Below are 72,089 nucleotides of genomic sequence, written 5' to 3'. Positions count from 1 at the left end.
TATAAATTGTTGATTGAGGTGCAATCTTAGTAGCCACAATATCCTTGCCTGTGAAGCCATTTTTATGCAACGCAATGATGGCTGCACGCGTTTCTTTGCAGGTCACCATGGTTAACAATGGAAGAACAATGATTTCAAGCATCACCCTCCTTTTAACATGTCAAGTCTGCCATTTTAACCCAATCAGCCTGACATAATGATTTCTAGCCTTGTGCTCGTCAACATTCTCACCTGAGTTAACAAGACGATTACTGAAATGATCTCAGCAGGTCCTTTAATGACAGCAATGAAATGCAGGGGAAAGGTTTTTTTTGGGATTAAGTTAATTTTCATGGCAAAGAAGGACTATGCAATTCATCTGATCACTCTTCATAACATTCTGGAGTATATGCAAATTGCTATATAAAAACTTAAGCAGCAACTTTTTCAATTTCCAATATTTATGTAATTCTCAAAACTTTTGGCCACGACTGTACATGGATATCTGCGAGCAAAGAGCCGACTAAAGCCTAGATATGCTACCTTTCCCCCTCCGTGTCATGTCTTGCGTCTTTTCCCCGAATGTCTTTTTTCTTATATTTTTTTTTCTCTCTTTTTCTCTTTGTGTGATATTTTGAGTCCTTAAGGACTATTATCTTTTATGGTTGCATAAGTGCATTTCTGTTCTACTGTATGTTTCTATGCATAGCCATTGATTGAAAATTATTACTTTTACCTATGTACTTGCAGTAACTATTGTTCACCTATTATGTTTCATACCATGTGATTATCATATTGGACATATAGTGTGAGCCAGTAATACTCTGTATTTGAGATTTGATTCTGTTTGGAAAAAAAAAATTATGGAAAAATGACAATAAAATATACAATTATAAAAAAAAAAATTTAAAATCTGCTAAAAAAAGTGATATTTTATTCCCATTTTCATTTACTTCTCGTGGGGCATCTAAAGGATTAATAAAGTTTGTAAAATCAGTTTTGAATAGCTTGAGGAGTGTAGTTTCTAAAATGGATGATGTATGGGTGGTTTCTAATATGTAAGCCCCAGAAAGTGACTTCATAATTGAACTGGTCATGCAAAAATTAAGGTTTGGAAATGTTCTTAAAAATTTTAGGATTTTCTTCTAAACTTCTAAGGGCTCTTTCACACTTGCGTTCTTGTCTTCCGGCATAGAGTTCCGTCGTCGGGGCTCTATGCCGGAAGAATCCTGATCAGGATTATCCTAAAGCATTCTGAATGGAGAGAAATCCGTTCAGGATGCATCAGGATGTCTTCAGTTCCGGAACGGAACGTTTTTTGGCCGGAGAAAATACCGCAGCATGCTGCGCTTTTTGCTCCGGCCAGAAATCCGGAACACTTGCCGCAAGGCCGGATCCGGAATTAATGCCCATTGAAAGGCATTGATCCGGATCCGGCCTTAAGCTAAACGTCGTTTCGGCGCATTGCCGGAGCCGACGTTTAGCTTTTTCTGAATGGTTACCATGGCTGCCAAGACGCTAAAGTCCTGGCAGCCATGGTAAAGTGTAGCGGGGAGCAGCATACTTACTGTCCGTGCGGCTCCCGGGGCGCTCCAGAGTGACGTCAGGGCGTCCATGCACATGGGGCGCTCTGACGTCATTCTGGAGCGCCCCGGGAGCCGCACGGACTGTAAGTATACTGCTCCCCCGCTCCCCACTACTACTATGGCAACCAGGACTTTAATAGCGTCCTGGCTGCCATAGTAACACTGAAAGCATTTTGAAGACGGTTCCGTCTTCAAATGCTTTCAGTACACTTGCGTTTTTCCGGATCCGGAGTGTAATTCCGGCAAGTGGAGTACACGCCGGATCCGGACAACGCAAGTGTGAAAGAGGCCTTAGGCCTTTTTCACACGGGTGTCGTGTGTGAGGTTCGGATAGGATGCGGGTGCGTCGCGGGAAAATCGTGCAAGTAGGTACGCAATTGCAGTCAGTTTTGACTGCAATTGTGTTCCGATGTTCAGTTTTTATCGTGCGGGTGCAATGCATTTTGCACGCGCGTGATAAAAAACTGACTGTGGTACCCAGACCCGAACCCAGACTTCTTCACTGAAGTTTGGGATCGGTGTTCTGTATATTTTATTATTTTCCATTATAACATGGTTATAATGGAAAATAATAGGATTCTTTAATTCAGAATGCTAAGTAAAAGGTCCATTGTGGGGTTAAAAAAAAAAAATGTAACTCACCTTATCCACTTGATCGCGCAGCCAGGCTCATCGTTTTTCTTCTTCTTCTTGCAGGACCTGGCTGGAAAAGGACCTTTGGTGACGTAATCACGCTCACCATGTGGAGAGTGCGGTGACGTCAGCGCAGGTCCTGCTGAATGAAGCTAGAAATCTTCTATCTTGATTCAGCAGGTCCTGCGCTGATGTCACGTGGTGAGCGCGATTACATCACCAAAGGTCCTTTCGAAAGGTGCTCTTTGGAATGTGGGCCCCTTTGCCCACTTAGGCTGCAAAAAAGTGTCACACATGTGGTATCGCCGTATTCAGGAGAAGTTGGGCAATGTGTTTTGGGGTGTCTTTTTACATATACTCATGCTGGGTGAGAGAAATATCTCGGCAAATGACAACTTTTCCCATTTTTTATACAAAGTTGGCATTTGACCAAGATATTTATCTCACCCAGCATGGGTATATGTAAAATGACACCCCAAAACACATTTCCCAACTTCTCCTGAGTACGGCGATACCAGATGTGTGACACTTTTTTGCAGCCTAGATGCGCAAAGGGGCCCACATTCCTTTTATGAGGGCATTTTTAGACATTTGGATCCCAGACTTCTTCTCACGCTTTAGGGCCCCTAGAATGCTAGGGCAGTATAAATACCCCACATGTGACCCCATTTTGGAAAGAAGACACCCCAAGGTATTCAATGAGGGGCATGGCGAGTTCATAGAAAAAATAAAATTTTGCCACAAGTTAGCGGAAATTGATTCATTTTATTTTTTTTATTACAAAGTCTCCCTTTCCGCTAACTTGGGACAAAAATTTCAATCTTTCATGGACTCAATATGCCCCTCACAGAATACCTTGGGGTGTCTTCTTTCCGAAATGGGGTCACATGTGGGGTATTTATACTGCCCTGGCATTCTAGGGGCCCTAAAGCGTGAGAAGAAGTCTGGAATATAAATGTCTAAAAAATTTTACGCATTTGGATTCCGTGAGGGGTATGGTGAGTTCATGTGAGATTTTATTTTTTGACACAAGTTAGTGTCATGGTCTTACCTTCTTGCTGTTCTCCTTCGTTTGACATGTGCTGGCGGCCATCTTGGTTTCTGGGTTTCTTGTAGCCTCCCACCCTGCGGCTCCTCCTTCCCACTGGGAGGAGCTGGATGCCCAGCTCATATATATAGGAGGTCTGTGGCTTCAGTTCCTTGCTTGGTCCTCCTGTGTTCACATGCTTCTAGACTGCTGCTGCTTCTGGTTCCTGATCCTGGTTTCGTCCGACTACCCTGCTGGTTCCTGATCCTGGTTTCGTCCGACTACCCTGCTGGTTCCTGATCCTGGCTTCGTCTGACTACCCTGCTGGTTCCTGTTCCTGGCTTCGTCTGACTACCCTTCTGGTTCCTGACCTCTGGCTTCGCAAAGACTCTGCTTCGGTTTCGCCATCCGTTTGGACTTTTGCTTTACAGCTTTATTTTCAATAAAGCCTTCTTATTTTCACTTATCCCTTGTTGTACGTCTGGTTCATGGTTCCGTGACATTAGGACCAAGCCATGAATTCTGACGGTACAGGGCCATCCTCGCTACCCACGCTGGTTGCCAGACTTGATCAGCAGGATCACCTGTTGGGTCGGTTCGCTGTGGCGTTGCAAACCCTGCTTGAACACACGGCTCATTTCGCTCCCGTTGCCGATGGGTCGGTTGTCGCTCCTGGGCCCGCTCCTACTGCCGCTCCGGTTGTTGCGCCAGAGTCTACCCCGACACCTGTTGTTGCACCTGCGGTGTTTCGGGGTATGACCGGTTCTGCCCCTCTTCCACAGCGCTTTGGGGGAGAGCCAACTCAGTGCCGAGGTTTCCTTAACCAGGTGGGCATTTATTTCGAGTTGCTGCCACATGCCTTTCCCACTGAGAGATCAAAGGTGGGCTTCTTGATCTCGCTGCTCTCGGACAAGGCCTTGGCCTGGGCCAGCCCTTTATGGGAGAACAACAATCCGGTGGTTGCCGAGTTTTCCGGTTTTGTTGCTTCTCTTCGGAAGGTATTCGATGTGCCGGCTCGTGCTGCCTCTGCTGCGAAGCTCCTTATGTCCATCAGACAGGGTTCACGATCCGTAGCTGAATACGCCATTGAGTTTCGTACCCTGGCAGCAGAGGTGGGCTGGAATAATGAGGCTCTGGTCGCTGCTTTCTCTCATGGTCTCTCGGATGCCTTGAAGGATGAGGTTGCAGCTAAGGACCTACCAGTGGAGCTCGAGTCTCTTATTTCTTTCCTGATTTTGATTGACACCAGACTCAGGGAGAGACCTTCCTTTAAGGAGAGCCTGCGGAGGTTTTCTAACAGATTGGCGCCTACGTTTGCTGTCCCACCCGTGCCTCCCTCTCCTCCCACGCCTCCTGGGGATGACTTGTCTGGGGGTGAACCCATGCAGCTGGGGTTTGCTCGCCTGTCCGAGGGGGAGAGGGTACTCCGGAGACGCGAGGGCCGATGCATGTACTGTGGTCTCGGTGGGCATTTTCGGTTGGCATGTCCGAACCGTCCGGGAAACGCTCGCACCTGAGATCCTGTCGGGGGCAGATCTTGGATGGAGTCTCCTCGTCCCCGGTTTCCCGTGTTGACAAACCACTGACCACTGTTGTCCTCTCCTGGGTCGGGGGCTCGGTGACGACCCAGGCGTTGGTGGACTCTGGTGCTGGTGGTTTGTTCATTGATAATGTGTTCGCTGCCGCCAATTCCATTCCTCTGCAGGCTCGAGGTTCCCCACTGGCTCTTGAGGCGATAGACGGCAGACCCCTTCTGCCGCCACACGTGACTCATGAGACCCTTCCAGTGGGGATAGCCATTGGTGCCGTTCACAGAGAGTCGGTCTGCCTCCAGGTTATTTCGTCTCCACACTACTCGGTAGTCTTGGGGTACCCCTGGCTCCGGAAGCATAATCCGACTTTCGATTGGAGATCGGCCGAGATCCTCTCGTGGTCACCGCAGTGTGGGGCTAGTTGCATCCATGGGTCTGTCAAGTTGCTGTGTACTTCCTCGGACTCTCTGTTGCCTCCTGAATACGAGGAGTACCGGGATGTATTCGATAAGGTGCGCGCGGTTGCCCTACCTCCGCACCGCCCATACGATTGTGCCATAGAGTTACAATCTGGTGCCGTTCCTCCTCGTGGCAAAGTCTATCCACTGTCGGTAGTGGAGAATGAGGCCATGGAGGAGTACGTGAGGGAGGCGCTTTCACGCGGACACATTCGCAAATCCTCGTCCCCGACAGGGGCTGGATTTTTCTTTGTGAAAAAGAAGGGCGGTGAGTTGAGGCCTTGCATCGATTACAGGGGTCTCAATCGCATCACGATCAAGAACGCTTACCCGATACCCTTGATTTCCGAGCTGTTCGATCGCCTTAAAGGGGCCACGGTCTTTACCAAACTCGACCTGAGGGCGGCATATAACCTGGTAAGGATCAAGGCGGGCGATGAGTGGAAGACCGCGTTTAACACCAGGACCGGTCATTATGAATCCTTGGTTATGCCCTTTGGGTTGTGCAATGCGCCCGCAGTCTTTCAGGAATTCATCAACGATGTTTTCCGTGACCTGTTGCAGCAGTGTGTGGTGGTCTATTTGGATGACATCTTGGTATATTCTGAATCCATGGAGGCCCACATTCTGGATGTCAGACGAGTGTTGCAACGGTTACGAGAGAACAAGCTGTTCGGTAAGCTTGAGAAATGCGAATTTCACCGATCCCAGGTAACCTTCTTAGGTTACATCATTTCCGCTGAGGGGTTCTCCATGGATCCTGAGAAGGTTTCGGCTGTCTTACAGTGGCCCCAGCCCAGTGGTCTTCGTTCCCTGCAGCGCTTTTTGGGCTTCGCCAATTATTATCGGAAGTTCATCAGGGACTTTTCCATGCTAGCCAAGCCTCTCACGGATCTGACCAGGAAGGGCAGTAATTCCCAGGTCTGGCCGCTCGAGGCCATCCGAGCTTTTGAGGCTCTAAAGTCCGCCTTTGTGTCGGCTCCGATTCTGTCGCATCCCAACCCTGGGTTGCCCTTTGTCCTCGAGGTGGACGCGTCTGAGACGGGAGTAGGCGCCCTTCTGTCTCAGCGTAGAACACCAGAGGGTCCTCTGCTTCCTTGTGGGTTTTACTCCCGGAAACTGTCTTCCGCGGAGTGCAACTATCAGATTGGTGACAGGGAGTTATTGGCCATCGTGCAGGCCCTTAAAGAATGGAGGCACTTGCTCGAGGGTTCGGTGGTTCCGGTCCTCATCCTGACGGATCACAAGAATCTGACCTACCTTTCTGAGGCCAAGAGATTGACACCACGTCAGGCCAGATGGGCTCTGTTCTTGTCACGTTTTAATTACGTGGTCTCCTACCTACCCGGTTCCAAGAACATCAGGGCGGATGCCTTATCACGGCAGTACTCCGAGCTGTCCAGGGAGGAGTCGATTCCGACTTCGGTCATACCTCCGAATCAGATCTTGGCCGCCATTCGCACCAGCCTGACCTCTCCCCTGGGTGAGCAGATTTTGGCGGCTCAATCTGGTGCTCCCTCTGGGAGACCCAACGGCAGATGTTTTGTGCCTGAGGAGTTGCGCACTCGGTTGTTGCGAACCTACCATAACTCCAAGACCGCGGGGCATCCTGGAAAGAATCAGCTGTCCTGGGCTGTTTCACGTCTGTTCTGGTGGCCTTCCCTACGTTCCGACATCGCCGCATATGTAGCGGCATGCTCCGTTTGTGCCCAGAGTAAGTCCCCTCGGCACCTTCCGTTGGGCCTTCTGCAACCCATAGCCACCGGGGAGCGCCCATGGTCACACCTGGGGATGGATTTCATTGTGGACCTCCCTGCATCCCGAGGCCATACGGTCATTCTCATGATTGTGGATCGGTTTTCCAAAATGTGCCACTGTGTTCCTCTCAAGAAGTTACCCTCTGCACAAGAGTTGGCCACGATTTTTGCCAGGGAGGTCTTCCGGTTGCACGGTTTGCCCAAGGAGATTGTGTCGGATCGGGGGAGTCAGTTTGTGTCCAGGTTCTGGCGCGCCTTTTGCTCCCAGTTGTGGATTCATCTCTCCTTCTCCTCGGCCTACCACCCTCAGTCCAATGGGGCCGCAGAACGATCCAATCAGGCCTTGGAGCAATTCCTTCGTTGCTATGTCTCCGATCACCAAGACAATTGGGTTGACCTCCTGCCTTGGGCTGAGTTTGCCAGGAACACGGCGGTGAACTCTTCCTCTGGGACGTCTCCCTTCATGGCCAATTATGGGTTCCAACCTGCCGTGTTACCGGAGGTATTCTCTCCCCAGGATATTCCGGCTGTGGAGGATCACCTTTCCGTCCTACGTGCTTCTTGGGTACTCATCCAGAAGTCCCTTGAGGTCTCTGCGCAGCGCCAGAGACTCCAGGCTGATCGCAGACGAGCGCCTGCTCCTTCCTACCAGGCCGGAGACCGTGTATGGTTGTCCACCCGCAACCTCAACCTTCGAGTGCCCACTCCCAAGCTGGCGCCTCGCTTTGTTGGTCCCTTCCGAGTGCTTCGCAGGGTAAACCCGGTAGCCTATGCCCTTGCGCTTCCTCCTGGCATGCGGATCTCCAACGTGTTTCATGTCTCCCTGTTGAAGCCACTGGTGTGTAATCGTTTCACTTCCTCGGTTCCTCGGCCTCGTCCGGTCCAAGTGGATAATCGTGAGGAGTATGAGGTGAGCAATATCCTGGACTCACGCCTGGTCCGCGGTCGGGTGCAGTTTTTGGTCCATTGGCGTGGTTATGGTCCAGAGGAGCGTTCCTGGGTTCCCTCCGCAGATGTCCATGCTCCTGCCTTGCTCCGAGCCTTCCACGCACGCTTCCCTCAGAAACCGTTCTTTACTCCGCGGAGGAGGGGCCCTTGAGGGGGAGGTACTGTCATGGTCTTACCTTCTTGCTGTTCTCCTTCGTTTGACATGTGCTGGCGGCCATCTTGGTTTCTGGGTTTCTTGTAGCCTCCCACCCTGCGGCTCCTCCTTCCCACTGGGAGGAGCTGGATGCCCAGCTCATATATATAGGAGGTCTGTGGCTTCAGTTCCTTGCTTGGTCCTCCTGTGTTCACATGCTTCTAGACTGCTGCTGCTTCTGGTTCCTGATCCTGGTTTCGTCCGACTACCCTGCTGGTTCCTGATCCTGGTTTCGTCCGACTACCCTGCTGGTTCCTGATCCTGGCTTCGTCTGACTACCCTGCTGGTTCCTGTTCCTGGCTTCGTCTGACTACCCTTCTGGTTCCTGACCTCTGGCTTCGCAAAGACTCTGCTTCGGTTTCGCCATCCGTTTGGACTTTTGCTTTACAGCTTTATTTTCAATAAAGCCTTCTTATTTTCACTTATCCCTTGTTGTACGTCTGGTTCATGGTTCCGTGACAGTTAGTGGAATATGAGACTTTGTAAGAAAAAAAAAATAAATTTCCGCTAACTTGGGCCAAAAAAATGTCTGAATGGAGCCTTACAGGGGGGTGATCACCCCATATAGACTCCCTGATCACCCCCCTGTCATTGATCACCCCCCTGTAAGGCTCCATTCAGATGTCCGTATGTGTTTTGTGGATCCGATCCATGTATCAGTGGATCCGTAAAAATCATACGGACATCTGAATGCAGCCTTACAGGGGGGTGATCAATGACAGGGGGGTGATCAATGACAGGGGGGTGATCAGGGAGTCTATATGGGGTGATCACCCCCCTGTCATTGATCACCCCCCTATAAGGCTCCATTCAGATGTCCGTATGTGTTTTGCGGATCCGATCCATGTATCAGTGGATCCGTAAAAATCATACGGACATCTGAATGCAGCCTTACAGGGGGGTGATCAATGACAGGGGGGGTGATCAGGGAGTCTATATGGTGTGATCACCCCCCTGTCATTGATCACCCCCCTATAAGGCTCCATTCAGATGTCCGTATGTGTTTTGCGGATCCGATCCATGTATCAGTGGATCCGTAAAAATCATACGGACATCTGAATGCAGCCTTACAGGGGGGTAATCAATGACAGGGGGGTGATCAGGGAGTCTAATATGGGGTGATCACCCCCCTGTCATTGATCACCCCCCTATAAGGCTCCATTCAGATGTGTCCGTATGTGTTTTGCGGATCCGATCCATGTATTAGTGGATCCGTAAAAATCATACGGACGTCTGAATGGAGCCTTACAAGGGGGTGATCAATGACAGGGGGGTGATCAGGGAGTCTATATGGGGTGATCACCCCATTGTAAGGCTCCATTCAGACGCCTGTATGTGTTTTGTGGATCCGATCCATGTATCCGTGGATCCGTAAAAAACATACGGACATCTGAATGCAGCCTTACAGGGGGGTGATCAATGACAGGGGGGTGATCAGGGAGTCTATATGGGGTGATCAGGGGTTCATAAGGGGTTAATAAGTGACAGGGGGGGTGTAGTGTAGTGGTGTTTGGTGCTACTTTACTGAGCTACCTGTGTCCTCTGGTGGTCGATCCAAACAAAAGGGACCACCAGAGGACCAGGTAGCAGGTATATTAGACGCTGTTATCAAAACAGCGTCTAATATACCTGTTAGGGGTTAAAAAAATCACATCTCCAGCCTGCCAGCGAACGATCGCCGCTGGCAGGCTGGAGATCCACTCGCTTACCTTCCGATCCTGTGAATGCGCGCGCCTGTGTGCGCGCGTTCACAGGAAATCTCGCGTCTCGCGAGATGACGCGTAGATGCGTGACTGTGCGCAGGGCTGCCGCCTCCGGAACGCGATCCTGCGTTAGGCGGTCCGGAGGCGGTTAATGGGGTCCGGGGTTGCTCATCCCTATCATCTCCTAGCAACCATGCGTGAAAATCGGACCGCATCCGCACTTGCTTGAGGATGCTTGCGATTTTCACGCATCCCCATTCATTTCTATGGGGCCTGTGTTGCGTGAACCTGCTGAACCTTCACTTCACACATTGCACCCGCGCGGAAATCTCACCCATGTGAAAGGGGCCTAAGCCTTCTAACGTCCCCAAAATATAAAATGGCATTTTCAAAATGATCCAAACATGAAGTAGACATATGGGGAATGTAAAGTAATAACTATTTTTGGAGGTATTACTATCTATTATAAAAGTAGAGAAATTGAAATTTGGAAATTTGATAATTTTTTAATTTTTTGGGGTAAATTTAAAAAAAAAATTTATAAATAAAAATGACATTTTTTTTACTCCATTTTACCACTGTCTTGAAGTACAATATGTGACAAGAAAACATTCTCAGAATGGCCTGGATATGTAAAAGCGTTTTAAAGTTATTGCCACATAAAGTGACATATGTCAGATTTGCTAAAAGGTGAAAAATGGCAGGGTCCTTAAGGGTTAACTCTGCGTAGTTATATTAGATGCACTGGTTTAAATTTCTAGAGGTGATTCACACAGCAAACATGCCCTGAAATGTGTCATACAGGAAAATCCAACAGTGCCTGGAGCATGAAAGGGGTTGTCCTACCATAGGAATTTATACCCAGCCACATGATAGAGGATAAGTATCCAAACAGTGGGGTCCAACCGCTGGGACCCCAAGCAATGAAAAGAATGTGATTCCTACACAAGTGAGTGTCGGAGTGAAAGGAGCGTTCAGCCTTTCCGTTCTTCTGCTCCATTATAGGAGCAGAACGGAAAGGACGGATTTGGCACATAACTGGGATGAATGGAGCCTATGGACCCCATAGACTATAATAGGGTTTGTTAGGATTCCGCTCAGAGGAAGATTTTTGAAGCAGAGACTAAAGTCCTGCATGCAGATGATGTGAACTCAGCCTAACGCATGCATGCTCCCACTCCACTCATCTCTGTGGGACTGCTGGAGATATACTCGGCTTCCCTTCAGCAATCCCACAGAGTTATATGGAATGGCAGCATGTATGCGTTACTGCTGCTTCATTCATTGCACCAACTCATTGTGAGTTGTTTTCCTCGGCGCTTCTCTTGCAGTCCTCTTTCTCCCTACGCATCGGGCGGCCACGCCCCCTGTCTTCCCGCATCCCACTTCTTCTAGCGGGAGTTCAGCCGCAGCCTCCTGCGGACCAACGGTTGCACCCACGCCTGCTCCCAGGTTTTTTCGTCTGTTGTACCCCAATTTTCGGTGAGGAGGTCCTTGCAGTTCCTCCTCCTGTTTCTTTCCCCTCTATACCACCGGGTTTGTCTGCGGGGTGACTTACCCCCACCAGCGTAGCTAGAATGTCTAACCAGCCCTCAAGTTTTACCCCCCCCCCCTGCACTACCCTTACAGGACCCTTTCCCCAGGAGAGTTATAGAGTCCTCTGCTTCAGAGGCTCAAGCCTTGGCTCTGCAGCAATCGATTTCAAATGCCATAATGACGGCTATGGGCTCTATGTCCTCCGTCCTCTCCCAGTTCTGGTGGCCCAGCCTCATACAGCTCACCAAGGGTTAAATTTACCGCTGTTACCACCTCCTTCTGCCTCCAGAAATCAAATGACTGATGACTTTGCTCCATCAATTGAGAACGCGCCTGGATCGCGTAAGAGAGCCTGTCCGCGCCAGGCAGAACGTGCACGGCTATGTAAATCGGTGCGGTCACAGCCCGAGCCCAAGTCCGACTCCCATAGGGAGTCCGAGGAGGAGGCACAGTTGCAATCTCTGCACGGTTCAGAGGAGGATTTAGCAGATATTGTGGTGGATCCGGCTACACAGGGTGATCCCTCTCCAAGCCTGCAGCCTACTGGCGCTTACCCGGACGTGTCCCTTACGGATCCGGCAGGAGAGCCGCTGTTTGATCCTGACTCGTTACACCACCCCCGTTCCTCAGAATGGCTCCCGGCCACTCATGTGGCACAATATATGGAGGCCATGATTCGTAAACCTTTCAATAAGGATGCCCGCAGCAAGCTACGGGCTGAATGCCCACGGCCATTAATCCCGCACAAAATTTGTGAAACACCTGTGGTGGACCCAAAAATAGTGCAGTTTTTGGCAAAGACGGGATTCAACCCTCGCAAGGGTTTAGATTCCGCCCTGAGGGCGAGCCAAGACAAGCTTTTGGATATAACAGGCCCTTTGGCGAAGATTTTTGACATGGCCGAATCCGCTAAAGCGGTCGGTAAACAGGTGGACCCTGAGGAGCTCAGGGGGTGGATTCAGAGGGCCATCTGTATAGCGGGAAATGTCAATACGTCTCTCGCCATAGAAAGGCGGAAGGCAATCCTAATGAAGATAGAGCCCAAGCTGGCCAACTTGGCGCTATCTGGGCCTATTTGGAGACTACTTTATTAAGGAGCTAGGCAAGTATGTAGGTGCCTTTATGGCCCTCGACAAGGCGCAGACGTCTATGCGCAAAGTTTTTCCAAACCGTTTCTCTGCCAGGGCCGGCAGTTCCCGGGGCCGTCTGTCCGGCCGGTCCTCTGTCCATACCCGAGGTTCGGGTAGAGGCTCCTTTGCATACCGGGCATCTCTACAAGACCCACGACACCAACCCACATTCTTCCCGTCCCGGGGCGGACCAGGTCGTTCCAGAGGGTTCTGAGGACATCGAGGTTCCAGACATCCATACGGTTTGTCCCCGTCCTCCTCTACTTTCTTCTGTTTACGTCGGGGGCAGACTTTTTTCACATGCGTGGTCAAGGGTCACCATTGACCCATGGGTCTTGTCCATGGTCAGAGGGTTCGAGATAGATCTCGTGGCCATCCCGGTAGATTTGCCTCCTCCGCACCCCATGGTGTTGTCCGGTCCAGCACGATCTCTCGTCCACATGGAACTGACAGAATTATACCAGAAAGGGGCGATAGAACGAGCCCCCACAGGCGGCGCGGGAGTTGTCAGCAACATTTTCTTAGTTCAAAAGAAGGGAGGCCAAATGCGCCCCGTTATCAATCTCAAAACTCTGAACATGTTTGTTCAGTATCGTCACTTCAAAATGGAGGGCATCCATCTCCTGAGGGACATGCTTCTCCCGGGGGATTGGATGGCCAAACTGGACCTCAAGGATGCCTACCTGACGGTCCCTGTGGCACCCAGTTCCAGAGATTTACTAAGTTTTCGCTGGAACGATCAAATTTGGCGTTTCACGTGCCTCCCTTTCGGTCTCTCCTCTGCCCCATGGTGTTTCACCAAGCTGATGCGCCCAGTAGTGGCTTGGCTTCGCAGCCGGGGAGTGCGGTTAATTATTTACCTGGAAGATATCCTGTTCATGGCCCACAGTCCCTCCGTCCTCCAGGAACACTTAGAAATGTCCACGACACTCATCTCCAGCCTTGGTTTCATCATCAACCAGGAGAAATCCTGCCTGGTCCCTTCCACGTCCATGGAGTTCTTGGGTCTCACCATAGACTCAGACGCTCAGTCTTCCCCAATCGAAAGTCCGAGCTATTCGCAAGGAGTTACGACACTCCCTGGCGCTACCTCAGGTGTCCCTGAGACATCTGGCGCGAATAATCGGTCTCCTGGCATCGTTCATTCAGGCTATTTTTCCGGCCCCTCTGCACTATCGAGCACTGCAATGCCTCAAGATTGCGCATCTGTGGGCGGGGGCGTCTTATGCCGACACTCTCGCCTTGGACGTGGAGACCAGACACGAGTTAATGTGGTGGATCCACAATCTCTCGGTCTGGAATGGCAGGGCGATCTTCGGGCCCCAGCCGGACCTAGTTATAGAATCGGATGAAAGTCTTCACGGCTGGGGGGCTCATTGCAACGGTGTCTCCACCGGAGGCCCTTGGTTTCCGGACGAATCACGACTCCACATCAACGCCTTGGAGCTTCTGGCGGGATCTTTGGCGATACGGAGCTTTGTCAACGGCACAGTCAGAGCCTGTATCAGGCTCCGTATGGACAATGTATCGGCGGTCCGATACGTCAGATGCATGGGCGGCACGCGTTCTTCCGTGCTGACACACTTAGCGAAAGATTTCTGGGATCACTGTTTGGCCAGGGACATCACGGTGGTCGCGGAATACCTCCCGGGCCTCCACAATATTCGGGCAGACTGGAGCTTGCGTTTCATGTCCGACTCCAGCGATTGGAAATTAGATTAGATTAGAAAATGTTCTCTGCCGTCTCGTCCCGATGGGGCCCCTTCTCCATCGACCTCTTCGCGTCACGGTTGAACGCACAACTACCCAGATTTTTCAGCTGGCGACCGGACCCGGAGGCAGAAGCGGTGGACGCTTTCCTCCAGCAGTGGTCAGGGGCCCTTATGTATGCGTTCCCGCCGTTCGCGCTGATTCCGAGGGTTCTACTCCAGATTCGGCGTCAATCAGCCGAGTTGGTTCTGATTCTGCCTTTTTGGAGGTCCCAATCCTGGTACCCCCACCTGTTAGAGCTGCTCGTCGACGACCCGGTCCTCCTGCCCGCTCACCCTTACCTTCTCAGAGGACCAGCGGGTCAGCTTCACCCGTTACTTCAGGAAGGAGTCTTACAACTCCTCGCATGCAGGGTGTCGGGGGTCCCTGGGACGTCGCGGGCGTTTCGGAGACGACTAGATTCTTACTGGAGAGTGCATGGGCTCCCGGAACTAGATGAGCCTATCGAGCAGCCTGGGACACCTGGGCTTGTTGGTGCTTCGCTCGGGATCTGGATCCCGTTGAGGCACCTGTAACTGCAGTATTGCTTTTTACTGATGTCCCTGTTCGAAGAGGGTAATGCATACCGCACTATTAATCTTTTCAGATCCGCAATTTCTTCTAGACATTGGGGTTTCGATGGGTGTCCAGCGGGGCAGCACCCTCTGGGCTGTAGACTGCTCCGAGGCTCTCGTCTCTCCCATCCTCCGAGACCTTGTTTTTCCGCGACTTGGGATGTGTCAACTGTCCTAAATGTTTTCGTTAACTGGCCGTCTAACGATCAATTGTCATTGCGACAGTTATCAGCTAAACTGGTCACCTTGTTTTGCTTGATTTCTTGCAAAAGAGTGTTGGATGTACGGGCCTTAGACCACGACGCCCGTTTGTTTACCCTGGAGGGGGTTACGTTTAACATCTCCCGGCGTACAAAGACCAACATCCGCTCTGAGTCTTATCCATTTTTCCCCTCTTCACCACAGTTGTGTCCAGTGGCTTGCCTGCAAGAATAGGAATCGCGCACGTTCAACTTGCGTTCTTCAGTTTTCCCTCACCTGTTTATTTCATTCCGCAGGCCCTTCACACTAGTTGCTCTCATGGTGGGTTAAGTGGATCTTGTCCCTCTCGGGGATTGATACATCTATTTTCACTGCATACTCGGTTCGGAGCGCCGCAGCCACTTCCATGACAGTTTCCGGAGCTCGTTTAGAGGATGTCATGAAATTGGCAGATTGGTCTAGAGTTTCCACCTTCTGGGAATTCTATTTTCGTCCACCGTGTCATGCTTTCTCTTCTGTGGTGGCTCAACTTTAAACTTGCAATAGGAGCCTCCGTGTCCTGATATAAAATTACATGATTTTCCTAGTTTATAAAGGACACGGAGGCGAGTATTGCCTCACCCCTCTTATTTTTTGTCGTCCCCCCCATGAATTGTCGGGTGGTTTTATTTTTATGATCTGTGTATTCCCTCAGCTGTTTGTGGCTTCTGTTTTGACCCATGACAATGTTTATGCTCGTGATGATGATCCCTGTTGGCTTCTCAATGCTTCTTTATCAAACATTTTTTCCATAGGTTGAAGATGTCAAGACTTGGAGAACATGTTTCAGCACTTATTTGATTCCGAGGACCGTTTTCCCTCGTAGACGATGTTCTTGTTCCAGTTAAAAGCGTCACGGGCGAGTGTTCTTCAGTCGTCCCGGTTGTTTTTTCGCCAGGAAGATGTTCATTCACCAAGTTGGACTCAGATGCAGATGATGGCAGTACACAAAGAAAGAGGAGGATCCCTGTGGGAAGAGGCCATATATACTGGGACTGAGGGGAGGAGCTGTTGCCATGGTTTTCTGTTTCCTCAATGTTTTCTTTGCTGCTATAGTAGATTCAGTAAAGAGAGAGATAGCAATACTCTCCTTCGTGTCCTTCATAAAATCATGACTTTACGTCAAACTAGGAAAATCATGTAATTGTCATTCACACCAGAAAACTGATGTAAGTGATGTCCCTGTCCACACCATGCCCCCCTTTTTGGAAAGTGGCGTAGAAACTCCATTTGCTCCGAAGTTTAGGAGTAATAGTGTTTAAAAAGTGGTAAACCTGCAGTTTGTGCCTTATTTTATGCCAGAAGACTGGTTTAGGGGTCATAGTGAATGTTTCGCCTTGAATAGCACAGAGTCCTATCTCCATGACACAGCATTGTGATCCTACTTCAAACAATGGCTGTAGCTTATATTTACCTTCAGGACAGCGTTCTAGTAGTGTGTATACATAAGACAGGGGAACAAAGCAGGTATTTTAGCATTGAAAAGATTCTATGGGGATCGAGTTATGCAAGTAGGTGAGTGACATGTAGCGTTGGTTAAACTGTTCATTCCCAGACAAAAGGAGTAGCAACGGGTGTACAAATAGCAATTAAATGTCAGCCGTGAATACATACTGCTCCTTTTTCCGTACATCAGACATACATACATGGGGTCAGCAGATTTGTACCTACAAAACTGGCTGACCTGTTACATGTGCGCTTGGCAGCTGAAGGCATCTGTGTTGGCCCTATGATCATTTTTCTCAGTAATGTGGGCACATATGAACTTTTAATATATGTAAATAAGCCTCTAGGGGCAACGGGGGTGTTGCCATTACTCCTTTGATTGACAAGACCAGGCAGTGTAAACGTCATCATGTCTGCCTGGCCATGTCAAAGTACAGATGGCCCAGCAGTTGCAGACAGAGAAGAGCCTCTAGGTGTAATGACAATGCCCCCATTGCTCCTAGAGGCTCATTTACATATATGAAAACATCATTTTTCTCAGCAATGCGGGCAGATAAGAACATGGGACCAACACAGATGTCTTCAGCTGCCAAGTGCACATGCAACAGGTCAGCCAGTTTCACAGATACAAATCTATTGACAGATGCCCTTTAAATAGAAGCTGTCACCTAGAAAATGCATATTAAACCGCCAGCAGTACCTTATTGCAGCCTGTAGCATGTTTATAAAAGGTGTCTGTCTTTTCTGTGCAATGCGGCAAAAGTCTGAAAAAATACTTTTATTCAACTAGCCACGCTATGTAAACAATAGTCTTGAAGTCAAGGGGGCAGCGGTTTTCTCGCCTTAAGTCAAGTGCGCCCCACCACCTTTCCCTGCCCCGACATGGGATCACGCAGTAAAACAGAGGGCACCGCACATGCGCGAGACTTGGGAAAGTGAAGCCGAATTGCGGGCTGTCACTCAAAGGCAAGAGGGGGAGTGGTTACCTTGACTTGAAGCATGGAGGCCACTGCCCCCTTGACTTCAAGCTGATATGCAAATTCTCACGGACGGAGGATAAAAGATCGTTTTCTGACATTATGCAGCATCGGACTGCAGGATGAAAAGTATGATTAGTATAACACTGCGGGCTACCCTGAGGTACTGCTGGCGGGTTTACATGCATTTTCTAGGTGACAGGTTCCCTTTAAGTGCTTTTTCAGAACATTATAGATTCTGCAGAAAGGTTTCTGTTTTTAAAGACTCCTTACATATACCAGGCACTCTCTACAGGGCGAAATAGTACCCCTACAGATCCTACAGAACCTTTTTATTACATTTCTTATCAAAACTGGTGTAAAGGATAACTGGCTTGGGGTACTTTCACACTTGCGGCAGAGGATTCCGGCAGGCAGTTCCGTCGCATCCGTCAAAACGTATGCAAACTGATGGCATTTGTCAGACGGATCAGGATCCTGATCCGTATGACAAATGCATTGAAATGCCGGACCCGTCTCTCCGGTATCATCCGGAAAAACGTATCCGGCATTTATTTTTTTCCACATTTTTGCGGTCTGAGCATGCGCAGACTGCTATGCCTGATCCGTTTTGTCGGAACACTCGGGGCCAGATCCAGCCCCAATGCATTTCAATGGGAAAAAATGCCGGATCATTCCGGCAAGTGTTCCGGAATTTTGGACGGAGATAAAACCACAGCATGCTGCGGTATAATCTCCATCCTGTAAAGTCAAAAAGACTGAACTCAAGACATCCTGATGCATCCTGAACGGATAGCTCTACATTAAGAATGCATTAGGATAAAACTGATCAGTTCTTTTCCGGTATTGAGCCCCTAGGACAGAACGCAATGCTGGAAAAGAATAACGCTAGTGTGAAAGTAGCCTTAGTTGCCCAATAGCAACCAATCAGATTCTGGAATCTGATTGATTGCTATCGTGGAATCCATTTGGTTGCTACTGGTTCCTTTACACCAGTTTGATAAATCTGTCAGCTTAAAGAAGTTCCCTGGGCTTTTTAGGAACCCGTTTCTTATAACCTGTGGGAGAAAGGCAGTTTGTTTAGTTAGTACTTTCCTCTCCATCACTCTGTGGATGCCGCTATCTCCGCTGCACTCACTGAGGCTGCTGAACAGGAAGAGAAGGGAAGACATCCGGTTGGGATCAGAGTGGAAGAGCCTGCAGCCTGTGTGAGCGTAGTGGAGATGGCGGCATCGGCGGAGTGATGGAGAGGAAAGTACTAACCAAGAGGGCTGACTAAAAAGTCTGGAGAACCCCTTTAATATGCAGCATATTACAGCTACAAGACACTAATAAATTATATATATATATATATATATATATATATATATATATATATATACACACAGTCATGTGAAAAAATTAGGACACCCTTTGAAAGCATGTGGTTTTTTGTAACATTTTTAATAAATGGTTATTTCATCTCCGTTTCAACAATACAGAGAGATTAAAGTAATCCAACTAAACAAAGAAAACTGAAGAAAAGTCTTTTCAAGATCTTCTGTAAATGTCATTCTACAAAAATGCCTATTCTAACTGAGGAAAAAGATAGGACACCCTCACATGTATTCCCTCTTAAATTGGCTCAGATCTCACACAGGTATATCACACCAGGTGCACATAATTAGTAGATCGTTACTCTGCATGTTGAATGAGGCTTGCCCTATTTAAACCTCAGACATTTAGTTTGGTGTGCTCCTGACTGTTGAAGTGAGAGTGAGCACCATGGTGAGAGCAAAAGAGCTGTCAGAGGACTTCAGAAAAAAGATTGTAGCAGCCTATGAGTCTGGGAAGGGATTTAAAAAGATCTCAAAAGATTTTGAAATCAGCCATTCCACTGTCCGGAAGATAGTCTACAAGTGGAGGGCTTTCAAAACAACTGCCAACATGCCCAGGACTGGTCGCCCCAGCAAGTTCACCTCAAGAGCAGACCGCAAGATGCTAAAAGAGGTATCCAAAAACCCTAAAGTGTCATCTCGAGAACTACAGCAGGCTCTGGCTACTGTTGATGTAGAAGTACATGCCTCTACAATCAGAAAGAGACTGTACAAGTTTAACTTGCATGGGAGGTGTGCAAGGAGGAAACCTTTGCTTTCCAAGAGAAACATCGAGGCCAGACTGACATTTGCCAGCGATAAAGTTGACAAAGACCAGGACTTCTGGAATAATGTTCTTTGGACAGATGAGTCCAAAATTGAATTATTTGGACACAACAGCAGAGGACATGTTTGGCGTAAACCAAACACAGCATTCCAAGAAAAGAACCTCATACCAACTGTGAAGCATGGAGGTGGAAGTGTCATGGTTTGGGGCTGCTTTGCTGCAGCAGGACCTGGTCAGCTCACCATCATAGAATCCACGATGAATTCTACTGTGTATCAGAAGGTGCTTGAAGAACATGTGAGACCATCAGTTAGAAAATTAAAGCTGAAGCGGAACTGGACCATGCAACATGACAATGACCCAAAACATACTAGTAAATCAACCAAAGATTGGCTGAAAAAGAAGAAATGGAGAGTCCTGGAATGGCCAAGTCAAAGTCCAGATTTGAATCCCATTGAGATGCTGTGGGGTGACTTGAAAAGGGCTGTACGTGCAAGAAACCCCTCAAACATCTCACAGCTGAAAAAGTTCTGCATTGAGGAGTGGGGTAAAATTTCCTCAGACCGATGTCGAAGACTGGTAGATGGCTACAAGAACCGTCTCACTGCAGTTATTTCAGCCAAAGGAGGTAACACTCGCTATTAGGGGCAAGGGTGTCCTATCTTTTTCCTCAGTTAGAATAGGCATTTTTGTAGAATGACATTTACAGAAGATCTTGAAAAGACTTTTCTTCAGTTTTCTTTGTTTAGTCGGATTACTTTAATCTCTCTGTATTGTTGAAACGGAGATGAAATAACCATTTATTAAAAATGTTACAAAAAACCACATGCTTTCAAAGGGTGTCCTAATTTTTTCACATGACTGTATATATATATATATATATATATACACACACACACACACACACACACACACACACATACATATACACACACTCCACATCATTATTTGGATTGTTTATTTATTTAAAGGGGCATTCCTTGTTGGGATGCCCTCCTCAATCAGCTAAGAATACTACTGCCTAATATTTCCAGACCAGACTAATGTACTATGGAAAATGAAACACAAAATAAAGGCACACAACATATATTCAAAAGTTACTCATTTTACTTTTAATGTAAAAAAAAATATTTAAGAAACAAAATGTACTAAGCCCCCCCTTCACATTAGATTATCCTTGTTCCTTAGTGAAGCTTTATGGACCATCTACAAGGAAGAAGCAGCAGGTCAAAGTTCATCATGTGGTATGTGCACAGCGTGGTCACACAAATCTGCAGGGAGGAAAAAAGGAGTGCAAAAATTACTCATCAGGCGCAGTGCTGTCAAACATCCCTCTATTACAATACTCTCTTAATAATGGCCAGTACAGCTTTTTACAACAGTCATTCAGGGACATTGTTAAACAATGCCATGTTTTTTTTTAGAATGTCTGTACAATAAAGTAGGCTATACACTTTAGACAGATGTTCACTAAATGCTTGTTGGCTGACAATTAGCTAATGTCTCTGTTAGGTCGTGTTCACATCTGAGTTGTGAACTCCAGTAGTCTGTTCTGGCATCCAACATAGGCAGATACCACCGTGCACCGCCAGAAAGAGGTGATTTGAAAGTTGTTTTTTTTACCACTCTGCGTCATTAGATTTCCCATTGGGTTCTGTGATGGTTATATAGCCATCGTAGAACACACAAATTACAACAATACAGTGGTGCCACCTGCTGGCCTGTATTGGTATTTTCCAGTCTTAGGTCTCATGCACATGAACGTATTTTCTTTACGTGTCCTTTCCATTTTTTTGGCCGGAACCATTTATATCAATGGGTCCACAAAAAAAATAAAAAAGGAAGTTACTCCATGTGCACACTGCTCAGATGCCATGGTCATCATAGGGGTTAAATGTATGCGATCAGCCTCAGTGCAGACTGCACTAAATTTCGTGGTGACAGATTCTTAAAAGGGGTTGTTCACTTTCCACTCACTGTTGACCAGTGTGTTTGCGGAATGATTATATGGCACTTACTAATATAGTCTGTTGAAATTCTGCACCATTTCCATATTTTATCAGGTATGTCTCTTGTTTACAAAGTCTTTTGTGCTGTCCACACAGAGGTCCTGTCCATAAGATGGCAGTTGTTGGAGGGTCATGTGACCAGACAAATCACCTCCATGTGATGCCTCCTCCATACACTGCACCTGCACTAAACTCTAAACAGAACAAGTGAATGGCAAGTGTATTTGAATGGAGGAGACGTCACATGGGGGTGATCTGCCTGGTCACATGACCCTTCATCAGCTGCCATCTTATGGACTGGACAGCACAAAAGACTTTGAAAACAAGGGGCCATATCTTTTAAAATATAGAAAATGGTGCAGAATTTCAACAGAGACTATATTAGTAGGTGCCATATAATCATCCTGCAAACACAATGGTCAACAGTAACCTGAAAGTGGACAACCCCTTTAACCTGTTCAGGACACATGACGTACCGGTACGACATGTTGTCCTGGTACTTAAGGACACATGACGTACTGGTACGTCATGTGTATTTCCGCTCACCGCCGCCCGGTGGGCGGTGATCTGAACAAGGTGCTTGCTCAAATCATTGAGCAGGCACCTTGGCTAAATGCGCGGGGGGTCCCGTGACGGCGATCGCCGCAAACCGCAGGTCAATTCAGACCTGCGGTTTGCGGCTTTTACCTGCGTTTGCGGCCGGCGGTGCCATCGGGTCCCCATGCGGCTGTAGGGGGGACCAGATGGCATGGAAGGCAGCGCGCTGCCTTCCGGTGACGAGCCTGTGAGATCCAGCCCCCTGGATCGCACAGGCCGGAAGCTGTATGAGTAATACTCACTGTATTACTCATACAGCCAATGCATTCCAATACAGAAGTATTGGAATTCATTGTAAAGGGATTAGACACCCAAAAGTTGAAGTCCCAAAGTGGGACAAAAAATAAAGTGAAAAAAAAATAAAGTAGAAAAAATAAAGTTTTTCCCCCCAAAAATTTTAAGTTTCAAGTAAAAATAAACAAAAACATCATTTTCCCCAAATAAAGTAAAAGAAAAAAAAAATTGGTAAAAAGTAGAAAAAAAATAAAAAATAAAAGTATACATATTAGGTATCGCCGCGTCCGTATCGACCGGCTCTATAAACATATGACATGACCTAACCCCTCAGATGAACACCCTAAAAAATAAAAACTGCTAAATAAACAATTTTTTTGTCACCTTACATCACAAAAAGTACAACAGCAAGTGATCAAAAAGGCGTTTGCCCACCAAAATAGTACCAATCTAATAGTCACCTCATCCCGCAAAAAATGAGCCCCTACCTGAGACAATCGCCCAAAAATAAAAAAAAATATATGACTTTTTGTTTTAAAAAAGTTGTTAGTGTAAAACTTACATAAATAAAATAAAAAAAGTATACATATTAGGTATCGCCGCATCCGTGACAACCTGGTCTATAAAAATACCACATGATCTAACCTGTCAGATGAATGCTGTAAATAACAAAAAATAAAAACGGTCCCAAAACAGCTATTTCTTGTTACCTTGCCTCACAAAAAGTGTAATATAGAGCAACCAAAAATCATATGTACCCTAAACTAGTACCAACAATACTGCCATTCTATCCCGTAGTTTCTAAAAAGGGTTCACTTCTTTGGAGTTTCTACTCTAGGGGTGCATCAGGGGGGCTTCAAATGGGACATGGTGTAAAAAAACAAACAAAAAAAAAACAGTCCAGCAAAATCTGCCTTCCAAAAACCATATGGCATTCCTTTCCTTCTGCGCCCTGCAGTTTGCCCGTACAGCGGTCCACATATGGGGCGTTTCTGTAAACTACAGAATCAGAGCCATAAATATTGAGTGTGGTTTGGCTGTTAACCCTTGCTTTGTAACTGGAAAAAAAATATCAAAATGGAAAATCTGCCAAAAAAGTGAAATTAATTCTTGTGGAACACCTAAAGGGTTAACAAAGTTTGTAAAATCAGTTTTGAATACCTTGAGGGCTGTAGTTTCTAGAATGGGGTCATTTTTGGGTGGTTTCTATTATGTAAGACTCGCAAAGTAACTTCAGACCTGAACTGGTCCCTAAAAATTGTTTTTTTTTAAATTTCGGAAAAATTTCAAGATTTGCTTCTAAACTTCTAAGCCTTGTAACATCCCCAAAAAATAGTAGAACATATGGGGAATGTAAAGTAATAACTATTTTTGGAGATATTACTATGTATTATAGAAGTAGAGAAATTGAAACTTGGAAATGTGCAATTTGTTAAAAAAATTTGGGTAAATTTGGTATTTTTTTTTATAAATAAAAATATTTTTTTTTACTTCATTTTACCAGTGTCATGAAGTACAATATGTGACGGAAAAAAAATCTCAGAATGGCCTGGATAAGTCAAAGCGTTTTAAAGTTATCATCACTTAAAGTGACACTGGTCAGATTTGCAAAAAATGGCCTGGTCCTTAACTCCTTAACCACCTCAGCCCCCAGTGCTTAAACACCCTGAAAGACCAGGCCACTTTTTACACTTCTGACCTACACTACTTTCACCGTTTATTGCTCGGTCATGCAACTTACCACCCAAATGAATTTTACCTCCTTTTCTTCTCACTAATAGAGCTTTCATTTGGTGGTATTTCATTGCTGCTGACATTTTTACTTTTTTTGTTATTAATCGAAATTTAACGATTTTTTTGCAAAAAAATGACATTTTTCACTTTCAGTAGTAAAATTTTGCAAAAAAAAACGACATCCATATAGAAATTTTGCTCTAAATTTATAGTTCTACATGTCTTTGATAAAAAAAAAATGTTTGGGTAAAAAAAAAATGGTTTGGGTAAAAGTTATAGCGTTTACAAACTATGGTACAAAAATGTGAATTTCCGCTTTTTGAAGCAGCTCTGACTTTCTGAGCACCTGTCATGTTTCCTGAGGTTCTACAATGCCCAGACAGTACAAACACCCCACAAATGACCCCATTTCTGAAAGTACACACCCTAAGGTATTCGCTGATGGGCATAGTGAGTTCATAGAACTTTTTATTTTTTGTCACAAGTTAGCGGAAAATTATGATTTTTTTTTTTTTTTTCTTACAAAGTCTCATATTCCACTAACTTGTGACAAAAAATAAAAAGTTTTATGAACTCACTATGCCCATCAGCGAATACCTTGGGGTCTCTTCTTTCCAAAATGGGGTCACTTGTGGGGTAGTTATACTGCCCTGGCATTCTAGGGGCCCAAATGTGTGGTAAGGAGTTTGAAATCAAATTCTGTAAAAAATGACCTGTGAAATCCGAAAGGTGCTCTTTGGAATATGGGCCCCTTTGCCCACCTAGGCTGCAAAAAAGTGTCACACATCTGGTATCTCCGTACTCAGGAGAAGGTGGGGAATGTGTTTTGGGGTGTCATTTTATATATACCCATGCTGGGTGAGAGAAATATCTTGGCAAAAGACAACTTTTCCCATTTTTTTATACAAAGTTGTCATTTGACCAAGATATTTATCTCACCCAGCATGGGTATATGTAAAAAGACACCCCAAAACACATTCCTCAACTTCTCCTGAGTACGGGGATACCAGATGTGTGACACTTTTTTGCAGCCTAGGTGGGCAAAGGGGCCCATATTCCAAAGAGCACCTTTCGGATTTCACTCCTCATTTTTTCCTGAATTTGATTTCAAACTCCTTACCACACATTTGGGCCCCTAGAATACCAGGGCAGTATAACTACCCCACAAGTGACCCCATTTTGGAAAGAAGACACCCCAAGGTATTCCGTGAGGGGCATGGCGAGTTCCTAGAATTTTTTATTTTTTGTCACAAGTTAGTGGAAAATGATGATTTTTTTTTAATTTTTTTTTTCATACAAAGTCTCATATTCCACAAACTTGTGACAAAAAATAAAAACTTCCATGAACTCACTATGCCCATCAGCGAATACCTTGGGGTCTCTTCTTTCCAAAATGGGGTCACTTGTGGGGTAGTTATACTGCCCTGGCATTCTAGGGGCCCAAATGTGTGGTAAGTAGGTAAATGACCTGTGAAATCCGAAAGGTGCTCTTTGGAATGTGGGCCCCTTTGCCCACCTAGGCTGCAAAAAAGTGTCACACATCTGGTATCTCTGTATTCAGGAGAAGTTGAGGAATGTGTTTTGGGGTGTCTTTTTACATATACCCATGCTGGGTGAGATAAATATCTTGGTCAAATGCCAACTTTGTATAAAAAAATGGGAAAAGTTGTCTTTTGCCAAGATATTTCTCTCACCCAGCATGGGTATATGTAAAATGACACCCCAAAACACATTCCCCAACTTCTCCCGATTACGGAGATACCAGATGTGTGACACTTTTTTGCAGCCTAGGTGGGCAAAGGGGCCCATATTCAAAAGAGCACCTTTCGGATTTCACAGGTCATTTTTTACAGAATTTGATTTCAAACTCCTTACCACACATTTGGGCCCCTAGAATGCCAGGGCAGTATAACTACCCCACAAGTGACCCCATTTTGGAAAGAAGAGACCCCAAGGTATTCGCTGATGGGCATAGTGAGTTCATGGAACTTTTTATTTTTTGTCACAAGTTAGTGGAATATGAGACTTTGTATGAAAAAAAAAATAAAAAAAAAAATAAGCATTTTCCACTAACTTGTGACAAAAAATAAAAAATTCTAGGAACTCGCCATGCCCCTCACGGAATACCTTGGGGTGTCTTCTTTCCAAAATGGGGTCACTTGTGGGGTAGTTATACTGCCCTGGCATTTTCCAGGGGCCCTAATGTGTGGTAAGTAGGTAAATGACCTGTGAAATCCTAAAGGTGCTCTTTGGAATATGGGCCCCTTTGCCCACCTAGGCTGCAAAAAAGTGTCACACATGTGGTATCGCCGTATTCAGGAGAAGTTGGGGAATGTGTTTTGGGGTGTCATTTTACATATACCCATGCTGGGTGAGAGAAATATCTTGGCAAAAGACAACTTTTCCCATTTTTTTATACAAAGTTGGCATTTGACCAAGATATTTCTCTCACCCAGCATGGGTATATGTAAAATGACACCCCAAAACACATTCCCCAACTTCTCCTGAGTACGGCGATACCAGATGTGTGACACTTTTTTGCAGCCTAGATGCGCAAAGGTGCCCAAATTCCTTTTAGGAGGGCATTTTTAGACATTTGGATACCAGACTTCTTCTCACGCTTTGGGGCCCCTAGAATGCCAGAGCAGTATAAATACCCCACATGTGACCCCATTTTGGAAAGAAGACACCCCAAGGTATTCAATGAGGGGCATGGCGAGTTCATAGAAATTTTTTTTTTTTGGCACAAGTTAGCGGAAATTGATATTTTTAATTTTTTTCTCACAAAGTCTCCCGTTCCGCTAACTTGGGACAAAAAATTCAATCTTTCATGGACTCAATATGCCCCTCACGGAATACCTGGGGGTGTCTTCTTTCCGAAATGGGGTCACATGTGGGGTATTTATACTGCCCTGGCATTCTAGGGGCCCTAAAGCGTGAGAAGAAGTCTGGAATATAAATGTCTAAAAAATTTTACGCATTTGGATTCCGTGAGGGGTATGGTGAGTTCATGTGAGATTTTATTTTTTGACACAAGTTAGTGGAATATGAGACTTTGTAAGAAAAAAAAATAAAAATTCCGCTAACTTGGGCCAAAAAAATATCTGAATGGAGCCTTACAGAGGGGGGGATCAATGACAGGGGGGTGATCAATGACAGGGGGGGTGATCAATGACAGGGGGGGTGATCAATGACAGGGGGGTTGATCAATGACAGGGGGGTTGATCAATGACAGGGGGGGGTGATCAATGACAGGGGGGTGATCAATGACAGGGGGGTGATCAGGGAGTCTATATGGGGTGATCACCACAGTCATTGATCACGCCCCTGTAAGGCTTCATTCAGACGTCCGGATGCGTTTTGCGGATCCGATCCATCTATCAGTGCATCCGTAAAAATCATGCGGACATCTGAATGGAGCTTTACAGGGGGGTAATCAATGACAGGGGGGTGATCAGGGAGTCTATATGGGGTGATCACCACAGTCATTGATCACGCCCCTGTAAGGCTTCATTCAGACGTCCGGATGCGTTTTGCGGATCGGATCCATCTATCAGTGCATCCGTAAAAATCATGCGGACATCTGAATGGAGCTTTACAGGGGGGTGATCAATGACAGGGGGGTGATCAGGGAGTCTATATGGGGTGATCACCACAGTCATTGATCACGCCCCTGTAAGGCTTCATTCAGACGTCCGGATGCGTTTTGCGGATCGGATCCATCTATCAGTGCATCCGTAAAAATCATGCAGACATCTGAATGGAGCTTTACAGGGGGGTGATCAATGACAGGGGGGTGATCAGGGAGTCTATATGGGGTGATCACCACAGTCATTGATCACGCCCCTGTAAGGCTTCATTCAGACGTCCGGATGCGTTTTGAGGATCGGATCCATCTATCAGTGCATCCGTAAAAATCATGCGGACATCTGAATGGAGCTTTACAGGGGGGTGATCAGGGAGTCTATATGGGGTGATCACCACAGTCATTGATCATGCCCCTGTAAGGCTTCATTCAGACGTCCGGATGCGTTTTGCGGATCGGATCCATCTATCAGTGCATCCGTAAAAATCATGCGGACGTCTGAATGGAGCTTTACAGGGGGTTGATCAATGACAGGGGTGTAATCAATGACAGGGGGGGTGATCAGGGAGTCTATATGGGGTGATAACCACAGTCATTGATCACGCCCCTGTAAGGCTTCATTCAGACGTCCGGATGCGTTTTGCGGATCTGATCCATCTATCAGTGGATCCGTAAAAATCATGCGGACATCTGAATGGAGCTTTACAGGGGGGTAATCAATGACAGGGGGGTGATCAATGACAGGGGGGTGATCAGGGAGTCTATATGGGGTGATCAGGGGTGATCAGGGGCTAATAAGGGGTTAATAAGTGACGGGGGGGGGGGGGGTGTAGTGTAGTGGTGCTTGGTGGGACTTTACTGAGCTACCTGTGTCCTCTGGTGGTCGATCCAAACAAAAGGGACCACCAGAGGACCAGGTAGCAGGTATATTAGACGCTGTTATCAAAACAGCGTCTAATATACCTGTTAGGGGTTAAAAAAAACACATCTCCAGCCTGCCAGCGAACGATCGCCGCTGGCAGGCTGGAGATCAACTCTCTTACCTTCCGTTCCTGTGAGCGCGCGCGCCTGTGTGCGCGCGTTCACAGGAAATCTCGCCCATCGCGAGATGACGCATATATGCGTGACTCTGCGCAGGGCTGCCACCTCCGGAACGCGATCCTGCGTTAGGCGGTCCGGAGGTGGTTAAGGACTCAGCCTTATTTCACCTTAAGGACCAGGCCATTTTTTGCAAATCTGACCAGTGTCACTTTAAGTGGTGATAACTTTAAAACGTTTTGACTTATCCAGGCCATTCTGAGATTGGTTTTTCGTCACATATTGTACTTCACGACACTGGTAAAATGGAGTAAAAAAAACTGAACATTTTTATTTATTAAAAAAAAATACCAAATCTGCCAAAAATTTGGAAAAATTTGCAAATTTCCAAGTTTCAATTTCTCTACTTCTATAATACATAGTAATACCTACAAAAATAGTTATTACTTTAAATTCCCCATATGTCTACTTCATGTTAAGATAATTTTAGGAATGACATTTTATTTTTAGGGGACGTTACAAGGCTTAGAAGTTTAGAAGTAAATCTTGAAATTTCTCTGAAATTTTCAAAAACCAACTTTTTAAAAGGACCAGTTCAGGTCTGAAGTCACTTTGTGAGGCTTGCATAATAGAAACCACCCAAAAATGACCCCATTCTATAAATTTTTTTTTTTTTACTTTATTTGGGGAAAATGATGTTTTTGTTTATTTTTACTTGAAACTTTAAATTTTTGGGGGGGAAAACTATTATTTTTTCAACTTTTTTTTTCACTTTATTTTTTGTCCCACTTTGGGACTTCAACTTTTGGGTGTCTAATCCCTTTACAATGAATTCCAATACTTCTGTATTGGAATGCATTGGCTGTATGAGTAATACAGTGAGTATTACTCATACAGCTTCCGGCCTGTGCGATCCAGGGGGCTGGATCTCACAGGCTCGTCACCGGAAGGCAGCGCGATGCCTTCCTTAGGCATCGCGCTGCCTTCCATGCCATCTGGTCCCCCCTACAGCCGCATGGGGACCAGATGGCACCGCCCGCCTCAACCGCAGTTTTAGTGTCTCCATATTCTGAGCCATAGTTTTTTATTTTTTGGGCGATTGTCTCAGGTAGGGGCTCATTTTTTGCAGGATGAGGTGACAGTTAGATTTGTACTATTTTGGTGGGCGTACGCCTTTTTGATCGCTTGCTGTTGTACTTTTTGTGATGTAAGGTGACAAAAAAATTGTTTATTTAGCACAGTTTTTATTTTTTACGGTGTTCATCTGAGGGGTTAGCTCATGTGATATGTTTATAGAGCCGGTCGATACGCACGCGCCGATACCTAATATGTAAAATAAAATAAAAAAATCCCCTATTTTTTTGCTATTTTTTTTTAAACTTTTTTTTGGGGAAAATGACGTTTTTGTTTATTTTTACTTGAAACTTTTAATTTTTTTTTTGAAGGTAAACGTCTGATCCTTTACAATGCATTCCAATACTTATGTATTGGAATGCATTGGCTGTATGAGTAATACTTTGTGTGTTACTCATACAGCTTCCGGCCTGTGAGATCTAGGGGGCTGGATCTCACAGGCACATCACAGGAAGGCAGCGGCGATGCCTCAGGAAGGCATCGCGCTGCCTTCCATGCCATCGGGCCCACCCTACAGCCCCATGGGGACCAGATGGCACTGCCGCCGCCCGCACCATAAAAAGCCGCAAACCGCAGGTCTGAATTGACCTGCGGTTTGCAGCGATCGCCGACATGGGGGGGGGGGGCACACGCCCTGTGTCCTGAAGAGGTTAAGGTGAAATAAGGCTGTGTCCCAAAGGGGTTTAAGGGGTTCTGCAGTTTGTTTAAACTGATGATCTATCCTCTGGATAGATCATCAGCATCTGATCGGGACCCCCGCCGATCAGCTGTTTGAGAAGGCAGCGGCGCTCCAGGAGCGGCGCGGCCTTATCACTGTTTACCGCAGGCCCAGTGACGTCACGACTAGTATCAAATGGCCTGGGCGGGGCTAAGCTCCATTCAAGTGAACAGAGCTTAGCCGCGCCCAGGCCAGTTGATACTAGTCGTGACGTCACTGGGCCTGCGGTAAACAGTGATAAGGATGCGGCGCTCCCTTTAAGGTTTTCTCCTAACAGCCTGAGTCAAGACGACACAAAGCAAAATATATGACGATTATAGAACGGCACTGTATGGTTTACCCTCTAATTATAAAGGACAAAGGAATGTATTTACTGAGGATTATGCGGGACTGTCCACTGTTGTTTCCTTGCAAACACAAAGAAACTGCAATTGTGACACTAGAAGTCATACTAGTGCAGAAAGAAGAGAGTAATGACAAATCTATTACCCAATAAACTAGGACGATTTACAGGACAAAATTATGCATTATAGCAGGGAATAAATTACCTGTTCGTTTACTGCAGAGTTTGTCTTTTACATTATTGGTTTCACGAGAGAAGAATTCTATTAGTTCATCTTCATACTCCTCAACTATCCGTTCACACTGAAAGCAGCATAAGAAAAACATCATTTGTAGAAAAACCTAAGGCAACAGAAGACAGACGGTTACATGCACAGAGAAAGGTACCTGCAGACAAGGCACTGACACCACTATATATTAGTTAGGATTTAGGGCTCATGCACATGAACGTGTGCGGCCCGAGCCCGTATTGTGGTCCGCAATATACAGGCACCGGCCGCGTGCGCTCACTTGAACGAGTCCGCAATGAGCATGTCACGGAGCGGTGCGGAGACACGGAACGGAACACTACAGAGCGCTTCTGTGGGATTTCACTCCGTGCTTCCCCACTGCAAGAAAAATAGGCTGAATCTTGCAGATCACAGACTCATTCAAGTCAATGGGTTTGCATCCACATACAGTATACCCAATTATGCAATACTATATTCCTCATTGTATCAATAGCATCAACATATCCCACTGTACTGTTCAAGGATGTATCTACTCACATCGGTCCCTGCCACAATTATATCTAAAAGGAAAAACACATTTCATTGGGAGCCAAATCACCTCTCAGTATGTGTGGACTGTGGGAACAAAAAGCCTACAAAACACAAGGAGAACATAAATCTCCAAGCCATCCTATGATTCCAGGGCTACAAGGCAATAGCACTAAGCAATGAGTCAACCGTGGATAGTGTATCCTGGACCAAACATGATCATGTGAAACTTCTCCAAAACTAGGTGCAATCCCTATGCAAAATTCAGGGTTATGACAGAAGCCTTGTTATAAATAATTAGTTCTATTCTATGGTTTTCTTCTTGGAAAGTTGTTGTAGCCAGCTGGCCATTTCACTGGTAGAACTACCTAAGAGGTGACCTGCTAGAACAAATTTATAAAAAGCCCTGTCTTGTAGAAAAACATAAAGGCTTTTTTAAAGTTGCTGTCTGGCTGGTACATTTCTTTATTTTTACCAGAACTGAATATAAATTGCTATGTACAGGGGGGCTTGTGCGGAGCATAGAGTAAGCACACACTTCTAAGGCTAACTAGTCAGCGTCTACTGCATTCTAGATCCAATGGTCACAACAAGTAAGTGGTCTCTTGCTGGCTCCAATGTGATGGGTCCCTCATCAGGGTAGAGCAGTACTTATCCCTTATTCAGTGTGGAGGCCATACTTGAGCCAGTGACTGCAGGGCGCAACCCTCATGTTGCTCCCTCTGTCTAGAAGAGACTGCAGGTCTGTCAGGGGAAGGAACGAGACTGGAATCTCCACATTGCGGTGTCCACTTGATGGCTGGATCCCTGGATAACACAATCAGCAGTGCAGTTATCCATCCCAGACCACCTAACCCCCATACCGCAATGCAACACCAAGCGGCAGCTGCCATCTTCTAGAGCTTGGAGAAATGGCCTCACACACTTCTGTAGAGGACAAATGGGACTGGAAGGAACACATGAAACTCCTGTCTACTGAACAAAAAAATGGAGAACTTTGTTGAAAGGCTAGAGAACTCTTGTAAGTAGGAAAGGAGTGCCTTAAAAGTGAATCTGCAGGTGGAAGAGCTTATCATGACACCCCTGCTAAGATGGAAGTTATAGCAGCGGTAGTGGAGGTTCGCAACATGTACACAAGTCAGTTTGATCGTGTTCAGGATGATACTGAGAACCACAATAGACAGATCAGAGGCTTTGCAGAAGCTACTAAAGCAGCTGACTTGATACCCACACTGTAAGATCTATTTAGCAAGATCTTAGACCAGCCTATATTTGAAGAGATTGATATTAACAGAGCCCATAGAACACTTGCCTCACCCAAACCAAGAGATGTTATTTGTTGCCTCCATTCCTCTATTCCGTGAAAAAAGGAATCATACAAAAGAACTACAACCTTCCTGTCATGACTTTGAGAGAATGTTTATTTTACTAAATCTTTCCTGCTCCATTATAGTGCAGTGCAGAGCTCTACAACCTCTATTGAGCCTTCTCCGAGAGGAAGACATTCCATTAACATTAGGTTTTCCCTTCCAATTGGTGGATCGTTGCAATGGACAAAGTTTCAAATTGCAGACACCAGCAGACCTCCTGGATTTCACTGGCGTGCTTGAGTTGCCTGTCATTACACTTCCGGTGTGGAGCGCCATGCCTCCTCTCCCTTCCTATTTCTCAGTTAGAAGACCCAGGACTTCTGCATCGCAAGACACCATTACTACGGCCAAGAATCCAACATGAGGTAGAGTTACTGGGTAGAGTTCAGAACTACAGATGACTGATGTCACCTTTCGAAGTATATGTATATTTCATTAGGTGTGCTACTCCTTATGTACACCTGCTGTTTAATTTGTGCTCTTAATGTTCATGCCGTTATATTGTGTTTAACCTGAAGAATCCTGGGGGGCAACCCTCTGGGAGTGCTTTGGGATTATGCACAAGTTGACTTCATACAACAGACTAGGAAAGTCACGCTTACTGTTTGCAATACTTAACCATATGCACTTCAAAAGGGCCTTCTTATAGTAGAAGTCTCGATGACGTCCTCTTGGCAGCGTACTTTCACAGTGGATGTACATACATTAGCCTTCTTTCACTCAACAATATGTCCACCGCCCATGAGAGGTTAATGGGTGAGGGATATATTCCATTTTATGTGTTTACTTATAACATTAGTCTTGTGGTGGCTCTTTTGATTCGTCTTTGGAATGATCCAGATTTAAATCATACCTTTCTTTTGTCTGTATGTTAAACAGCTGCAGAAATATCTGTCTTTTTATTGATATGCAAATGAGCACGTTTAAACACCAGGGGGCTGCACTGAGTCCTTGGAGCACTGCTTTTGTAACACCAGGGGGCTGCACGGAGTCCTTGGAGCACTGCTTTTGTAACACCAGGGGGCTGCACTGAGTCCTTGGAGCACTGCTTTTGTAACACCAGGGGGCTGCACTGAGTCCTTGGAGCACTACTTTTGTAACACCCTTGCACACTCCTCCTCCCCTTGACTGACAAGCATGGTGAGGGCAGATGCATTAATGCTTCTCATGTCTGCGACACTCAACTATGGGTCAGACCTTGCCTTTACACTGAGAAACACATCTTGAACTAGATAGGGTAAGTATTATGTAGTAGTATCAGGACATAAGTAAAATTCATCCTAGAGCTGTGTCATACTATGATATCATACAGTACTTACCGCCTAGCAAGTACAGCATTACTTGCATTAGGCCATTTTGCCATACATAAAAGATTTTAACTTTTACTATGGCTTAAATGAGGGAGATTTTTTTTTTTAGAAAGTCTCTTTTGGGATTTGAACTTGAGACCCTGTATGTATAGAAGGCAGAACACTTATCTCCAGGCTACAGATCTACCATGTTGAAAATGGTGGTTTTCTATACTTATAAAGCTAATACATATTACTGGTTTCTTCATAGGCACAATATTGTCTGTCCCGAAGGGAGGTTTATGAAACTGTAAATTCTTGAGAGGATGTATACTATCTGGAATATTAATCTTACGAACGCCAATCTAGGAAAGTCGCTTGCAAATATACTAGCTAAAACAGATTGCTTTATGGAATGTTTCTGGGAGGGAATTTAAATTTGGTGCCAGAAAGGTGATTTGACTCATCCTTAGGCCTCATGCACACGACCGTTGTGTGCACCCGTGGCCGTTGTGCCGTTTTCCGTTTTTTTTCGCGGACCCATTGACTTTCAATGGGTCCGTGGAAAAATCGGAAAATGCACCGTTTTGCAGCCACATCCGTGATCCGTGTTTCCTGGCCGTGAAAAAAATATGACCTGTCCTATTTTTTTCACGGCCAACGGTTCACGGACCCATTCAAGTCAATGGGTCCGTGAAAGAACACGGATGCACACAAGATTGGCATCCGTGTCCGTGATCCGTGGCCGTAGTTTAGTTTTTATACAGACGGATCCGAAGATCCGTCTGCATAAAGCTTTTTCAAAGCTGAGTTTTCACTTCGTGAAAACTCAGAACCGACAGTATATTCTAACACAGAAGCGTTCCCATGGTGATGGGGACGCTTCTAGTTAGAATACACTACAAACTGTGTACAAGACTGCCCCCTGCTGCCTGGCAGCACCAGATCTCTTACAGGGGGCCGTGATCAGCACAATTAACCCCTTCAGGTGCGGCACCTGAAAGGGTTAATTGTACTATCATATCCCCCTGTAAGAGATCAGGGCTGCCAGGCAGCAGGGGGCAGACCCTCCCCCCCCTCCCCAGTTTGAATATCATTGGTGGCCAGTGCGCCCCCCCCCCTCCCTCTATTGTAATAATTCGTTGGTGGCACAGTGTGCGCCCCCCCCCCCTCCCTCCCTTGTAATAATTCGTTGGTGGCACAGTGTGCCCCCCCCCCCCCTTCCTCCCTCTATTGTAATAAATCGTTGGTGGCACAGTGTGCGCCCCCCATTGCCCCCCCCCTCCCTCTATAGCATTAACAACGTTGGTGGCCAGTGTGCGGCCTCCCATCTCCCCCCCCCCCTTCATTGGTGGCAGCGGAGTTCCGATCGGAGTCCCAGTTTAATCGCTGGGGCTCCGATCGGTAACCATGGCAACCAGGACGCTACTACAGTCCTCGTTGCCATGGTTACTTAGCAATAGTACAATAGTTGAAGAGTCATACTTACCTGCTGCTGCGATGTTCGTGTCCGGCCGGGAGCTCCACCTACTGGTAAGTGACAGTGACAGGTCTGTGAGGCGCATTGCTAAATGAACCGTCACTTACCAGTAGGAGGAGCTCCCGGCCGGACACGAACATCACAGCTCCCAGGTAAGTATGAATCTTGTACTATTGCTAGTAACCCGCTGCCACCAATGATCGGGGGGGGGCGCAAGATGGGAGGCCGCACACTGGCCACCAATGTTGTTAATGCTATAGAGGGAGGGGGGCCAATAATTGCCACCAACGATTTATTACAATAGAGGGAGGAAGGGGGGGGGGGCGCACACTGTGCCACCAACGATTTATTACAATGGGGGGGGGGGGGGGGGGCCGCACTGGCCACCAATGATATTCAAACTGGGGAGGGGGGGGGGTCTGCCCCCTGCTGCCTGGCAGCCCTGATCTCTTACAGGGGGATATGATAGTACAATTAACCCCTTCAGGTGCGGCACCTGAGGGGTTAATTGTGCTGATCACGGCCCCCTGTAAGAGATCTGGTGCTGCCAGGCAGCAGGGGGCAGTCTTGTACACAGTTTGTAGTGTATTCTAACTAGAAGCGTCCCCATCACCATGGGAACGCTTCTGTGTTAGAATATACTGTCGGTTCTGAGTTTTCACGAAGTGAAAACTCAGCTTTGAAAAAGCTTTATGCAGACGGATCTTCGGATCACCATGGGAACGCCTCTGTGTTAGAATATACTGTCGGAAATGAGGTTTCACGATCTAACTCATATCCGACAGTATATTCTAACATAGAGGCGTTCCCCATGGTGATGGGGACGCTTCAAGTTAAAATATACCATCGGATTGGAGAAAACTCCGATCTGATGGTATAAAAGGGACTCCGGACTTTACATTGAAAGTCAATGGGGACGGATCCGTTTGAAATGGCACCATATTGTGTCAACGTCAAACGGATCCGTCCCCATTGACTTGCATTGTAATTCAGGACGGATCCGTTTGGCTCCGCACGGCCAGGCGGACACCAAAATGACTTTTTTTTTCATGTCCGTGGATCCGCCAAAAATCAAGGAAGACCCACGGACGAAAAAACGGTCACGGATCACGGACCTACGGACCCTGTTTTTGCGGACCGTGAAAAAAAACGTTCGTGTGCATGAGGCCTTAGGCAGATGACTAACCCCACGTTCATTGCTCGCTTTGGCAAAGAATACACTACATAATAGATGGCTGAGACACAGATTGTTGTAGTACACTGCGTGTCATGGCACGATAGAATCAGCTATTAAAGATTTCATAGATAATCACGCCTCTGACCCAACCTCTCCTCCTCTGCAGTGAGCAGCCTTAAAATGTGTGATAAGCAGTATATTGATCCAGAAGGGTGCTAAACTGAAACAAGAGAAAGCAGGGCACATACAGCAGTTGCTAAAATTAGGAGATCTACATAAGACCCATAAGCAATCTTTCGCTCCTGAAAACCCTAGTTAAAATGTCCCTAATCTGAGATCAGCTAAAAGAGGGGGGGGGGGGGGGGGGAAGCTCACGAAGACACCTCAACAGCTTTCAGACCTATTTAAATGGGAATGCAAATAAATGTTGTCAAGCTCTGACTCGATTATTACATCCACGACATTCTGCTATATACATCCCCATCAAAGACACTACTGGCTTGGCTGTTTATACCCAAAATAAATTGCTGAAGTGTTCAAGGCTGGACATACTAAGGCTGGATTTACATCACTGTTTAATTTTCTGTTCCTCATATCCGTCAGAACAGAAAAAAAAAACTAAACAAATCCATTATGCACATTTTGCATCCATTTTAGCCATTTCCATCTGAGATCTGTTTTTTCTTTATTTATTTTTTAACGGAAAAAAAGTATTGCACACAGGGCTTTTTTTTGCTTGGTATTCACTTAAATGGTGCCGAGCTGCTCCTAAGCCACGTGACACATGAACGTGTTTTTACTTGGCCTAGGAAAAGAAAAGGCCGTACCGCTACTGCGAGCGCCGCTGCCTTCTCAGAGGAACAGCGGGGGGCCCAGGTTTCTTCAGACTCCCACTTATCAGATACTGATGACCTAGCCTGAGGAAAACCCCTTTAAATTAGTGTTTATGAGGTCAGGAGATCAGAGATAAGATGACTGTATTCAAAGAATACAGAAAGTGACTGCTTGCAAGTAGACTGATTTTTAACCCCTGTACCTCAGAAACGGCTAAACATTTTTAATAAAGACCAACTGAAAATTATTATTTTTTGCCCAAAATGAGTAAAATGCAAATCATAAAAAATGCCCCTGATGGTATACATAGCCTTTAACTAATCTTTTATCTCTATACTCTTTTTCTACTCTCTTCTCCTCCTTCCTGGATAGGAGAGTTTATGCAAGAAAAGTACTCCCCTGCCTATAAGTAGGAATCTTTTTTTGGTCTTCAATAGCTAGGCTTACATGTATTATATATCAAGTATGTCTGGATGAAGCCCTTTTTTTATTGTTATAATATTCTAAAACTGAGCATCATGAACGGCTGATTCCTTTGTATAGTTCATATCCAATCTGTGATACCTTTTCTTCCAGTACATGATCACATGACTGTACTGCTTGTTTTTCTTAGATTTTTCAAATTGAATAGAGTAAACAAAAACAGCGTAATATATATAAAAAAAATACTACATACAAACAACTGTATATTTATATATAGAAAAGCCCCATATGTAGACACAAATAATCCATTAGCACTCCAGCACTTCAATGAACACTGCATCTGCATAAACTAGAATTTATTAGGATTTATAATTAGTCTGTTACTTGTTAGTAGAAAGGTGGCTGGTCCACACTTTATCCCACAGCAACCCACCCATGATGCTGTATTAAGTATGGTATAGGGGTCCTGATAAATAAAACTGCTGTAAGGCTAGAAGGAGACAAAAAAAAGTTAACAAGTCTAAGTAAATCTAACGTGTAATGCACAACTGCTGGCATTCATGAATTCTACTATACTGCATGCACTTACGGACAATTTCAACCGAAACAATCGTTTGTAGGGTAAAATTTAACAAATGACTGTTTTTGCTGAAATATGACGGACCATCACCCAGTGGCATAACTAGAAATCACTGAGCACAACAGCAACTTTTTGAATAGGCAACACCCCCATCCCTCGGAAACGTCTTCGCAACCCCCACTCCTGTGCAACCCCCACTCCTGTGACTAGTCAAGATAACCCTCTCAGACCAGGCCCAGTAGCTGCTCCATCTGTTTCCTACAATGTCACTATATATACACACTACCTATCCCAAAAAAAAAAAAAAAAAAAGTCACCACCTGGATTTAACTAAGCAAATAGGTATGAGCCTCGTATTGGATAATTACTGCATGGGCGATTATCTTTCAGCTGGCAACAAGTTATTTAACCCCAACTGGTGCAATGCGTTGCTTCTCATTTCTTAAACAACCATGTCAAAAGACACATCTCGTGATTGTGGAAAAGATGTTAGTCTGTTTGAGAAGGCTCAAATCATTGGCATGCATCAAGCAAAGAAAACATCTAAGGAGATTGCCGAAACGACTAAAATTGGGTTAAGAACTGTCTAACGCATTATTAAAAACTGAAAAGATAGTGGGGACCCATCGTATTCGAGGAAGAAATGCGGGTAGAAAAAAATCCTGAATGATCGTGATCGGCGATCACTTAAACGTTTGGCGAAATCAAATCGAAGAAAAACAACAGTAGAACGCAGGGCTATGTTTAATAGTGAAAGTAAGAGCATTTTCACACGCACAATGCGAAGGGAACTCAAGGGATTGGAACTGAACAGCTGTGTAGCCGTAAGAAAACCACTAATCAGTGAGGAAAACCAGAAAAAAAGGCTTCAGTTTGCTAGGGAGCATAAAGATTGGACTCTGGAGCAATGGAAGAAGGTTATGTGGTCTGATGAGTCCAGATTTACCCTGTTCCAGAGTGATGGGCGCATCAGGGTAAGAAGAGAGGCAGATGAAGTGATGCACCCATCATGCCTAGTGCCTACTGTACAAGCCTGTGGGGGCAGTGCTATGATCTGGGGTTGCTGCAGTTGGTCAGGTCTAGGTTCAGCAACAGTATGTGCTCCAAGAATGAGGTCAGCTGACTGCCCGAACATACTGAATGACCAGGTTATTGCATCAATGGATTTTTTCTTCCCTGATGGCACGGGCATATTCCAAGATGACAATGCCAGGATTCATCGGGCTCAAATTGTGAAAGAGTGGTTCAGGGAGCATGAGACATAATTTTCACACATGGATTGGCCACCACAGATTCCAGACCTTAACCCCATTGAGAATCTTTTTTTTTTTTGGACAGGCAGTGTATATTGTCATTGTATAATTAAAATATTGTTGAGGGGGCCCCCTGACCAGGGCTGTGGAGTCGGTAGATAAATGTTCCGACTCCGAATCCTCAGTTTTATGTACTTCCGACTCCGACTCCTCTGTATTAATATGCGTATTATACATTCCTTGAGGGAAAGAAACGCAACCTACCACAGGACTACTGGCTGTGAAGCCAACAGTCTACTGTATTGCACAGTTTAAGCAAAAGACAAAACACTGCTGCTGAAGATAGGGCAGTGGGAGGATCCAGGAAGGGTCATTTATTCTAAAAACAAGATTTTTGTGAACTCACCTGTAAAATCTCTTTCTCGCTTTATTCATTGGGGGACACAGGACCGTGGGTATAGCTTGCTGCTGCCACTAGGAGGCGACACTAGGCTGAAAGCTGTTAGCTCCTCCCCTGCAGGCTATACCCCCTCCAGCCTGGAGAGAGCATATCAGTTTGTGCTTCAGCAGTAGGAGAAACAGTACCGAAACAAAACACAACCAGTAAGGACCACTGCCCAACAAAAAAACCAAACTGGACACCAGCCCCAAACGGCAACTCGGACCCACTGGCCTCATAATAAAAGAAAAAATGGGTGGGTGCTGTGTCCCCAATGAATAAAGCGAGAAAGAGATTTTACAGGTGAGTTCACAAAAATCTTGTTTTCTCGCTCATATCATTGGGGGACACAGGACCGTGGGACGTCCTAAAGCAGTCCCCGGGGCGGGAAACAACCACTGGCCCAGAACAAAACCAACTCCCTCCGGTAAGACACTATACTGCGGCCTGCAAAACTCTGCGGCCAAGAGCAGCATCCGCCGAGGCGAAAGAATGCACTCGGTAAAATTTCGTGAAGGTGTGTAAAGAGGACCAAGTTGCTGCCTTACACAATTGAGACGCCGAAGCGTGGTGAAGGTGAGCCCAAGAAGCCCCGACCGCCCTGGTAGAGTGAGCCGTGATACCGGGAGGAGGAACCTTGCCCTTAGAGCGGTAGGCCTCTGCAATGGCCAATCTAATCCACCGAGCAATCGTCACCTTCGAGGCTGCCAAACCTTTACGAGGACTATCCGAGATTACGAACAGGGAGTCCGTACGTCTAAAAGGGGCCACCACTGCCAGGTAGATCCGCAAGGCCCGTACCACATCCAGACGGTGGAGAGCCACCTCCCTAGGATGAGAAGGCTCAGGGCAAAAAGAGGGCAGAACAATGTCCTCATTAACATGAAACGCCGACACCACCTTCGGCAGGAAGGACGGCACTGTCCGAAGTACTACCTTGTCTTGATGAAACACCAAGAAGGGCTCTTTGGACGAGAGAGCCGCCAGTTCCGACACCCGCCGGATGGAGGTAATTGCAACCAGAAACGCAACCTTCCATGAAAGCATGCGAAGGGAGACTGATCGCAGAGGTTCAAATGGCTCGGACTGGAGCGCTACCAGCACCAGATTCAGGTCCCAGGAATGCAACGGTGGCCGATAAGGGACTGCGGTGTGAGCCACTCCCTGTATGAAAGTCTTGACCGGACCCAACACCGCCAGTGTACGCTGGAAAAAAATGGAAAGAGCAGAAACCTGACCTTTCAGCGAACTCAGAGCTAGTCCCAGCTCTAAACCCGCCTGAAGGAAAGCCAGCACCGTAGGGAGGGAAAACTGCCTGGGAGGAAGATCCCTGTCCTCACAGAATTTGAGGAAAGATTTCCACGTCCGATAATAGATCTTGGCGGAGGAGGGCTTCCTAGCCCTAATCATCGTGCGAACAACCGCATCGGAGAAACCTCTTTGCTTCAACAGGAAGGTTTCAATAGCCACGCCGTTAAACGTAGCGTATTTAAACCCTGGTGGAAGACTGGGCCCTGTGAGAGCAGGTCGGGCCTGAGTGGAAGGGGCCACGGCACGTCTCCCAGAAGAAGAATGAGCTCTGAGTACCAAGCTCGACGAGGCCAGTCTGGGGCGATCAGAAGCGTCTGAATGCCCTCCATCCTGATTCTGCGTAGGATCCGAGGTAGGAGCGGTAACAGAGGGAACACGTACAGAAACGTAAAGTTGTCCCACGGAGCCACGAGGGCGTCCACGTCGTACGCCATCGGATCTCTTGCGCGAGACAGAAAGCACGGGAGTTTGTGATCTAGCCTGGACACCATCAGATCCACTTCTGGGCGTCCCCACCGGAGACAAAGGTCCTCGAACACCTCCGGATGGAGAGACCACTCCCCCGAGTCCACCGTCGTTCGGCTGAGGAAGTCCGCTGTCCAATTGTCCACACCCGGGATGAATATAGCCGAGATCACCGGAACATGGGCTTCCGTCCACTGCAGAATCCTTGCGGCCTCGTTCATCACCGTCCCGCTGCGAGTCCCCCCTTGGTGGTTGATATAGGCAACCGCTGTAGCGTTGTCCGACTGTATCCTGACCGGACGGCCCTGCAAGTAGGGGGTCCAATGGCAGAGGGAGAGGTAGATGGCCCGGAGCTCCAGTATATTGATAGGTAGTTTGGACTCCGACGGAGACCAAACGCCTTGGGCTGTCCGGGTACCGAAGACCCCTCCCCAGCTGCTGAGGCTGGCGTCGGTCGTGACCACCGTCCATGACACTGGAAGGAAGGACTTCCCCGAGGACAGGTGGTCCGGTACCATCCACCAGCCAAGAGCCGCGCGCACTGGGTGGGACAGAGAGATCCTGAGGTCCAGAGAATCCCGGGACTTGTCCCAGGAGGACAAAATGAGCCTCTGAAAATCCCTGGTGTGGAACTCGGCGAATGGAATCGCCTCGAAGGAGGCCACCATCAGGCCCAGTACTCGCATGCAGCTGCGAATCGACACCCTGCGGCGCTGAATGAGCAGACGCACCGTCCTCTGAATGTCCGATCTCTTGTCCAGTGGTAGACGCACCACGGCAGCCTCGGAGTCCAGTGTCATGCCCAAGAATCTGATCTGAGTGGTGGGAGACAGGCATGACTTCCTCAGGTTGATAATCCACCCGAAGCGAGTGAGGGTGCTCATCGTAATCTGAAGACTCTCTTCGCATTGAGCCGCTGTAGGTGCCTTGATTAAGATGTCGTCCAGATACGGGAGAAGAGTAATGCCTCTGGACCGCAGAATCCCCAGAAGAGGGGCAAGAACTTTTGTAAATACTCGCGGAGCCGTCGCCAGACCGAACGGCAGAGCGACGAACTGGTAATGAGCTGCCTGGATGGCAAATCGAAGGAACCGTTGGTGGGCTGTGGCGATGGGGATGTGGAGATATGCATCCTGGATGTCTAAGGACACCATGTGCTCCCCTTTCACCAGTGAAGCAACCACGGAACGGAGGGACTCCATCCTGAACCTTTGAACCCGCAGATAACGGTTTAACAGTTTTAGGTCCAGCACTGGCCTCACATCGCCCTCCTTTTTGGGGACCACAAACAGGTTGGAATAAAAACCCGTAAACCGCTCCTCCAAGGGAACAGGGGAAATCACCCCCCGTGAGAGAAGTGACTGGACTGCGTGCAAAAGAGCCGCGGCCCGGATGGGATCCCTGGAGGGCTGGGAGAGGAAGAAGCGGTTGGGGGGAAGAGACCTGAACTCTATTTTGTAGCCCGAGGAGACAACCTCGAGCGCCCATGCGTCCGGAATATGGGCGTGCCAAATCTCCTGAAACAGGAGAAGACGCCCCCCCACCTGTGAGGGTGGGGACAAACCTTCATGCTGAAGGCTGCTTACCTGGGGCTGTGCGAGGCTGCTGAGGACGCGGACGCCAGGCCTGCTGGGGCTTAAAGGACGGTCCTTTCCGCCGATCCTGATTGGGCGGCCCCGCCGCTGAGGTGGGTGCTGAACGGGTGCCCGAAAAGCGGCGAAAGGACTGAAAGCGAGAAGATGAAGTTCTGGACTGAAAAGGCCGCTTTGCCCTGGGTTGGGGCAGATGGGTGCTTTTTCCACCCGTAGCCTCCGAAATAATCTCATCTAATTTGGACCCAAATAGCCGAGACCCCGAGAACGGAAGCCTCAACAGGGAGCGCTTAGATGAGGAATCGGCTTTCCAGGCCTTGAGCCACAACTCCCGGCGGATGGAAGTGGCGAGAGCTGAGGAACGGGCGATCATAGTCCCAGCATCCAGAGCCGCTTCACAGAGATATTTCCCTGCCTGAAAAAATTTGGAGCGCTGACGATTGAAGTTCAGCGGGAGGGAGGTCGGACGCTATGTCCTGGTTCAAACGGAGGGACCACTCCGAAACTGCTTTGGCTACCCAGGCAGAGGCGAAAATCGGCCGCAATGCCGAACCGCTCGCCGTAAAGATCGACTTAGAGAGTGACTCTATGCGGCGGTCCACTGGATCCTGGAGGGACGAGCCATCCGCCACCGGGATGGAAGTGAATTTTGCCAAGCGAGCAACCGGTGGGTCCACCTTCGGTGGGGAGGACCATTTGTCCACGGACTCGCGTGGAAAAGGGTAGAGTAGGTCTAGGCGTTTCGGAATAATGAAACGCAAACCTGGCTGGTCCCAAGCCTTCGTGACAACGATAGAAAAATCGTCGTGTAATGGGAACGATTTGGGGTTCTGCTTTGTACGCAGAAATGACACCCCTTGTTGGCTAGTGGACGGAAGGTCCTCCTGAACCTGGAAGGTGTCCCTTATTGCCGATATCAGGCTATCCACCATGGATGCAATCTGAGAAGAGTGCTCCGGATCCATATCTGCATCCGAATCCCCAAGCTCTCCTTCTGACAGTGCGTCGCCTAAAAGGGAGGACGCCTGTGAATGGGATCCAGGAGCAGGGGGGGATGCTGAGTCGTCAGAGGAGGAATGGGTGTCTGCTCTGGGGCGCTTACTAGGAAGTCTGCCTCTGGTTTGTGCGCTATGCAACTGTGCGGGTTGCGCCGGTGGTGATTTCTCTACCAAACGACCCAGCAATGAAAGGGTGGAATGGGAGATTTTTGAGAGGTCTTCCACTGCCCGTGACAGGGACCTTGCCCAGTCTGGTTCCCCCTGGACAGGCCGCTCCAGGGCTTCTGTGGGCTGTTGTGCCCTAGGGGGATGGCTCTGTGCAGGTTTCTGACATGCAGAGCACAGTGATAGTGACTGACCACGAGGGAATTTCTCCGAACATAAGGAGCAGGCATAGTAAGTGGTCCTACAGGGTGCCTGGTGGGGGTCAGTGGCGGGGTCAGACATGGTCAAATCTCCTGCAGGATGGGGGTATCGATTGCCTACCAGTATGGAGGTCCCAGGTCCTGTGTCCTACCCACATAGCGCCGAGGAAGAATCAGGAAGCTGAATCAGGGCGGGAGAATAAGCCACGCCCCCTTCCAGCCAGGACCGGCAAGCCACGCCCCTTCCAAACCGGAAATGACAAGCCACGCCCCTTCCAGCCCGGGATTGGCAAGCCACGCCCCTTCCAAACCGGGAACGACAAGCCATGCCCCCTTTCGGCCCGGGAACGGCAAGCCACGCGCCCTTCCGGCCCGGGAACGGCAGCCTAATGCTGAAGTGAGGTCAGAATGCCTATGATCCCCATGTCCAGCCCTGACCACAGCGGTACTGGAACCGCTGCGGCTAAAAGGTAATGTGTGCTATGCCGCCGCCTCTAATAAATAGACCCGATATGCCGCAGAGCGGCTGTGCGGCGAGAGCAGTGAGGCCGGAGATCGGGCTGACGGACGGGGGTGGAAGATGGAGGAGTTCTCCTGCAGCTAGGGGGATGAAGCAGATTACTTACCTGTCTTCATCTGTGTTCTTCACCCTATGATGCAACACCAGCAGGGCCACCCTATGACCGCTGGCACCATGCGACAGGGGTCCGGGCAGAGAAGGGCTGAAGAGAGGGTGGCCCTCTTGCTGGGGGGAAGCAGGGGAGCGAGGCTGCCCTGGTCCACTTTGCCTTCTTGGGGGAGGCAAGGCGGTGACTTAGATACACCGGCCAGCCTCCCGGGGATACAGGGACGCAGGCGACCCTGTGCCCCCTTCCAGTAGTCTGTGAATTAAAGATAAAAATAATAAAATCAGAAGAAAAAATAAAAACGACACCCTGCAAAGCAGGGAGGTCTGCCTCCTACGACACTAAGCTAAAAACTGATATGCTCTCTCCAGGCTGGAGGGGGTATAGCCTGCAAGGGAGGAGCTAACAGCTTTCAGCCTAGTGTCGCCTCCTAGTGGCAGCAGCAAGCTATACCCACGGTCCTGTGTCCCCCAATGATATGAGCGAGAAACATGATTTTCCTAGGAGAATCCCATAGTCATATTTAAAGTTTAAGCTAACAATCGGAGTTTACAAGTTTTTATAGCCTTAGCTAAATTAGAGCAGTTTTTCCAATGGTTTACAGCTTCAGTCTTGAACTATTGGCCCTCCATTCCCTTCACTTATACAAGTGTCTCACTCTCTAGTCCTGCAAAAAACATATTTATTTAATCCCTTATCAGTGAGAGGCTAGGTTACACATGGACGCTGCGTTCCCTGTAAAAGCAGAACACAACACTATGGAAAGTATAAGTATTGCAGCTCCTAATTGTGCGTTGCGTGCCATATAGTGAAGCACATGAAAAGCATGCTTCTCCACGGTCACTTAACGTGTTCGTTTTGCGGTTACGTGAGGCACTGCATGCATTGGTCTTTATTCTTACAGTAGAGAAGTCATTAATTATAACTTTTTGTGAATTGGGACATTTAAATTTTTTTTTTAAATTCCAATCTAAATTTAGTCGGAGTCGGAGTCGGTGCATTGTTTGCCGACTCCGACTCTAGGTACCCAAAATTTCCCCCGACTGACTCCACAGCCCTGCCCCTGACAATAAAATCTTTTAGTCCTCATCCTGGGTGGGCCCCTTCTCAGTTTGGGCCCCAAAGCAGCCGCTTCCCCTATAGCTACGCCCCCTTGTATTTGAAATTTTTGGCCATTACTTAGATGAAAGATCTTTCATGCAAAGAAATTCCTTCTTCACCGAGTGTCACTGAACATGTATGACCGCTTTGGACGACTGTACTTTTGTCAGCATGGGCTAATATGTTAACGGCTGCTGCATCTGTGAAAAATCATTCACCAGATGATTGTTAAGGCTGCCATATACATTCAATAGCTTTTGGTGAACAATCGTTCGGCCAACAGCTCTCTCCCAAATCCCAAATCCACGTTCGGTTTGGCCGAGTATGTGCGTGTATTCAATGTGGAGACAGGAGAAAGCCACTGGTGGCATCTGATCTCCTGGAAGAGCAAAAGGATCCGGCGAAAATATTCACTTTGCCCGATCCTTCTCTCCCCTACATCATCTGTCTAGGGAGAGTCAGGAGCTCCCCACACACATCAGACTGTCGGCCAAACCCGATGCACTCGCGGGGTTCAGCAGACAATACACTAATGTGTATGGAGGCCTATTAGTTCAATGATTACTTATATCTAATGTGTAAGGTCATCTTTAGATAGAGTTTTCTTGTTTATAGAAGACTTTTAAAATAACCTTATAACGCAATATCACTGGTAGGTTATTGGAAATGGCCGCCACTCTGATGGTCAGTTGCGGAAAGGTTAAAAGATAGGGTTTGGAAGATTTTCACGTCTGGGCATCTGTTTTAATTTTTGAACAAAACAAGCAAGAGGGGGATATCCATTATACAATTCATGGCTCATAGAGCCAAGTATAATCTTACTTTTTTTCCCTTCATCAAGGTTTGCTCATAAACTGAACTGACCTTCTGTTTGCAGGGAACTGGTAGCCAATATTCCCAAATCACAGATACAGGGTGTGTGCATAAAGGGAAATGGTTTGGGGACACGGCAGAAACATGACGGTTACTGTTTAGCAAGTCATATGGCCACTGAAAGCATGCAGCTTCTGTCTAATAAACTCTTGTAATACGTTACCTTTCTGCATACCACACGTTTACGACACAGAATTCAGCAGCTGCCAAAGGACATTTGTTGTAATAAATCAGCTATCTTAAGCATGTTAAAAAAAAAGGAATAACATAAAAATAAAAAAACATTTTAACTGCGGGTAAATCCAAGATGATAATTTCACAGTTCTTCTTTCTGCATTCATATTTTAACAACTCTCTCCCCACCAGGAAGAAGAACAATGTCTAAAGTCATTGTAGGTGGCTACCCTGTAAGTCAATGTCCTACCCATTATAGAGCCTTAAAACATGGCTAAGGATTTTAGCTAAGTCAGAGTCTCCTCAAAAAGGAAAAGAAAACAGTTCTTCCTTGAAAACACACAGGAAAACATTCATGAGATGCCTACATTCTCTTCTAAATGTCACTTTTCTGTAATCAAGCAAGAATATTTTATACGCTGGTAACAACCAAGCACTGTACATGTGTGACGCAGGATTACAGCCCCTGCTCTCTATCAGGAGCAGGTCAGGTCCCTGGGTGTCAGCGACAGTCAAGGACCCTGACGCGAAGACAGAAGAGGTTTATTACTGCTTCTGTCTTCTCATTTCTTCTATACGTAGCATTTAATGAGCGCTATGCAGTGAATACAGAAATGCCGCTCCTCTACTGGAGCTATGCTCCTTCCTCTATTGGACTTGACGAACATGTGATTTCTGGGTGTCTATGGCATGGCAGAGCTCCTGATCAGCCCTGCCAGTGTACAATGACTCACAGGGTGCTGTTTTCCACCGTAACGGAGAGTCTCTTGGATGCTTTTTAAATAGGTTCTTAGGTCCCACAATCAAAACTTTTCTATGTGCTTCTAACACCCCTAACATTGTATACTTATGACCTCAATACCTATTTTTCATGTCTGTGCTTTCCTTCTCCCTGTCTGGGCAGCAGAGCAGCTTAGCAAGCATGTTTACATCTAGCACTTCCTGTTTTTGTTCATTTTCAGCTTTTTCCTGCTCTGCAGTGTGATGTGTCACAGGGCTGGCCTTGCCTGCCACAGTGTTCAATCAGAAGTAACCACATCTATTACACCTCCTGTGGCTGTTACTACAATTAAACACGAATCATCGCCCCATTCACATAATTTAAATATGCTTAGAATTGAATTGCTTTCAAATAAAAAACAAAACCAGATAGGCAGTGCTTGCTGAGGATTCCCTGAACCAGTGCATGCCTATTATAGCAACAGCACAGATGCCGAATGCTATGTTCCCACACCTGTACAGGCCTTACATTCAATTGCGTCGGGATGTACAGAAGCCTGTGACGGAACCTTGATGTCAGGGATGTCGTCTGCAGCAGAGGTTCTGGCACATGCACAGAAGCAATATCCTACAGAGCAGGCATCCGGAATGAAGCCCTCAACAAGTCTTCCTGGCTGCAGTAGATGGTGAAATCAGGGATGATGTTCCATCGACTGCTGAGGCCAGGAAGACAGAAGAGCGCTTCTGGATGGGATCGTACCGAAGGCAGGAAATTGTGACCATGACGAGGATTGAGGAAAGTGTAGCACTGCCGAAGTTAAGTATTGCTCACTGCCTCTTCCTTACACTGGTTAGGTTTAACTAACATTTATGAATTTTGAGCCTTACAGCCAAATTCCCACATACCTCCATAGTAAGATCACTAATACAATGGGAGGGTAGGAGGAGGCTGCGAGCCCCACCTATAACAGGCCATGTGACACAGGCTACCAGGTGCACAGAATGTTACCAACGATAAACTATGGCACATTCCATATATAATCAAGAAAAAATAAAAAAAAAATCACAGAATGAAGTGGCCTAAATAGGAGGAAGTGCTCAAAACCCCAACACTGTGACGTGTTTATACCCGGGGGAGCAATTTTTTTCTCTCTAAACTCTGCAGGCTATAAGAACGTGGTGTACTGCATTTTTGTCTCCTTTTTTTTCTAATGTATACGTCAAATGGAAGTCTAAAACATGATGTGAACCCAGCCTTAGCAGATTTAAAAAATAAGGAGCTACAGTTTAAAAAAAAATAAAAAATAACCAAGTTTTTGGGCAGTTTGCCCCAAATAAAAAAAATCTATAAATTTTTTTTTTCTAAAAATAAAAATTATTTTGGTAGTCTAACTAATAGGAAAAAATAAAATAAAAAATTGTCAAACTTAGTTAAATTAGACTGTTAGACCACCAATGTTAAACTATAATTCACGCTGGGACGTGGTGTAAATCATATCTCAGATCTATTACCGGTGGTAGATTTCACTTTCTGACAAATTCAGAGACAGAGATGCGCCCAATTTAAAAAAGGCTTGTGCTTCTGAATACATTAGGTGCAAAGTAGATCAAGGCTGGCGTATGAAATATCTTGATAAATTCCCCTCCTTGTCCCTTACCTCCTCCATTGCTGACTATGCAAGTCATGGCCATGTATGTCACTATGTATGCTTATTACTTTATTTTTTTCTAAATAAGTAATAATATACAATATTATATATGGATTAAAGTGGCCGTCTTACCTAGAGAAGAGTAAAGAAATGCAGCCAATAAATATTAGCACAGTGTCAAGGCAGCAAAATTAAACCATACTCACTGTAAATTTCAAGTCAGATATAGCGTCTCTTTCAATGTTGGTGTTGGATGCATCCATTCTTTTGCCGTCACGAGAAAGGACACGTACGTAGGTTTTTCGGCGTGTATCTGGCTCTATCTTCTCGCCATAAGCCTTCATATTTTCACAAACATGCTCCAGAAGCTCCATAAGATGAGCTTCAGTTCGGGAATAAGGCACCTAAATTTAATATGGTATGAAATACCAAAAGATTAGTCTTTCTCAAGTAAATAACCTTTACCATGGGGCGACTGATGGCCAACCATTCATCCCTGATAATAACTGTGAGCAGAGGGGATAGCTGTATTTACATGAAGCAATCATCCCCTCTATATGGGGATGAATGATCTCTACTGTGATTGCTCGTCCCCATGCAGATTAATTGTTTGCTGGCATCAAATGCCTCTTTTACACAGGACAATCTGCTACCAGCAAACAAAGATTTTATGTGTGGCACGAAAGATGCGATCACTTTATGAAGGTTTATCAGGTGGATAAGGATTGGGACAAAGGCTTGTTCCTGATTATTTCCCCGTGTAAAAGGGCCCTAAAGAGAAACAAAAAGGCACACACAAAAAGTAAAACTGTAAGCCTGTTCACTGCTACACTACCTAGTCGGCAGGGGTCTGAAACCCAGCACATCAGCTGTTTTGCATTAGCTCCAGAGCTGAAAGCTGTTCACTTCAATGGGAACAGTGCTGCTCTAACCAGCTTCATCCACTACACACTGGACGAAGCTGTGGAAGTTCTGGCACTAGAGCCAATGCAGAACAGCTGGTTGTGGGGTGTCGGACCCTTGCCAGTCATATACTGATGACCTATCTTAAGGATGGACCATCGCTTTTAAAATCCTGAGCAACCCCTTTAATACCTGCATTTCTATACTTACTTACCTACTCCACAAGTCCTTGGCATCATTCTAGACTTGTGCCATGGTCAAGCTTATATTTCTCTTGTCTGTGTGGCAACTGTATGCGTCTGGTATTCTCGACTCTCGTGCGGCAATTTATCCTAGGCTACTTTCACACCTGCGTTTTTCTTTTTGGTATTGACATCCGTCATAGGATCTCAAAACTGGAGGAAAACGCTTCCGTTTTGTCCCTATTCATTTTCAATGGGGACAAAACTGAACTAAACTGAGTGCACCAGAATGCATTCCATTTGTTTGTGTTCCCATGCCGGATACAAAACCGCTGCAAGCTGTGTTTTTGTGTGCGTCATGGGACACTAATCAAGATGGATCTGGCAATGCAAGTCAATTGTGCCGGATCAGTTTTCTCCGACACTAAAGAAAACGGATCCAGTGTCCATTGACTTACAATTTAGTGCCAGATCTGTCTTGGTCATTTTAGAAATAATACAACCGGATCCGTTCAGAACAGATGCAGCCGGTTGTATTATTATCCAGCAAAAAACGCAGATGTGAAAGTATCCTAAGCAGTTTTCTAATTAAACGTTCCAGCAATGTACTAGTATCGGAAAAGGCTGCCAACATTAAGATTTATCAATCTGACAGGTGACTAATATTAATAAATGGGAAATGAATTAGTATTTAAACTGGACAATTGTAAATCTGATCAATTGGCAGACTGACCATGGTTGCGTATATGTGGGACTTTCAGCTCCGTAGGAATATCTTAGATGTACAAGGTGCTACTCAATGGGACTTTTTGCAAGAAATACCTAACCCTAACCTAATCCAAAATACATGGCAATGTAGATGCACCAGAACTGACATACCTCAATTATAGACTGGGAACCATCAGGGTTTATTCTAAAAGATCCTTTCTGAATGGTCTTCTTAGGATCCACTTGTGAGATCTCCCACTCCATTTCATCGACAAGGGCTCGGCAAGCTGACACAGAAGAGACATGTCATTACTTCAGACGAGACTATGCAAGCAACAGATCGGATAAGTCATAGGTTCCTAGTTCACCAAACCTAATATAAAGCCAGATGTATACACATCATCCATATAGGCCGCTATACATGGAGATAAAATGTCCTCTGCACACCCTAGGATCAAATTCTGACATTAAATGTATTAGATCACATGAAATGATCAGTGATAAGAACATTGCTGGATCAAAATGGTTAGAAAATGCTTGTTAGCGTTACACATTACTAGTATCGTAGTGTATAAGCAGAGTCTATAGTGCAGAAAGCATGGTGCTTAATTTGCTAAAGCGGACTTCCAAACTTACTGTGTCAAGGGCTGCACCCCTACTTTTTATTAAAGGGGGTCATGTGGCTTAGAAAACCCATTAAGCATTATTAAACCAATGGCGATGACACCTGATAGTTTAATATGAATAATTAATGTTTACATGCAGGTCCGCTCACCTGCTTGCTGGCGCTGCACAGGGAACATGGTTGCTCATGAAGAGTTTACACTGGGGACGCACTGCGTATGTGATAGTTACCCTGTCCGTCCCCAATGTAAGTGAATGGAGGCCACTGATGGATGGAATCTTTCATCGGCACCCATTTTTGCAGTGTGGTGTCGGCAAGCAGGCGAGTGGACCTGCATGTAAGTAGGAATTAAGTAAGAAGATAAAAAATAAAAAAGACTACCATATGCATTTTGAGTGTGCCCTGAATAATTTCCCAGCACATGTGCAGCTAGTCATATAAACTGGCCAACCCCTTTAAAGGCTACATACACCTCTGGGGGCAATCTTTTGCATTGTACTTATTTTCAGCTTAAAACCCATTTTTAAAATTGGTCTTTATTACAAATATGAAGTCCTTTTTTCTGTACAGAGCTGAGATGCTCTAATAGAGGGATCCGAATTTCCTCTCTGCTTCCTCAGCCAGCTGATCTGACGGGCTCCTTATCTCTGCTCTCTGACATTATAAACACTCATAGCTCAGTTCTTATCTTACTGATAAAAATATGGCTTAAATAAGTGTTTATGACCTCTTAGTAAATTAGAGATAAGGGTTATTAGATGACGGCACAAAGTGAAAGTAAAAAGTACCATTCACACAGCTAGACAAGCAGTTAACCCATTGTGACAGAACGGCTCAATATTTTTAATAAAGACCAATTGGAAAAATGATGATTTTTAACTCAAAATGAGTCAAATGCAATCCTAAAAAAAAAAAATGCCTCCAAAAAGGTGTACATAGCCTATAAAGGCAAAGCTTTTCTTAACTCTATAAATTGCACCCTCCCGTGTTAAAGGCACTATCGATGGCCGCAATTCCTCCTACCATGCTTATGCCACCATTTTAGGTACATTTACCTTAGTAATTAAGTATAATTAATGTATTTTAATGATGAATAATATTTTGAGATAATTAAGCACTGGATTACCTAAGTATTCCAATGCATTATTGCCGGTCCATCATTCTCTACAGTTTATGGAAGCCGTCATCCTGCCGGCAGATTCTATGGTACTTCTCCTTAGATTTTGCTGAGAGACTGAAGGCCCCTTTACATGGGCCAACTCAGCAGGCAGCTATCGGGAAGGAACCATACATTCCTGATAATTGCCTGCTTTTCTGAGGAGGTGAGAGCTGCATGCAGCAATCATTTCCTCTGCGTGGGAACGAGGAATCACTACTGAGATTACTCGTCCCCATAGAGAATCATTGTTTCTGGGAAGCAGATAGCTGTTTACATTGAACTATCTGCTGGCTTGAAATGATCATTTAGACGTCTGCATCTAGAATGTTGTCAATGTCGTTCAACAGGTGATCGGCAGCACCATTACACAGGGTAATTATTGGGAACGACCGTTACTAGGAAAACTTCTTACTGATAATTGCCCCAATCATCAGCTCATGCTAAAGAGGACCTTTCACTGGTCCAGACATTATGAAATAAGTAGGGGGTTGTGTAGGGCATAGTTCATGGATGTAATATCACTTACTAGTGAGCCTGTCCGGCGCTCCATTCTCCCGCTGTGGCCCCGTTCACTTCTCCCGCCTGATATGCTAATTAATAGCATCGGTACAGGGAGGAGGAGACTGCCCTGCTTCTCAATGGGCGTCTCCTTTTCCCTGGCTGTAGCTCGGTGCAATCGCAGCGGAGAGCGTCACAGCCAGGGAGAAGGGGAGGTTTTTTTTTCTCTCTGGCTGTGACGTTTTCCGCTGTGATTGGACAGCGCTACAGCCAGGGAGAAGGAGTCTCCTCCTCCCTGTACCGATGCTATTCATTAGCATATCAGACGGGCAAAGTGAACGGGGGCCACAGTGGGGTAACGGAGCGGCGCCCAGACAAACTAGTAAGCAATATTACATCCATGAATTATGCCCTACCACAACCCCCTTCCTGTTTCATAATGTCTGGACCCATAAAAAGGTCCTCTTTAAGGGCCCTAAGATGCTAGGATGATTTATAACAAGCTCCACCCTGCAGTAAATGTTTGGAACAGAGTCAGGTGTGGGGGGCGCCTTGAGTATGCGTAAAGTTCATTATTTGGCCTGGAATGTATACAAAAAAAAGACAATTTTTTTTTTTTGATATTCAAACGGTTCATTTACCTTTACTGTATCAACTTGTTTTGTTTGCAGTCCCCCTCCCCCAATGAAAGTGGCATTCTATGTAAATGAGAGGGAGGAGGCAGATTAAGCAGCGTTATCTAAGTGGGAAAGCAAAAGACCGTCCTGCCCACTTTGGGGCAGGTTACTGCACAGCGACTGCGGCATGTTCAAGGACAACCTCTTGAATTGAAAAATCTCAAATCATAGATTTCTTAGGCTGGCTACACATATAGTGGTAGGGTGGTGCCCATTAAAATGACATTTTAAGCCTCATTTACACGTCCGTGTTCGGTCAGTGATTTCCATCAGTGATTTTGAGCCAAAACCAGGTGCAGCTCTAAACACAGAACAGGGGCAGATCTTTCCCTTATACCTTATGTCTGTGGAGGCTCCAATCCTGGTTCGGGCTCACAGTCACTGATGGGAAAACACTGACGTGTGAATGAGGCTTTACTGGGAATTGCCAACACTGTTTTTCAATGTGGTTATTGGCTACGAGGTTTTTTTTTTACAGATGTAATACCTGTAAAAATTACGTCGCCAATAATTGCATTGCAAAACAATGGTGAAACACATGCATGCAACACTACCACAATATATATCAGGGCTTGACAAATTTCCTTGGAATCTAGGAGCCAGCTAAAAAAGTTAGGAGCCAGGCGGAGACGCGTCATAAAATCTATATTGCGATATAATTTTAAGCATGTATATCGCAATATATTGTTTTCTATATTTGGGGAAGGGGGGGGGGGGGGGTTACTTTATTTAATAACTATTAGCCTTCTTAAGGGCTAGAACCCTTGTCATATTCACCCTAATAGAGCTCTATTAGGGTGAATAGGACTTTACACTCTCCCTGCTGCCCTGTGCTTTGTGCACACAGCAGGGAGCTGACCATGGCAGCCAGCCTCTGATCAGCCCCTCCAGCCTCCCTCTGATCAGCCCCTCCAGCCTCCCTCTGATCAGCCCCTCCAGCCTCCCTCTGATCAGCCCCTCCAGCCTCCCTCTGATCAGCCCCTCCAGCCTCCCTCTGATCAGCCCCTCCAGCCTCCCTCTGATCAGCCCCTCCAGCCTCCCTCTGATCAGCCCCTCCAGCCTCCCTCTTATCAGCCCCTCCAGCCTCCCTCTTATCAGCCCCTCCAGCCTCCCTCTTATCAGCCCCTCCAGCCTCCCTCTTATCAGCCCCTCCAGCCTCCCTCTTATCAGCCCCTCCAGCCTCCCTCTTATCAGCCCCTCCAGCCTCCCTCTTATCAGCCCCTCCAGCCTCCCTCTTATCAGCCCCTCCAGCCTCCCTCTTATCAGCCCCTCCAGCCTCCCTCTTATCAGCCCCTCCAGCCTCCCTCTTATCAGCCCCTCCAGCATCTGATCAGCCCCCCCCCCTCCCTCTTATCAGCCCCCTCTGGTAACAAACCCACCCCGCCTCCCTCCCCAGTATTAATCATTGGTGGCAGTGGCCACAGGGTCCCCCTCCTCCTCCTCCCCCCATCATTGGTGGCAGTGGGCAGTTCCGATCGGAGTCCCAGCAGTGTAATGCTGGGGCTCCGATCGGTTACCATGGCAGCCAGGACGCTACTGAAGTCCTGGCTGCGATGGTATGTTAGTAAGCAGCATTATACTCACGTGCGCCGTGATCGCCGGGAGCTCCTTCTTCTCATAGGTCTGTGCGGCGCATTGCTAATGCTATAAGCATTAGCAATGAGCCGCACAGACAGAAGAAGGAGCGACCGGCGGCCACGGCGCACGTGAGTATAATGCTGCTCACTAACATACCATCGCAGCCAGGACTTCAGTAGCGTCCTGGCTGCCATGGTAACCGATCGGAGGCCCAGCATTACACTGCTGGGACTCCGATCGGAACTGCCCACTGCCCACCGATGCAGAGAGTCGAGACTGAAGAACCCGGCACCCGACCTCTGACAGGACGCTGTAATCCACGCGAATAACCCCTCAACTGAGGGGTTAATCGCGCGGATCACAGCGTGCAGTCATAGGGGCCGGGATATGGCCGGCACATTCATTGGTGGCGCAGTGGCTACAGTCCCTCCCCTCCTCCTCCTCCTACTCTGTTCTTAGTGGCCAGCGGCAGCCGCGCACAGTGGGGAGGGAGGGACTCCTCTCCTTGTCCACTGTGCCGGCTCAGGAAACCATGGTGCGCGCCGAGAGCGCATCTTTGAAAACGGGCTGACAAATACCCAAGCGCCAGGACCAAATTCCTGGTCGCCATGGCGACCTGGCGCCCGGGATTTGTCGAGCCCTGATATATATATATATATATATATATATATATATATATTTTATTATTTTTTCCCCCCTAGCATAGATAATATTAGTATAAATATATACTAGCAGATATAATATTAGTATATACATATACCGCATTATTATAGATAATATTAGTATATCCATTAGTAGATATAATATTAGTACAAAAAAATATTAGTTTGCATAATGTCTTCAGGCACACTTTGTCTAAATACATAATAGGGTTAAGGCTAGGTCTACACGACGACATGTGTCGCACGACAATTTTTATAATGATAGTCTATGTTGTCGCACTGCGGCGCAACAGTCGCAGAAAAATCCATCGCGAATGGATTTTTTGCGACTGTCGCATCACAGCATGTCGCAGTGCGACACCATAGACTATCATTATAAAAATTGTCGCGTGACAAGTGTAGACCTAGCCTAAGGGATCATGAGATGACAATCAGCATACAGTCAATACGCTGTATTGTTTTTCTCACAGGCACTAATAGGCTGCACATCAATACGTTCTGGATCAGAGGGAGCAGTTTCACAATATGGCGATGTTGTATGGTGTTACAGATCACTGCATCACACACACCGTTTTAAATTAATCCATGTGAAATGTGACCGCTAAAGAGCAAAGAAGCCTAGCTGACCCAACCAAACCAATGGGTAAGCCCTGCTGAATGCTGAACATGTAGCTATACTGGAAGGAGGTCAATACATGGTATGCAAGACCCCTACAGTCATGACCAAATAGGAGATCTGGCTAGTCCGGCTGGGCACCAGATTTACAGCAAAATACGTTGCAAACAACGTCTACCACGTTCACTTAGGAGCGTACTAGCCGTAGACCCCACAAGGAATTTGCCCAGTAGGCCAATACTCAGGGGGCAGCCCAAGCCCTCCTCAATGCCACTGGCGGGGAACAAAACGCTAGGGCAATATTTAGTGCTGCTCTGTTGTATTTGGTTCTGCTGGGAGGGTATTTTGTGCGCGCACCATGGTATTGCCTACTTGTCTTGGCCTGTCTTCTGTACATTTGGACCCGCCTACATCATGGGGGCTTCTGGCCCTGTCCCACCCCCTTTTCAGGAAAGTGACAAGGCAGCACTGAAAAGTAAGTGGAATTTTAAAAAGTTGCAAACACTGGGGGTCTTTTACCAAGGCCGCCTTTTACACTGGTCTTTTACGCTGCCAGATGATGCTCATAATTTATGACAGGGCGTGCACCCCATTATTAATTAGGCACACCTTCAGCAATCCATGTGCCTGGCAGGAAAAGCTACTCCAGCCAAATGTTGGTAAATCTGTTGGGGCCAATGTCCTGGCCCCTTCCCTCAAAACTCTTAAGGCTGGGTTCACACTTGAGCACATTTTATATGCGCGTTTAACGCGCGTTTTTGTCGCGCGTTTTTTGCAATAGTAAACGCGCGTTTGACGCGCGTTTGTGTGATTGACTGCAGTGTCCTATGGCCACAAACGCGCGTCAAAACGCCCCAAAGAAGCTCAAGAACTTGTTTGAGCGTAGGGCGTTTTTCAGCGCGTTCAAACGCGCTGTAAAACGCTCAAGCGAGAACCAGGGCCATAGGGAAGCATTGGTTTTCATGTGTTGAGCGTTTTACAGCGCGTTTGAACGCGCTGTAAAACGCGCTGTAAAACGCTCAAGTGTGAACCCAGCCTAAGTGTTGAAAGTGGAGCAGAAACGCCCCGTGCAACTAAATATTGTTGCACATGCATTTTAAAAAGTCGCAAAAAGGGAGTTATTCAACCTTTTTTTTTTTTTTTTTTAAGTTGCGTAAAAATGTTTGTAAATGACCCTCCTTGTGTTTATGGCATAATAAATGTAACGTAACAGTAATACTAGTAGGAAGTACACAATGTAATCTTACCTCCGCAGTGCACATCCTGCCCTCTTCTGGCCAAAGTACCAGTGAAAAATGGGACTAAAAGAACAGTGAGCAGAAGCCAGCGGGATTTGGGGATCACCATCTTTATATAGTGTCCTCCCCAGAACCTGTAGTTTGATCAAACACAAAGAAAATGATTGTAAGGCCTCTTGCACCTGAACGTTTTTTTTTCCCGTTTACATTCCGTTTTTTTGCGTTCCGTATACGGAACCATTCATTTCAATGGGTCCGCAAAGAAAATGGAAATGTACTCCATATGCTTTCCATTTCCGTTCAAAGATAGACATGTCCTATTATTGTCTGCATAACGGACAAGGATAGTACTGTTCTATTAGGGGCAGGAAGTTAAGTTCCGCAAAAAACGGAATGCACACGGATGTCATCCGTATTTTTAGCGGATCCGTTTTTTGCGGCCATATGGTCGTGTGCAATAGGCCTAATGTTGATGGATAGATCTCATTGTCTTCAGAAAAGACCTCCTGACACCTTCATATGTAAAACAACAAAGAACACATAATAGTCTACGTATACATAACATACAAATGACTGAATTTTTATATCATTCATATTTAGTGATTGATGTAAAAGATAAAAATGATTTTTTTCTGATGTAGGAAATAGAATTGGTACATATACAGTAAATGCTGAGAAAACTATTCCGCCAAATAGGTCTATAGCTGCAGCAGTCCTTTAGTCGTCCCTCCTGGAGTACTCGCTCACTCATCTCCCTTGCTGGTTTAGATCTCCGCTTTGTCGCACGGACATTCAAAGAGGGACCACAAATTTTAAGGAGGCATGCGCATCTAAAGTAAGCAGGGGAGAGATTAAGACTGGTGTGTAAAACGCCAGTCTTGACGAATGTCACCCTAAATCTTTCAGACGCAGCACACAGGACACTACAGAGAGGCATGGAGCAGCAGTGATTTAAACAAAGCCCTAAAGTATCCAACAGCTGATCGGGGTGTGGGTGCTGGGAGTCTAACCCCCACCGATGTGATACTGATCCCGAGGACAGGTCATCAATATCATGAGACCAGACAACCCCTTTAACCCTTAGGATACCGGAAGTTCGGTTTTGCGTTTTTATTTTTCTTCACCATCTTCCTTGAGCCATAACTTTTTTTTATTTTTCCGTTCACATAGCTGTATGACAGCTTATTTTTTGTGGCACAAGTTGTAGTTTCTAATGCCACCATTTTATATGGCATACAATGTAGCTGGAAAAGAAAATTCCAAATGGGGTGGAATTGGAAAAAAAAAAAACGCAATTCATCCACCATTTTACGGGTTTTGTTCCCACGGCGTTCCTTTTGCTGTTAAACTGACCTGTGCCCTTCATTCTCTGGGTCAGTACAATTACAATGATACCACATATGTATAGGTTTTAGGTCTAAATAGATGGAAATAAATTTAAAAACCTTTTTACGTCACCATATTCTTACCCCCATAACTTTTTTATAGTTCTATCTACTGAGCTGTGTGGAGGCTCATTTCTCACGGGACAATCTGTAGCTTTTATTGATACCATTTTGGAGCGTGTGTGACTTTTTGATCACATTTTATTGTAAGAGAAACAATGAAAAAAATGGCAAATTGCCCATTTTGACCCTTTTTTTGCGTTACGCCATATTGGAAAAAATATTTTTATATTTTAATAGTACGGGCATTTACGGTATCGGTGATACCCATTTTTTTATTCTAAGGAAAGGGGGGTCATTTAAACTTATATATATATATTTTTAATAGTTTTTTTCTTCTTATGATTTTGAAGCTCGTATTTGAGCCTCCAAAATCAGTTTTTTTATTTTATTCTGTTTCTGAACAATCATGGACTTTATACATCCATTAATTGTTCAGAATTGCTCATTTCTTATGTTGGCCTGCCATCTACTGGCCAAAATAAGAATTGAAGCTTAAATGCCCTGGGTCTCTTCAGCGAGACCCAGCACCTTAAAATCAATTACTGGCATCCTCATTGGGCACAGTTTTTCACCCTTTAGTTGCCGTGATCTCACTTGATCACAGCATCTAAAAGGCTTTAATGACCACGATCGACATTATTGCCGGTCGCGGTCATTAGCCGCGGGTCTCTTCAATGACATATCTCTGCCTGTGGGAACTAATCAAGCTAAGCGTGGTATAGGACTGTATGACTCTTCAGAGGGCCAGGACTGCCCACATGACTCTTCACAGGGAGCACGCGCTACTTTGTAACATGATGGTAGGTTCCTTTTAAAGGAGTTTTCCAAGTGTTTAAAGGGGTTGTCCTGCCATTTATACTGATGACTTATCGTCAGCATAGATCATCAACATCTGATCTGTGGGGGTCTGACACCCGGCCCCCCGGCCGATCAGCTGTTTGAAGAGCAGACGGTGCTCCATGTGAGTGCACTATGCATCATCTCCTCTGGATCGGCAGTATAGTGTATTCAAGTGAATTAGGGTCCATTCACACGTCCGCAAAATGGGTCCGGATCCGTTCCGCAATTTTGCAGAACGGGTGCAGACCCATTCATTTTAAATGGGGCCAGAATGTGCTGTCCGCATCTATGCTTTCGTTTCCGCAAAAAAATAGAACATGTCCTATTCTTGTCCACAATAGCGGACAAGATTACGCATTTTCTATTATAGTGCCGACGATGTGCGGTCCGCAAATTGCGGAAGGCACATTGCCAGTGTCCGTGTTTTGCGGATCCACAGAACATTTACGGACGTGTGAATGGACCCTTAGGGTACATTCACACGACCGTATATTTTATCTGCATCTGATCCATTTATTTCTATGGGTGAATAAAATGTGCGGACAACGTTCAGTATGTTGTCCGCATCCGTGTTTCTAGTCCGCAAAAACATGAAGCTTGTCCTACTATTGTCCGTACAGATCGGTCCGCAGCCCCATTCAAGTCAATGGATCCACAAAATGCGGATCCGTTTACATATTTTTGAAGGCCTTAATAATTATAATTTTTTCTCTCCATCTTTTTTTTTTTCCCTTCCATTTTTTTGCGGACCGTAACCCAAACGGAAGTCATTTGTCCGCAAAATGCGGACACACGGTTGTACCCTTACACTACACCGCCAAAACTTCTGAGACGACGGACAGCGTAATGAACAGCAAGTAGCGCTCGCATGGACCCCCATTGATCGGATATAGATGACCGGTCCTGGGGATAGGACATCAGTATTAAACACTCAGAAAACCCCTTTAAGGACTCCCCAACCAGTTTGCCCACGTTTAGAGGTTCTCACTTTCAGGTGGATCAGGGTCACAGCCTTACATGCACCGCATATACCTGTGTCCTATATGTCTGCCACCACTTCATATAATGTACTGTACTAGACAGAAGCATGAACATAAAGTTATGTCATTCACTTTCCTAATGTCTCTGCATGAAACCATTGCTCCCCGATACCAGACAAACCATCCCAAATCCCTTCACCCACCACCCGCTAGTTACCGGCTCCTGTCCACATCGGCAGCTTCAGCAACACTGAGAGCAGTGAAGCCCCCAGTCAGGCTGCCCTATACCCTGCCTTATAACAAAGAGGGTTAGTAAAGTGATGAGGCTTTAAACGTGGAAGCCGTGGCTTGTCAACCCACTGGACGCACACCGTATATATTATATTAGCTTCTCCCGCAATTAGTTAAATCGTTAGTTGCGATCAGGCACACACTAGACAGCTACATCTCTCTGAGTAGGACCCCCCGGAGCAGTTGCGTGGCGAGCTACTGTTCCTAGTTTCTAGAAAGACCTGGATTCATCCGCGGTCATGTGACCGTGACGTCAGTGAACCATGTGACGGCGCTAAGTGTACAAATGAGGCAGAACGCTGGTTTACAGGGAGGTGGTGTGCGTGTGGTAACTGGCAGCTTACATGCGGGTCACACCTGGTGCCTGTGTAGTACATGCGGCTGCAGGGGTGCTCCGGTAGATAGAGCTAGTGGCCAGAAGAACTTATAGGTTACACCTGGGGTTCTTTAAAGGGTTTCTTTCACCAGATTTAACTAATGTCAGCTAAACCTAACTAGCCTATTCCTACTTTTATCTATGCCCCCGTTACGCCAGAAATCTAACTTTTATAATATGCTAATTAGCCTCTAGGAGCAGGGGAGCGTTGTTCCTGCTCCTAGAGCAGTGGTGGCGAACCTATGGCACGGGTGCCAGAGGCGGCACTCAGAGCTCTCTCTGTGGGCACCCACTCCCTGGATAAGGTCTATGGTGTACCAATATGCCTTAGACTTTTCCTGCCATTCATCAGTGCAGGGCACGCTATGGACAGCACACTAAATGTAGGCAGGCTATTATAGCTAAATGATAAAGTACATGGAAGATATACTATACTGGACTGTAATATTCAGTGTTGGCACTTTCCCATAAATAAGTGGGTTCTGGGTTGCAGTTTGGGCACTCGGTCCCTAAAAGGTTTGCCATCACTGTCCTAGAGGCTCCGTTCTTCCACCTTTGTCACCTCCCTCCAAGACCTAATTGACAGGGCCGGGCAGCGCTCACATCTGTCTGCCAGCCATGTGCTCTGGAGAAATCTTGTGCCATTCAGTATTTGGCGCAGGTGCGGTGAATAAGCTGGCAGCCTCCGAGCATCTTTCCCCTTTACCGTGCCTGCGCCAAATGCTGAACGGCGCAAAATTTCTCCAGAGCACAGGGCCGGCAGACAGATGTGAGCGCTGCCTGGCCCTGTCAATTAGGTCTTGGAGGGAGGCGACAAAGGTGGAAGAACGGAGCCTCTATTAGCAGGAACAACGCCCCCCCCCCCCCCCCCCCCTGCTGCTATAGGCTAATTAGCATATTGTAAAAGTTAGATTTCTGGCGTAACGAGGGCATGGATAAAAGTAGGAATAGGCTAGTTAGGTTTAGCTGACATTAGCACATCGCTAATGTCAGCTAGCTTAATAGGGTTAAATCTGGTGACAGAAACCCTTTAAGCGATCATGTACACAACCATATGTATTTTGCGGTCTGCAAAAAACGGATCCGCAAAAAATACGGATGACGTCCGTGTGCATTTCATATTTTGTGGAACGGAACAGCTGGCCCCTAATAGAACAGTCCTATCCTTGTCCGTAATGCTGACAATAATAGGACATGTTCTATTTTTTGCGAAACGGAATGCACACGGAAATGAATGGTTCCGCATATGGTCCGCAAAAAAATGGAACGGACACAGAAAGAAAATACATTCGTGTGCGTGAGCCCTAACCCTTAGGATAGCGGAGGTTTTTCATTTTTGCGTTTTTATTTTTTCCCCCCTATCTTCCTTAGCCATAACTTTTTTATTTCCCCGTTTACATAGCTGTATGGGCCAGGGGCGTAACTACCATAGCGGCAGACCATGTGATTGCTATGGGGCCCAGTCTTAGTTGGGATCATCTCCTTTTCTACTGGAGGTGAAAACTTGGTCAGGACTCTACCCTCTAAAGCAGGGGTGCACAACCTTTTTTGGTCTGGGGGCCGCATTGTCACATCGCTCTATTTTAAGGGGCCGCAAATAAAAAATGTTGATCTGCCTATTACACAAGCCAGTGCAAAATGACTGGGGAGGAGTGATCGCTGCCACAGTCGTTCCATCTTCATTTAGATTACACAGGGAGATGTGCTGCAGATAATCGGACATCTTTCATCCTGATAAAATATGCAAATCAGCTGACGAATGAGCGATTCCTTGTTTATCGACTGATCAGCTGCATGATTATACTGGCCAGATATAAGATATGAGCGCTCCTATGAACACTTGTTCCTAGTAATTGTCCCAAATATCGTGCTGCAGCATAGCCCCTGAAACCAAAGAGTTATACTTACCTGCTCCCCGCCGCTCCGGTCCTTCAAACTGCCCCCGCTGTTTACACCTGGCAGTGCATGGACATGGTCATACACCACTCCAGCCAATGACTGGCTTACGCGGTGATGTGGCCACAAGCAACGTGTCACTGCTGAAGCCAGTCATTGACTGGAGCCGTGCAAGTGACCATGGCCATGCACTGTCAGGTGTAAACAGAGCAGGAATCGGAAGAAGGAGGCAGCGCAGAGGACCAGAGCGGAGTGGAGCAGGTAATTATGAATCTTCTATTTCAGAGGCCATGCTGCAGGAACTTGTTAAAAATCATTTTTATCAGAAAAGTGGTGACATTTCCTTCCATCCTGCCTCCTATTTATAAATCATCGTTTTCCTTCACTGCAGAGGACGGAGCTCACTGGTTATTACCATTTCCTGCCAATCCCAAACATTACCTTGCTAATAATTTTTGCAACAATTTTTATTTGGGGGAAACTGTACAAAACGTTTTTTAAAAAGTATATTTTTTTCAAACTATAGCTCCTTATTCTTTAAATATGCAAACTGACACCAAAATAAATTATTGTAATTAGTTCCCTATTTCGTGTAGGCCGTTTTGCTATATAATATGAAAAGTGACTTTTTTTTGTACTATTTCCACTGTAACTGGAGCATCCAAAGGAGCCCCAGTTACAGGGAAACCAGCCTGCTGCGGAGGCTTTGTACCAGGGCAGCGCTCCTCTGTTCCTGAGACACCCAGCGATCACGTGATCGCCGGGTCCACACTGAGAGCGCTCATAGAGGAGAAGGCAGAAGAGCTGATAAAGCGCTTCTGTCTTTTCCTCGGCTTCCCCACTCTCACTAATAGCCGGGGACCCTTTTCGCTCCTGCTACAGTGCAAAAACTGTGATCCATCTGCTGTGCGGCGCTCTGTGCAGAAACACAGCTGATTGCAGGATCAGCTGTGTTTCTGCCCAGCAGGGCGGGGGCCGCAAACTATGGCTCTGGGGGCCGCAGGTTGTGCACCCCTGCTGTAAAGGGTACTTTTAGCAAATGAAGCAGTGGAAAAAATGGGTCATTGAAAAAAGAAACCCTTCTGTGTGGGGGGCCTGGTTTGATGCTATGCGGCCCTTACTTCTCTATGTACGCCACTGGTATGGGCACTTATTTTTTGCAGGAAAAGTTGTACTTTCTAATGCCACTATTTAATATAGCATACAAAAATTCCAAATGGTGTGGAATTGGAAAAAAAAAATGCAATTCCTCCACCATTTTATGGTTTTTGTTCCCATGGTGTTCCGTTTGCAGCAAAACGGACCTGTTTCCTTCATTCTCTGGGTCAGTACGATTACAACGATACCCCATATGTATAGGATTTTTATGTATAAATAGTTTTTTACCGGCATCCTCTAAGGCCAGTCGCACAATGTGGCCATAACAACTGAAAAGAGGGCACAAAGTGGCCATTACTACTGAAAGGGGGGGAATGTGGACATTACTGAAAAGGGGGGCACAATGTGGCCATTACTACGGAAAGGGGGCGCAATGTGGACATTACTACTGAAAGGAGGCACAACATAGACATAACTGAAAAGGGGGCCAATGTGGGCATTACTACTGAAAGGGGGCACAATGTGGACATAACTGAAAAGGGGGCACAATGTGGCCATAACAACTGAAAAGAGGGCACAATGTGGCCATTACTACTGACGGGGGGGGGAATGTGGACATAACTACTGAAAAGCGGGCACAATGTGGCCATTACTACTGAAAGGGAGGGGGGGCAATGTAGACATTACTAAAAGGGGAGGATAATGTGGACATAACTACTGAAAGGGGGGCACAATGTGAACATAACTACCGAATTTTGCCAGAATGTCAAGAGCAGAATCCAAACGGATCTTTGTATTTGGAAGTCTCTCACCAGATGGGCTGAATGCTCATCTTGAGATCTTCAAGTTCAGGGGTGGGTGTCCGCAGCCGACGAGGAATTCACAGTCAGGCTGTTTACCAGCACTGTGATCCCTCTTCGGAGGTGGGCCCCCACCTACTATCACCTTTCTCAAGATGTACATATCGATATCTCCTGAACTAATAAACAGGGATATATATACACAAAAAACATACAAGAACCACACAGAAATGATATTGCTATATAAATATTTCCGATTGAGGTCTAACTTTTTGAAATATCTACAAAAAATAGCCACAAAATTTGGTTATATGCATTACAATAAATAACAATTATCACCTACCTTTATGTATATTTTATATATGTTTTGATTGATTTTCATATAAAGTAACCAAAATGTTACAAAAAAATATATTGGCAATACTCTATAGCAGGTTTTGATACTATATACCAAAAAATGCATAAAAACCGCAAGGTCACCAAATGAACTATTTGACATTCCTGAATCTGGTCCAGCTTTTCCAACCAGCCTGATAATGAATTATATAAAAGCAGTAGCCATTCTTTGCAAGTGTAGCCACTGATGAAGGAGTAAAGCTATACTCCGAAACACATCTGGTATTTTCTATACACTTGCATACATTGGAATTATGGACACTATGAAGAATAGGAAGGAATTTTTTAATCCCCTAAAGTGAGGAGGATTGGCTTCTACCTCGCAGTTTTTTTTTGCCTTCCTCTGGATCAACTTGCGGGATAACGGGCCGAACTGGATGGACAAATGTATTTTTTCGGCTTTATGTACTATGTTACTATTTTACTAATATGGACGTCAACTATGGATACAATCTCTAACTGTATCTTTTAAGAAATGTTTAGTACTTCACTAAAAAACTAAATAAGGCACAAGCTTCTGAAATTATACCCACAGGATCCAGGAAGAGGCGACAACTATATCATTAATATCGCTGCTCCCAAAAGGATCTGAGACACATGGGACGCCGAATGCACGTGGCCTATACCTTGAAATTCTCAGCGGAAGCTCGAGACACGTGGGCTGCTGAACGCGCACAGCTTACATTCTGCAGCGCACAACTTTTTTCGCCGCCTGTACGCCGCATCTTACAGAGCTGCCATTTGAACAGAGCACCCTGTACAACTAATTTAACGTAATTTACCAGGATAAGTATATATTATACATTATTATACACCTTATACTATCGATACAGGAGTGTTCACCAGTTTTATCATGTGGGACGACACGAAAGATATAGTGAACACAAAAAGCAACACCCCATGGGAATGAACTAACCTCCAGCAATAGCCCATGGGAATGAACTAACCTCCAGCAATACCCCTTGGGAATGAACTAACTGCCAGTAAAACCAATTAAACATACGTGTATTACTGATAACAAGGATATATCTATATGGACACAAACCACAGGTATAAGTACGTCTAAAATTTGGATATAAAGAAAGTGATTTACAAGTGAACCAGGGATAATAGTGACAACAGTATCCCTAGCCATAGACATATCTTATGTTGTTATTATTGTATTGTTAGTTTGTACGTCTATATATGCTAAAACTGGCTAAGATCCCGCTGGATTACCCGAAAATCTTGGGCAACACATTGACTCACCAGAGGTTTATCTATATATTTTATATTTTTATTTTATTTTTTATATGGTCTAATATATTTAATTTGCTTTTATCTAAGTATTGTTTTTACTAAGATTTAATAAATGTGTAACTTTGGAACCTCCATGTGATTCCGACTGTACGAGTGCCCATCTAGATACATAATATTACTCTATACTTACTATTGAAGGTGCATCAATAATAGATTGGAGCACCACTTCCTTCTCTAGTGAGGGGTAAGCCGTCCTATACAATACCAAATTTCTCACAATGTGGACATTACTACTGAAAGGGGGGCACAATGTAGACATTACTACTGAAAGGGGGGGGCATAATGTGGACATAACTACTGAAAGGGGGGCACAATGTGGCCATTACTACTAAGGGGGGGCAATGTGAACATTACTAAAAGGGGAGGCATAATGTGGACATAACTACTGAAAGGGGGGAACAATGTGGGCAAAACTACTGAAAAGGGTGGCACAATGTGGGCATAACTGCAGAAAGAGGGGCATAGTGTGGACCTAACTACTGAAAGAGGGGCACAATGTGGCCATTACTGCTGACAGTGGGGCACAATGTGGACATAACTACTGAAAGGGTGAAACAATTTGGGCATAATTACTGGAAGGGGGGGGGGGGCACAATGTAGATATAACTCCTGGGCGGAGTTAGAGGTGTGAGCTAGTGTTCTAAAATTTGCTATTGTCCCTCCTTGTCATTTTCACAAGTTGGGAGGAATGCACCATTTTCAACTTAACAGGTCCTTTTTAAAGTTTAGTGTGGTTTTAGGTTCTTTACACATTAATTCTGCACTGGCTTCCTTTTTGTTTTACAAATAAAAAATAGAATAACCAACATGTGTTTTTTTTTGGCCACTTGTGGGTTTTTTTATGCAGTGGTCCAAATTTACTGATAGGTCTGTGCCAAAATCTGTCTAAAAAGTAGTGCAAATTGGCACATCTAGGGTTTCTCAACTTTTTCCCATCATACTTGACAAGGGAAAGGACTTAGTAGAAAGGGGGTGGGGCTTTTGCAGGAAAAGGTGGGACCTAAGATGTGTCATTTTGCTCCAAAATTGTGCCACAATTCAAAATTCAAAGTTGTGTGCCCGTGGCCGTATTGCAGGTCCGCAATACACGGGCACCGGCCCGTGTGCACTCTGCAATGGGTCCGCAATCACGGAGATGCGGAATGGAAGCGCGGAATGGAAGCACGGATCGGAACCCCACGGAAGCACTACGGAGTGCTACCGTGGTGTTTCTGGCCGTGCCTCTGCACCGCAAAAATTTTGCGGTGCGGACGGATTACGGATACATTCAAGTTGAATGGGTCTGGATCCGTCCCGGCTGCTGCACAGATGTTGCCAGTGCATTGGGGACCGTAAATTGCGGTCCCCAATGCACGGAATGGCCGCACAACAGCCGTGTGCATGAGCGCTAAGGCTAGTTTCACGTATGCGGCAGAGCCTGCCCGATAATGCCACCTGCCCACCCGAACCCCATTGACTATACTGGGGTCCAGCAGAGATCCCGCCAATACATGGAAAATATGCCAAGGATCGACCAGACAAAAATCTGGAATTATCTGCCTGAACACCCTGCTGTAGATGTGAAAGTAGCCTAAGCCAACCAATAGTTGGTATAGAATGAAAGAAAAGTGTCTCTCCCTGCACCAGATTTATCATCCATCATTTATCATCCAGCCTGGGCCCCTGTGATAAATCTGGCGCAGGTCTAAGCTTACACCATTTTTATAATAAGTACATTTGGGGCAGTGTGTTTTCCCCTATAGAGAAGGTGATGTGAAAATACAACCGGGAAAAAAACTCAAAGCCACCTAACAAAAACAGCAGTAGCATAAAAAAAACAAAAAACGCTTATGTGTCCTGCATTTCAGTATGGGCTCATGCACATGGCCATTGGCCCGCATACGGCGGGTCTGCAATACACGGGGCACTGGCCGCGTGCACCCCGAATCACGGATGCGGACCCATTCACTTGAATGGGTCTGCAAAACCGGAGATGCGGTGCGGAAGCACGGATCGGAACCCCACAGAAGCACTACGGTGTGCTTTCGTGGTGTTTCTGGCCGTGCCTCTGCACCGCTAAAAAGTAGTGCATGCGCTACTTTTTGCGGTGCGGACCGTCGGATGCGGATCGCGGACACCATTCAAGTGAAACGGTCCGCATGCGGCTGTCCCACAGTCGTGCCCGTGCACTGCGGACCGCAATTTGCGGTCCGCAGCACGGGCATTGAGCGCTTACGCTCGTGGGCATGAGCCCTTAAGATGACATTTTTACTGCAAAAAAAAGCTGCACTAAAAATATTAAAGTGCAGAAAAGAAAAATGAAAGCAAAAACTTGTCTGTGAAAGCAGCCTTAAAGGGGTTATCCCATGACTAATGTAAAAAATGAAAATCAGACATCATATATTACATGACATTCACAAAGCTAGAACCAGCCCTGTACCTCACATGGATCCAGAGATCTCCCCATTCATTTCTCTACTAGATTTATATCAAGCTGACAGCTCAAGGGGAGTGTCTTTTCTGCTGCAGCTAAGGGGGCGTGTCTCATCTCTTCCTATCACAGCTCAGAAGGCTGTTAAAACTGAGCATGTGCGTCCTTCTCAGTGAGCAGCTCAGAGAAATAAGAAAAAAACTAACAGCAGGTGGCGCTATACAGATACATTTTATTGATTAACTCAGTGGCTATGCAAAATTTTTAACTGCATGCACTTACAAAAGTACTCAGATCCAGGGGCTGGTTTGAAAACAAATTAATTTTTTGTGGGACAACCTCTTTAAGGGCTCATGCACACGGCCGTTGTGCGGCCGTTCCGTGCATTGGGGACTGCAATTTGCGGTCCCCTATGCATGGGCAACATCCGTGCGGTGGCCGGTACAGATCGAGACCCATTCAACTTGAATGGGTCCGTGATCCGTCCGCACTGTAAAAAAATAGAACATGTTCTATTTTTTTGTGGTGCGGAGGCACAGACAGAAACACCACAGAAACATTCTGTAGTGCTTCCGATCTGTGCTTCCGTTCCGCATCGCATTCCCCGGATTGCGGACCCATTCAGGTTAATGGATCTGCATCCGTGATGCGGGGTGCACACGGCCGCTGCCCGTGTTTTGCAATCACTCATCCCCGTGCTGCGGAGATCACTGCATGTGTTAGCAGCAGTCTCCTCCGCTAGCTTACATCCGGAAGCAATGCTTTTCTAACTGATGGTTGCTAGGAGATGTTGTTTGTAAACCTTTTGTTTTTTGTCACGCTTTGGTGTGGGAGGGAAACACCACACCGAGCATAGGAGGGAAGGGGGAACAGGCAATCAGGCCTGAGAACTAGGGAAGGAAAATGGACACCTCCTAGTGAAAACCCTA

General features: G+C 46.2%; 1 protein-coding gene across 1 annotated transcript; it reads right to left on the bottom strand.

The window, feature by feature from the left end:
• Window positions 1-20,698: 20,698 nt before the first annotated feature.
• On the bottom strand, window positions 20,699-62,862 carry CNPY2 (canopy FGF signaling regulator 2). The gene is made up of 6 exons (XM_040425552.1): window positions 62,812-62,862; window positions 59,336-59,460; window positions 52,445-52,560; window positions 50,687-50,884; window positions 31,210-31,306; window positions 20,699-20,882 (listed from the first exon to the last, which is right to left on the bottom strand). The coding sequence occupies exons 2-6, from the start codon at window positions 59,433-59,435 to the stop codon at window positions 20,839-20,841; spliced, it is 555 nt and encodes a 184-aa protein (XP_040281486.1). The 5' UTR covers window positions 59,436-59,460; window positions 62,812-62,862; the 3' UTR covers window positions 20,699-20,838.
• Window positions 62,863-72,089: the final 9,227 nt, after the last annotated feature.

The sequence above is a fragment of the Bufo bufo genome, chromosome 3, assembly GCF_905171765.1.
Source record: "Bufo bufo chromosome 3, aBufBuf1.1, whole genome shotgun sequence".
NCBI lineage: Eukaryota > Metazoa > Chordata > Amphibia > Anura > Bufonidae > Bufo > Bufo bufo.
The sequence above is the reverse complement of the archived record's forward strand: the minus strand, read 5'-3'. Positions and strand labels throughout refer to the sequence as shown.

Bases quoted from the DNA above. Each gene is read 5' to 3' on its own strand.
- CNPY2 (XM_040425552.1), bottom strand. From the start codon at position 59,435: ATGGTGATCCCCAAATCCCGCTGGCTTCTGCTCACTGTTCTTTTAGTC. The intron at 50,885-52,444 runs GTATGTCAGTTC...TATTAAATTTAG, and splicing joins GTTCCCAGTCTATAATTGAG to GTGCCTTATTCCCGAACTGA. The intron at 31,307-50,686 runs GTGAGTATGGTT...TGCTGCTTTCAG, and splicing joins TATCTGACTTGAAATTTACA to TGTGAACGGATAGTTGAGGA.